Here is a 72,089-nt window from a genome sequence, read left to right as displayed (position 1 = left end):
GCCGGCCATATGGGATTTATTGGGCTATTTGGGCCTTTGTGAATCATTATTCATTAAGTTGTCATACAACTTAAGTCAATGGACTTGACATTCAAAGCCCATTGGGCCTTAAGGTCCAAAACTATCCCGAGGTCTTTTAACGAACTTATTCGTTTGATTAATAATCATATTAATTAATCCTTGCCATAAACAATTAAACCATTTAATTATTCTTACTCATCTCCGTTGAATCTTCAATCTCTACCTTACACGGTGTACGATCCATTAGGTTCCTTTTAGCGAGGCAGTGGGCGATTCAAACTCTTTCAAATCGATTGTGAATTGAAACTTACTTTCAATTCTCCCGTTAGTGATAATACACTTTTAGGGCTTCCACAAACCATGGTTGACGCCTAGCAGCATGTCATGGTTACGCATTCAATTGCCTCCATGGCTAAGTGGCCTAACCCCAACGATGCCGTGGACACCCTCATGATGGAGTGACTTTGACATAATCAAAGATTAAGGACCTAACCACAAGACAACTGTGATGCCTCAGGTCAAAAGACTAATTTGCATTATCCCAACCATGAGTTCTCATGTGACATGAATATGAGAACTCTTCGTTGATCGTGTTCAGTGAACTCATTCTCTATTGAGCACCTACGTACTTGTCTTGATGTCACACACACCAATGACTCGAGACTAGTCACTCTCCCTGAGAGAAGACATAGCACGTACTGATCTTAACGGATTGTCAATGCACAATTGACAATCCTATGATCAGGAACGTTTAGGATGTGTCAACGAAAGAATGGTCTCATGAATCTAACTTCTTTAGATCGCATTCTTCCAATCACATATTCCTTGGACTTATCATTTAAGCATATAACATTTATATGAGACGGCTCAAACAATAATGTTTGCCCTTAATATTAAACTAGATTAGTTTAACATGTGAAATGTCCATAAAGTATCATCATATGATTGGTTTTAGGGCACATTTCCAACAATCTCCCACTTGCACTAGAGCCAATCAGCTTAGTCATCAGTGATGATACCTCTTCTGTAGTCATTTCATAAATGGCTGAGTAGTAGGCCTAGACAATGGATATCTATATGTTATCCATAGAAGCAACCTTGAGAATAACGACGTCACCATTATACATGATTCTCAATCATGTGGTTCAGTCTCTCATTTGAGTTCGGACCTTGATGAGACCTTGATTCCCTGGCTTAAGCTATCGCCCCATTAGTGTCATACACTTTCTGGTTGGAACCGAATGGAGAGTTCATGAATGAACTTTCCCATCCAAACAACAATGTTGTAAGCTTCTATATGGCAATATATTTTGCATACATGATGGAACACATTAAAGTCATTTACTTTTAACGTTTCCACCCAAATATCTCTTTAGTCATAATAAAGAGATATCTCATTATCACTTCATTCATAATGAAGAGATATTCTATGATGGATTAGATTCATAATCTAATACATTTACGCTTCCATTACGTTACTCTAATTCTTCCTCATTCTTGAGGAATCCATCCTTAGTATTTCTTAAATACCTAAGGATTCACTTGACAGTTGCCATGGTTCTGATCCTGGGCTTGCACTGATATCATCTTGTACCGTTCTAGGTACAACTTATATCAATGTTTTCATACAATATGAAATACATAAATCACCTTTCTGCGTATGCATAAAGGATTCTATTTACGCATTATTTCTTTGGGAGTCAAAGGGTATATTCCCTTTGAGAAGAACAACTTCCTAGTCTCACTAGAATTGTCATTCTAATTGAAGTTTATCATCATATGAGAAACTTCCTAGCATCTCTTGTCTATTTTAGGGATTGATATAATCCAATTATATCTTGAAATCTATCATTATAGATTTCCATCCCATGTATATAGACTATGTCTCCCATATACATTCTATCATTATAGAATGTTTAAAGTCATAACTTTAACGATGAAGAATTCCTTTCATTTTCAAAATTAATATATATCATGTATATATATTCAAATTTAGGAATATGATCAACTCCCACTAATCTTTTGTAAACCTAGTAAACAAAAGATTCATTTACATCTTTATGAGAAATCAAACAATTGATCTTTTCTCATAAGACGCTTATAGCTTTCATTAGCTTGCTAAGATCCATGGTGGATGGATCTCTACAACTAACCTGTCTTGTGATTTATGGTTTTAGACATATATTATCAAGACTATCTTAATAATGGTTTCGGAAACCCATATTATGTCCAAACCATTCAACTGAGACGGTTTATAAATCCTTCTCGACTACCTTGGAGCTTGTGGTGTAGGAACTAGGTTGTTATTTTTTTTTGTTGATCATATCAAACAAACACAACTCCAAATCTTAACATGTTTAAGATTTGTCTTTCTTTCCAACTACATCTTATGGAGTTATGAAAATTTTGGAAGATCTTCTAATTGACAATCATATTGTTTTTAGAAGTATATATATATCCTATATATGGGTAATAGATAACATCCAACGAACTAAATTTTATTCAAGTTCGTTCTTCTCCTAATGGAGGTAAATACTTTAGACGTCTTACTCATCAACTCACATTTCTTGAATTCTTTGAAACCTTTTGCAAAGTATTCGGACTTGTGTTTATTCAAAATAAACTATAGTCCAACCGAGAGTGATCTTCGGTGAATGTCATACAACATGAGTAGTATTATGTTGTGGACAAGTGCCACTAACATCTAAGTGAATTAACCTCAACAACTTTGTGATTCTTTCTTCTTTCCAAAAGAATAAAGATTCGAACATTTCGCCTCTATACAATTTTAACAAGAAGGTATTGGATCCGGATCTAACGATCCAAAGCATCCATCTATGACCAACTCGTAACTTATGTTTTAGAGGTATCACAACTCAGTTGGGATTAGTCACTACCTTGCAACCTTTTGGGTTTTAAGCATCATCGTATTCTAAACAGTTAAACTACCACATCATCTCTACTATAGAGACAACTAATTAGATTACAATAATCTAATTATTGATTAATAAAGAACAATGTTTTGTTAAACAAAACATTTATCCACCTCTACTATAGTGACGGATTTAAGTTCCTTAAAATTGGAATGTAAAGACGATCTTTAGTATTTTCCAATTTCTTTGGTAGTTCATATGAGGAAGTAAGTACAATCCGCTTTCGCAGAGATCTATATTCGATTCACGTTTGGCATGTGAAGTACTTTCTCTTCTCTCATTTATCTTCTACTTCTTATTAGCCACACTTTTACAACGATTGTAAAACATAGTTGCTAATACAGAATCATGTATTCAAGTAGAAGAACCAACTGTTTTTGAATTATTCAAGAACATTTTACAACACCTTCGAAAGGTGTGTTCTTGACACTTGCAAGACATTTCTTGCAAACACCCCTTCCAATGTCCATCCTTTCATAAAGAAAGTTTGTTCCCTTGGAGTTATTTTTGCTTTCTTCATTTGACTTCCCTTTTGACTACAATAGTCATGGTCCCTAAACTCCCACTATCTCTCTTGAAACTTATTTCAAATGTGTTATACACATCAAACGATTTGGAGAGCGTGCGGTTATTGTTCACTATATAGTTTACAATAAACTTAGTGAACCATTAGGATAGGGACACAAAGGTGAAGTCCTTGCCTAGTTTCCATCTCGTTAAGTGTTTTAACACTTCAACACTCAATGATTCAAAATCATCATAAGTCCATATAAATGGACTATTTTTGTCAACCAACCATTATGTTCTAAACATAATAACAAACTTTCAAGAGTTGTTCAAGGCAACTCTCATTTCTTCATACAACAATTTGTAAGTGAAGAATCATGGCACATAAAGCATCCATGCCCTTGTGCTTACTTCAAAAGTTCCTTATTTATGTAACAAAGAAACAAGCACTAAAGTTTGTGTTGATTAAGGGTTGTTCAAAGCAACTCTTATTTCTTCATACAACAATTTGTATTTGAAGAATTATGACATTAAAAGTGTTGTTCTTCTCATGTTTAGACTTATCTAACATATTCTTCCAATGATACATTATCAATAGGAAGATTGTGAGGATGAGACTACTTAGTTACATCTACAAGCCATTAAAGACAATCTATGGGATTGTAGAACTAAGTCCGGAAATTAAAGCGTTCGGTTTTTCTTTTTCAAGTTTTGGATAGCGTTTGCAAATATATTGGTAAACAAATACATAACTGATGCGAAAATTACTTGACACTCAAATTAAACCCTCGTTTGACAATTGTAGTAGAATGGATAAGTGAGGGATCGTTCTGGACCGGGGATTAGGAGGGATTATTAATCTCTTGGAAACTGACTCAAAAACGTAAAAACAAGATAAAACACTAAACTAGACTCAAAGAATGTGAAACTAAACGTTAAAACATTAAGATAAACCAAAAGACTCAAAATGCTTTAAAAACACAAACTAAATTGATTTCTAACTAATTTGACAATAAAGTAAAGGGGTGATTGTGTTTGGACGAGATTAAATTAAATGGACGAATTGTAATTAAAGGCAAAACGTAAATATGAATGAGATGAAAATATGGATGATGGAATAGCCAAGGGGTTCTTCTCCACACATGTTACACTTGCATACAAGATTGATTCTCAGTTGGTCTTTCGATAAATTATGATTTCTCAACACCCCGGGTTAATTAGGTCCGCTTAAATTAACCGTCAAGTTTTCCTTAAGTTAATGAATTGGATGACATCATACGACAACCCAAAGCATTCTTCAAAAGTTCCTTACATGACATCATAATAAAGATACAATCAAAGATCATTAAGCATCATGAAAACTATAAGTGTTGACGAGGCATTCGTTACTATGATTGCATGAAACTTATGCCAAGAATTTGTTTAACGCGATTGTTTATAAGCAACCTCCACTACTTGTGAATATAAGTTCATAACTATTACGTGAAACTCACTTATATTCTAGCGTCAAATTCATGCATGAAAATTAAGCGTCGACTCTCAATAAACATACATAAATAGGTTATCAATCAAATAGTTAAACAAATTAAATTCACAACTTATGAAACTCCAACGAAAGTTAATCAATTCATATTGCAAACATAAACATAGTTTCGAATCACCCCCTAGCTAAAGGGGGTTTAGTTCCTCATAACTTTGAAATCAAAGAAACACCTAAACATTCCAACAACTCAAAACTTTGAATTGTATGAACGTTTAAGCACTCTTTTCTTCCATTTCTCATACGTACAAAACAAAGAGAATTAAAATGAAACTTTGAAATCAAAGAAACACCTAAACATTCCAACAACTCAAAACTTGAATTGTATGAACGTTTAGGCACTCTTCTCTTCCTCGTTGTTGTAGCACAAGGTTTAAGGATAGGTTGGTTGGGGGGATGGAAGTGTTGGGGAATTATGGAAATGGATGAGGATTGGTGGAAATGGAAGATGGTTTTTGGATTCTAAGGGAGAAAGGAATGTGTTTGTAGTGTGTTGTTGTGTTGTGAATGAGATGATGAATGAATGAATGAATGCAAGGGTATTTATAGGAGTAGTGGAGGGAACATATAGGGAGAGAATGGATGGGAGAGCATGTGAATGATAGCTAGGAGAATGATTAAAGGGGTGTGAATGGTTGGAAATGCATGTGGGTGAATTGGTGGTGCAATGATGAAAGAATAAGTGCATGTGTGTGTGTTGTGTTGGAATGAATGTGGATGCATGATGAAAAGTTAATAAATAATGCATGTAGGGTTAGGAAATAAAATCATAACTTAAAGGGGGGATGATTAAAGGATGTGGCTAGGTTGGAAAGGTGTGGAAGATGGATGGAATTAGGGGGAATGCATGGCAATGATGGGGAGTTCTTTGGTGATGAATGCAATGATGAAGAGTGAATAAATAATGCATGTAGGGTTAGCTAGGTTGGCTTTGTTTGGGTGCATGTGAGTTAAAGAGGGAGAATGTGGTGAAATGATGAAGTAGGAAGGTGGAAATGCATGTGAATGCATGTGAGTGCATGTGTGTGTGAATGGGTGTTTCTTGATGGTTTTGGGGTTGTGATGCATGTGAATGCATGTGGCTAAGGCTTGTTGATTGGGCTAGAGGTTTTGCATGGCTCAAAGGATTGTTTGATTGGGCTAGGCCCTTTGTTTTATGTCCAAAGTGCATACAAGGCTTTCAAATTCGTCCAACACTTTGGCTCCAAAAATATGCTATCCATTCCAAGCCCAATTTTGCTCCAAAATGCTCCAAAATGCATCTTTTTGCTTCCTTAGCCATATGAACCTAAAAACACACGAAAATGGCTTAAACTACTAAAACAACTATGAATTAACAACATAGATGCACGAAAGCAAGCTAAGTAAGTCGCCTAAATATGCTCCTATCAATAACGAATATAAATTGATTGATTTTAAGCCATTTGATTCGGGTCTTTAAATCAAATAGCACCACCCACTATTTTCGGCAAATTCCATATCCCTCATCGGAATTCGAGAGTTTTAGAGGAAACTCTTAGTAGGGTATGGGAGGCTCACTATTACCAAGCCCACCTCACGATGATACGATATCGGCTAGCATTAATAATAATGAGAGAGTACGCTTACTCATTTGCATCTCTTGCAAGTACCCATCTTATTTGGCCTCTAGAGAATGTTGCCTCACAATGATATGATATCGGCGCCATTGCACTTAGTTAAGTTATTCCCACCATGCTTAGTTTATGAAGGGGTTCAAGAATAGCCTCACAATGATATGATGTTGGCCATCCTCGTTGCCTACACTCACCTCATCATATGCGTATAGACTCCTCCTGAATGTAAGCATGCACTTTGTACTCCCCCATGATAGGGTGAAGCCGGTGTACAAGTCACAAACGATTGGAGCCTACCACGGTGGAAGGCCACGAAGAGATATTCAAAGCATCTCTCGCTTATCAACTTAATATTGATTTGGTTGAGGGTTTTTAGGTCTCATCACATATAAACATACATTTTAATCCAATTAAAACATTTTGGTCCTATTACAACTATTGGTCCATATGATTGATTTAGTAGTATATAATACTCCCACTATGCTTTTAAAACGGTTTTTAAAGTAAGACTATATGGTACTACTAACATAAGATTTGCATTCATTGATGGACTATATAGTTGCCTTAGGGCCTTAGGATGACTATGAACCTTTGATTTGATTCAACACGAGCCTAGTGTTGAATCTCAGTCTAGGGATGGTGATTGATTTTAGTTACGCGTTTAATCACATTAAGGCGTGTTGTCTTATTGGGCGTTGGACCCAACTACTCCAATTTCATGCATATCGAATAAAACAAGAAAGGAGTACTTCAAAGTAAAGAAGAGCTTATGCTCTTTTACAACAATTGATCATATCAAATTACAACCAAAATTTAATCTACACATTCCCATGGTTCAAACAAATTTGAAACTGCCTTTCACATAGCTCAATTATAGTAGGCTTAGGTTCATAATCACCCTTTCTTTAATTAATTAACGCTTTAACTAATTAAACTTGAATGCAACATTTTCATTTGGTTTTTGTATCCATAGAATTGATTTAAATGGAGCTAAATGAAATGAAAATCCAATCCTCATTTAAAGAGATAAAACAATTTTTGTTCTCTACCTAATTTGGGCCAAAATGCTATGACCTCAACTTGTTTGGGCCATAGTGCAATTAACCTCAAAACACAAAAGTTCACTACTTCATGTAATTACAACTAGAACCCAAAAATTTCCACAAAAACTAAAACTTCATTAAAGGAGCAAAACAATTTGTCCTTTTAGTGATTTTGGACCTTTGCGTAAAAACGTAAACTTTTGGGTCAAAATACAAATACACAAAAGTATCAAAACTTTATGTAATTGCATAAAAGCCCCACAAGGACCCTAATTGAGTAGGGTGACCGGCCATTTGAAACAAAGTATAAAAAAAAAAATTCAAAGTTTTGTAAGTGGGGTGTGTGAAATGGAATAAATCATTACACACCAACCCACTAAAATTTCTTTAATTTTTCAAAATAAACATCTAATATATTTAAACATAAGAAATATTTCAAAACAAAAACTTTATGAAATAAATCAAAACTTTGAATCAAAACACCAAACCTTTTGTTCTTGGCAAGAACATATCAAGAACAATGAAGAACATTCATGAAAACCCATAAGAGCTCCATGAACATTCTTCACCCAAAAACATACCAAAACCACTCAAACTTAAGGGAAATAACATACAACCATACTAGGGTACATAGGGGTTCCAAAAGTCACTTTAAAACACTTTTAACAAGTCAAACAAGAACCCAAAAATCCACCCTTTGGATTTGGCCGAATTTCCCCAAAAAACATGGCACCAAATTTTAGCTCCAAAATTCATGCTCATATGAACTACATCTACAACATTTGAGATGGCAAATTTTCTAACAAAATTTACATTCAAAGAAGCAAGAATAAAGCTTGTAACAATTACAACATTCAAATCACAAACTATGAACTACAAAACCCAAAAGGATTCACCAACTACTAGACTTAGGCTCTTGATACCACTTGAAGGAATATTTGTGAAAAACATGTTCATTTAAGCAACATCAATAGCATGCAATTAACAATTAAAGGCGGAATCATGCTTGTATGCACTTAAAAACAAAACATTTACCCATGAAATTCAAAGCCTAGTAGATAGGTGAACCAAGACTCAACTCAAAACAAAGTGAGTTGAGAAATCAATACCTTTGTAGATTCCTCTTTGCATAAGCAAAGGCTAATCACCCAAAGAGAGGGCCTTCATTCCTTGCATCTTAGATCCATGGATTTGGATGGATGAAAAGGTTTCTCCAAGTTCCCAAAATTGAGAACCTCTAATTATTCATCACCAAGGCATAATGAAGAAGAAATGAGTGACCTTGGAGTAGTTTGATTGCTAGATGATCCCTCCAAGGTGGCCGAAATTCTTGAGAGAAAGGAGAGCTTGTGTTCTCATCCTTTCCCCAAAATTAACCCTTAGTAAATTTTAGGCTATAAAGTCCTTTATATAGTCCCTTCAAATAAGTGACCTAATGGACCAAAAGCCCTATTCTTTTACACATGGCCGGCCTATAGGTTTATTGGGCTTTCAAGCCCTTTGTTTATTCAAGTTGTCATACAACTTGAGTTAATGGGCTTGACATTCAAATCCCATTGGGCCTTGCGGCCCAAAACTAACCCGAGGTCTTTAACGAACTTATTTGATAGGCGCATATTCATGCGACTTAATTAGCTTGTTCTCGTGCATTTATGTTGTGTTTACTTAGTTGTTTTAGTGTTTAAGGCCACTTTTGTGTATTTTCAGATTATAAGGCCAAAGTGTGCAAGAAGATGCAAATTGGAGTCTTTTGGAGCGAAAGAGGAATGAATGAGTTGAAGACTTGAAGAAACGACGAATTCCTACGCCAACGATGAATTCTTACCAAAACGAAGAATCCTACTCAAACAAGGCTTCCTATTTTAGGAAAGTTGACCCTAAGTTTCCCGTTTTGGTAACCTTTCCTAATTCTAAACGTCAATATTTTCTAGCCACTTTATAGGCCTCGTATGCACTTTAGGACACAAAACCAAGGCCCTAGCCCTATTTCCCTTCCTAGCCGCACCTTTATATTTATGTTTTAATTTCCTATTTTCGTAAGCCTTTGATTTAATTTTAAATAAGCTAGGGTTTATTTTCTAAAACCCTACATATTTTTACAACCTAGCCGCACATTATTCATCATTCTCTCATTTTTTTTAGTCCATAAGCCACAGCCATAACATTCCATTTTTCCCATCCATTTTACCATTCAACCATTAACCTTTATTTCATTCTAGCCGCAATCCCCATTTCAGCCATTTTTTATTATTCTCACCCTAATTCCTTCCCATAAACCCGTGCACCATCCATACACCCTAATACCATAACCTAATTCCATCCTAAAAACAGCGGCACTTCTCCCTTCTTTCCAGCCGTGTTTTTTCCCATCAATTTCAGCATTCCCATAACAGCCGCAGGAATTGTTCCATGCAATCCGTGCCTTCCCCTTGAATAATCAGCATTCACCCTAATTCCATATATTTTCACATCAAGCCGCAGTCACCAAAACCCATTCAAACCGTGCCTTTCATCCATCCAGCCGCAGCATCCATTCCCCAAAAAAACTGTCCAGCCGCAGCCACCTCCATTTTTCCCCCACCTGCCGCAGCCTTTCTCCATACTTTCCACCACCATACAAACCTTCACACACCACCCCATAGCCTTGCCGCATCCCTAAACCACCTTAAATCTATCCCTAACCCAGAAAACCATCCAAAAACCACCCATAACCAAACTGTCGCAGCAAGGAGAAGAGGAAAGAGGACTTAGACGCGCAGAAATTCAAGTGGATTCGTTGGGCGTTCTAGGTGTAATCCATCCTTTGTTCTTTATGTTTAAATTCAATTTTATTTTTCTTGTTGTGACCATGAGAGGCTAAATCCCCCTAGTTAGCTAGGGGGTGATTCGAAACCATGTTTATGCTTGCAATATGAATTGATTATATTTGGTTGGAATTTCATAAGTTGTGGATTCAATTTGTTTAACTGCTTGTTCGATAACTTATTTATGTATGTTGATTGAGAGTGCACGCTTAATTTTCATGCATGAATATGATGCTAGAGTATAAGTGAATTTCACCTAATAGTTATGAACTTATATTCACAAGTAGTGGAGGTTGCTTATAAACAATCGCGTTAAATGAATTCTTGGCACTAGTTTCATGCTCATCATAGTAACGAATGCCTCGTCAACACTTATAGTTTTCATGATGCATAATGATCTTTGATTGTATCTTTATTGTGCTTTTCACGTAAAGGACTTTTGGAGAATGTTTTGAATTGCGTTGCGCTAACCCATCCAATTCATTAACTTAAGGAGAACTTGACGGTTAATTTAAGCGGACCTAATTAACCTGGGGTGTTGAGTTTCATAATTTATCGAAAGACCAACTGAAAATCATTTTGTATGCAAGTGTAACATGTGTGGAGAAGAACCTTCTAGCTAGCATTCATCCATATTTTCATCACATTCATTTTTACATTCTGCCTTTAAATTACAATCGTTGCATTTAGTTTAATTTCGTCAAAACCTCAATCCCCCTTTACTTTAGTGTCCAATTTAGTTAGAAAGTGTCTTAGTTGGTGTTTATAAGCGTTTTGTATTCTTTGAGTCTTTTGATTTGTTTTAGTGTTTTATTGTTTAGCTTTGCATTCTTTGAGTCTAGTTTAGTGTTTTTAACGTTTGTTTTACGTTTTTGAGTCAGTTTCCAAGTGATTTAGTAATCCCTCCTAATCCCCGGTCTAGAACGATCCCTACTTGCATCTTTACTACAATTGTCACAAGAGGGTTTTAATTTGTGTGCTTAATTAGTTAGCATCATTATTCGTTTGATTAATTAACATATTAATTAATCCTAGCCTTAGATAAATAATTAAACCATTTAATTATTCTTACTCATCTCCGTTGTTTCTTCAAACTCTACCTTACTCGGTGAACGATCCATTAGGTTCCTTTTAGCGAGGCAGTGGGCGATTAAAACCCTTTCTAATCGATTGTGAATTGAAACTTACTTTCAATTCTCCCGTTAGTGATAATACACTTTTAGGGCTTCCACAAACCATGGTTGACGCCTAGCAGCATGTCATGGTTACCCAAGCTAATCAGAAGAGGTGGAGAACCTATTCAGTTTTAGGATTACAAATGCAATACGGTCTTTCTCTAATACAATACTCTTGACCACATTGTTTGGTTTGATAGTTTATTCATGTCTACTATCCAATGTGAGTCTTGTGCTTATATGATTACCTTGAATGTGATTTGGAACACATTCCTAAATCTCATTCATACTTTGGTCAAAGATTCAAAATCATATCATAGAGTATTCTCCCTCAAACAGTTTGAAGGTTAGAGATCCCTTGTTGCGCATTCACTTGCCTCCATGGCTAAGTGGCTTAACCCCAACGATGCCGTGGACACCCTCATGATGGAGTGACTTTGACATAATCAAAGATTAAGGACCTAACCACAAGACAACTGTGATGCCTCAGGTCAAAACACTAATTTGCATTATCCCAACCATGAGTTCTCATGTGACATGAATATGAGAACTCTTCGTTGATCGTGTTCAGTGAACTCATTCTCTATTGAGCACCTACGTACTTGTCTTGATGTCACACACACCAATGACTCGAGACTAGTCACTCTCCCTGAGAGAAGACATAGCACGTACTGATCTTAACGGACTGTCAATGCCCAATTGACAATCCTATGATCAGGAACGTTTAGGATGTGTCAACGAAAGAATGGTCTCATGAATCTAACTTCTTTAGATCGCATTCTTCCAATCACATATTCCTTGGACTTATCGTTTAAGCATATAACATTTATATGAGACGGCTCAAACAATAATGTTTGCCCTTAATATTAAACTAGATTAGTTTAACATGTGAAATGTCCATAAAGTATCATCATATGATTGGTTTTAGGGCACATTTCCAACACATCAACCTAATTCTCTCCCTAAGCCGCAGCCACCATTCATCATTCCACCTTCAATCCGCAACTTCCATCCAATTCCAGCCACCATCCAACCTTGCCGCAGCACTCCCATACATCACCCACACCATTCCACACCTCCATACACCACCCACACCCCTTGCCGCAACCCTTCACCTCCCTAAATCCATTCCCAACCCAAAATAACATCCAAAAATCACCCACACCATCTCTGCCGCAGCAAGGAGAAGAAGAGAGAGGAGCTTGAAACGTGCAGAAATTCAAGTGGATTCCTTGGGCGTTTTAGGTGTAATCAATCTTGTGTTCTTTATGTTTAATTTCAATTTTGTTTCTCTTTCTGTGAACATGAGAGGCTAAACCCCTAGTTAGCTAGGGGGTGATTCGAAACCATGTTTATGCTTGCAATATGAATTGATTACCCTTGGTTGGAATTTCATGAATTGTGGATTCAATTTGTTCAACTGCTTGATTGATAACTTATTTGTGTATGTTTATTGAGAGTGCACGCTTAGTTTTCATGCATGAATATGACGCTAGAATATAAGTGAGTTTCACCTAATAGTTATGAACTTATATTCACAAGTAGTGGAGGTTGCTTATAAACAATCGCGTTAAATGAATTCTTGGCACGAGTTTCATGTTCATCATAGTAACGAATGCCTCGTCAACACTTATAGTTTTCATGTTGCTTAATGATCTTTGATTGTATCTTTATTGTGCTTTTCACGTAAAGGACTTTTGGAGAATGTTTTGAATTGCGTATGCGCTGTCCCATCCAATTCATTAACTTAAGGAGAACTTGAAGGTTAATTTAAGCGAACCTAATTAACCCGGGGTGTTGAGTTTCATGATTCATCGAAAGACCAACTGAAAAATCATCTTATATGCAAGTGTGACATGTGTGGAGAAGAACCTTCTAGTTAGCATTCCATCCATATTTTCATCAAATTCATATTCACATTCTGTTTTATTACAATCTGTGCATTTTGTGTAATTTCTTCAAAAACTCAATCCCCCTTTACTTTAGTGTTCAATTTAGTTAGAAAGTGTCTTAGTTTGTGTTTCTAAGTGTTTTGATTCAATTTATCACCCAAATTCGTCCAAATTAGGTTAGGTGCTCAAAACTGCCCAGATTGTGTTTTTAAGGCAGTTTTGAGTGTTTTGGGTGCTGTTTGAGTCTTTTGGTGTGTTTTAGTGTTTTAAGTGTTTAGTTTTGCATTCTTTGAGTCTAGTTTAGTGTTTTAAACTTTGTTTTACGTTTTTGAGTCAGTTTCCAAGTGATTTAGTAAGCCCTCCTAATCCCCGGTTTAGAACGATCCCTACTTATACATATACTACAATTGTCAAAAGAGGGTTTTAATTTGTGTGCTTATTTAGTTCGCATCACCTGGGCCTGACGGTATGTCATCAGGGTTCTACCAAAATCATTGGGAGGTGGTGGGGCATGATGTTTGCAATGGAGATCGGTATATTCTGTCTACTGGTCATATACTACAAAAGATCAATTTTACACATGTTATTCTTGTCCCTAAGACTAAAGATCATTCAATGAGGTCTCAGCTTAGCAACTTCATTTATAAAATATGTTCCAAAGTCTTAACAAATTGATTAAAACAAATCTTGCCACAAATCATCTCTCCCTCGCAAAGTGAGTTTATTCCTAGTAGGTTGATATCAGACAATTGCTTGGTGGCTGCAGAGATTGCACACTTTATGGATAAGAAAATGTGTGGTTGGAATGGTGTGATGGCTTTGAAACTAGATATTGGTAAAGCGTATGATCGGATAGAGTGGGGTTTCTTGGAGCAAATGATGCGAAAATTAGGATTCGCGGAACAATGGCTTCAACTTATTATGATGTGCGTTTCCACGGTTTCTTACTCATTTAAGCTTAATGGGGAACCAGTTGGTTATATTCATCCAAAGCGTGGCATCCGCCAAGGAGATCCATTGTCACCATTCTTGTTTGTTATTTGTGCAGAGGGGCTTTCCGTTTTATTTGATGCATGGGAACAACAAAGAAAATATGCAGTGTGTGTATTTGTGTGGGTGCACCAAGTATTCACCATTTATTGTTTTTCGACGATAGCTTCATCCTCGCAAAGAGTGTGTGCAAGTAAAATTATTGTTGAAAAGCTATAAAGAAGCATCGGACCAAGCCATTAATTTTTCTAAGAGTTGCGTTGCTTTTAGTGGGAATGTAAATGAATACGAAGGCCAACTACTAGCAGATTGCTTAGGAGTGGCGCGAGTTGAATACCATGATCCATATTTGGTCTTCCGGTGTCTGTAAGTAAGTTGAAGAAAGCTACGCTTGCGTATTTGAAAGATAAACTATGGAAGACGCTATATGGGTGGCGAGGAAATTTGCTGAGCAGTGTTGGCAATGAGATTTTGATAAAAACGGTGGCCTAAGTGGTACCAATCTACACAATGCACATATTTCTTCCGCCCAAAACCCTTTATGAAGAGTCAAATAGAATTGTTGCCTAGTTTTGGTGGGGCATGAAGCAGGAAAGCTGAAAATACATTGGGTGAGTTGGAGGAAAATGTGTAAACCCAGAGGTGAAGGAAGGTTGGGGCTTAAAGATTTATATGGTTTTAACTTGGCGTTACTTGCCAAGCAGGGGTGCAGGTTCATACAAAATCCCTCCTCACTTGCGACCACGTTATTAAAGCATGATACTTCCATTCTACTGACTTCTTACAAGCACCGGTGAAGAAAAATGCATTTTACATTTGGAGAAGCATTGCTGAAGCTCGACTAATCATTCGTAAAGGATCTAGATGGGCTCAAGGTCATAATATGGGGTGATAGCTGGATACCGAGAGAAAACTTTTTTAAGGTTTTAAGCCCCATGTTGCAAGAGTGGAGTCATGATTTAACAGTACAGAGTTTGATGGCAGACTTAGAGAGGCCTACTTGGAATGAGGGGTTAATTCGGAATTTTTTCTTGGAGAAAGAAGTCGAATCAATTTTAAGCATCCCATTGAGCCTATTCCTACCACCTGATTCCTTGATATGGATTGCGGAAAAGAATAGAGTGTTTACGACCACAAGTGCCTATCATGTGGTGAGATCATGTAGCAAAGTGTGTGGTGATGTGCCTGGTGGTTCTCACTTGAATGCTGATATTAAGTTTTTATGAAAAGCTCTTTGGAGAGCCAAAGTGCCTGGCAAAGTTAAGATTGGCGTTTGGAGGTGTTGCTGGAATGCCATACCGACACGAGTGAATTTGATGCAGCGTAGGGTCTTAAGACTCTTAACAGAGGTAAAATGTTTGTTTTGTGACAGAGAACAAGAGACGGTAAAACATGCCTTGCTAGATTGTCCTCGTTCGTGATCCATATGGTTATTATATATGCCGGGACTTAGAACAGGCCATGACGGACATGGTGGACTAAGAGAATGGCTGTCGAGGTTGGCGTCTTCTTTAGCAAATGATAGGTTCGACTTGGTGTTGGTTTTTCTGTAGAGCATATGGAAGGACAAAAATGCATATTTATAGAGGGGTGTGGCAATGAATTTAAGAAATGGCATAGGAAACATAACTGCAAAAAAGTCAGTACACCCCAAAAGTGGAGGAAACCTGCAGCGGAAAGGATGAAGGTCAACTTTGATGGGGTATGGGAGAAGAGGCATGATCAGGGTGGTATTGGAGTGGTAGTTCGTGATGCGAATGGAAACTTTGTGGTTGCAATGGCGCGGCACATTGAAGGAATCAAATCCCCAACGCTGGCAGAGTGTATGGCTGCTCGAGAGGCTGCGGCCTTTGCGCAACGGTGGGTTGGGGCACAGGTGGAATTAGAAAGGGATGCTCTACTAATGGTTGTAGCACTTCAATGGGATTCAGCAGCAAACATGGGTCAGTTTGGTCAAGTCCTTGATGATACCCATTAGCTAATGGATAATATTCCTCAGGGGAAGGTTTCATTTTGCACTTGGGAGGCCAATAATGTTGCACATCGCTTGGCAAGGTATAGCTTGATTGTAACCAATTGTTTAATGATTCTCCATTTGATGATAGTAATTCCATTTTGTAATTTGGTGCGGGACGCTTCTTGTCCCTTAGACCGGGTTGAATCACTGGCAATGTTTTTATCGAGACCCTTAACATGCACTCCAATCTTAGCATTGTATGTATTCCCTTATTATTAATGAATATCGTACTTCTTCTAAAAAAAGAAAGGTTGTGAAATACGAGGTCTAACAGTAACAGGTGTGAGATGAGATTTCTATTAAAGGCATTATATCCATGTCTAGCAATATTTTTTATCGATTTGAAGTAAGATGAAAATTGAACTTGATAAGTCGGGAAGGAAAACCTACCGTTGGTTTAGGCATCAAATGTCATTGACATTGACCAAGAAAAGAAAAAACAAATAGGAAATTATTATACACCCCCTATGTCAACATATTTTCTTTTTTAATTCCCCAAACACCCCTATGCCTATAGAGGGCAAACACAGCAGATATTTCAAAGTTGCTGTCCAATATTAAATTTCGCTTAATTTCAGGGGGCAAAGTGCAACTAATGCTAATTAAAAGCAACATCTTGACATTCAAGTCAACTAGCATTCCTTGTTGGTATAGCCATCCAATTGTGCTTTCAGCAACGCAGAAAAGAAATAAATTCCTTGCTGGTGCTTTCAGCAATTCAACTGGGTTTCACACGGCGGAGCCTGCGGCGGTGTTCCGAGGGGGAGGGGCGCTCCATGACGGGAGGAAAATGGCAGCTGAGTTTGCAGATCAAGCAGCAAAAGAGGAACTTGAAGCGGAGTTTTTACTTGGGCTCTGCTGGTAAGTGAAGAATCAGCTTTTTCAGAATTTGGTTGGTTTGGTATGCAGTTAATTTCTTTTTGTTCTTTAAGCATTGAATTATTTAATTTCTTCTTCTAAGCATTGAATGATCTAAATTTGCATTAAGAAATTAAATAAAATGAAAGATAAAATGGAGCAACAAAACTACCACTTGCTCTGTGTACGTGGATTGGTACATCCCATCCTGTTTTGTTGTTCTTGATTCATTAGACAAGCGGAATTCGAGGAGCTAAAGCGGATTTTAGATCCCGGTGGAGATAAATGGGATTCCCCCACTTGAAGATGTAAAAAAATGTGTAAAACTACGCAATGTTTTAGCAACTCCGGCACCGGAGATGCTGTTTTTATTATGTACCCGCTCTTTATTACCGTCACCATCAGAATTTAGAGTCCTTGTTTTAAGGAATGTTTTAAGGAATGTTTTATTCCATGTTTTAAGGAATGTTTTATTCCTTGTTTTATTCCTTGTTTTAAGGGGAATGTTTTTTTGTTCTTTCTTAGTCTTCTTCCTTATATATACCCGAACCATTGTACATTGCAATTCATGAATTATACATCACAAATTAAAGCTATAATTTCTTTATGGTATCAGAGCAGGTTCATTTGTAACCTGTCTCTACAATTCTTGCTGCTGCGATTTTTTCTTTCTTTCAAAGTCTAAGCCATGACTGAAGAAAGTTCTGTCAACCATGATAAGGAAACCCGGCACAATCTCTCTCCAAACTCCTCAGACGTTGAGGTTAACACCAATCAACGTTTATGTTCAGTTCTCTTGAACGAGTTCAATTATCTTCCTTGGTCCCGAGCTGTTTCACTAGCTCTCGGAGGCAAAGGGAAGTTAGGGTTTGTAAATGGAAGCGTGGAAGCTCCAGATCGTTCTTCCTCTACATACAATGCATGGCTTTGCAAAGATCAACTTGTCATGTCCTTGCTGCTCAACACCATGGAGAAACATGTTGCTGAAATTTTTAGCTACTCCAATTCCGCCCATGATCTTTGGAAAGCTTTGCAGGATATGTATGGAAATCAAAACAACTATGCACGGGTCTTCCAATTAAAGAAGGACATTGCCAGTGCTCAACAAGAAGGGAAAGCATTTGTTCAACACCTTGGGAGTCTCAAAGCCATGTGGAATGAGTTGGATGTATATCTCCCTCATACCACAGATCCTACCATTCTCCTAAAACGAGCTGAGGAAGACAAAATTTATCAGCTGTTAGGGAGTCTGAGCTCTGAGTACGAGGACCTAAGGAGTCACATCTTGATGAGTCAAGATCTGCCTACCTTCAACAATGTTTGTGCAACTATCCAACGAGAAGAAGCAAGGAAGAAGGTTATGAATGTTGATCACAATCCTAGATTAACGGAGACTCGGGCATATGCATCAAATTACAAGAACTCAGAAGCCAAGGTATACAAGGGAAGAAACACACATCTAAAATGCAAATATTGCAATGGTGTTGGTCATGAGGAAGACAAGTGTTGGGAACTTCATCCTGAACTCAAGCCTAAGTTCAGCAAAGATGGAAGGATGATACCAAGGTCCTCACAACAATTTCAACCTCATTTCAAGGCAAAACTTGCTAATGCTCAAGCTCCTACTATCCCACAAGGATCCATGGAGTTCACTGCCAATCCATTGTCATTGATCAATGAATTTGCAGCTTACCTACAAAGTAAGGGGCACGGAGGAGGCTCACATGGTCAAGGCAATGAAGAGGGTAGTCACACAGCTATGTTGGGACAATTTGCCGGATTTCTTGCTGGAAATGAGAAAGTTCCAAAGGGAAAAGCATCAGGTATACTCAAAGCCTTTACTACTGCCCTATTAACTAGTACTGAAACTGATTGTTGGATAATTGATTCAGGCGCCACAGATCATATGACAAACAAAGTTACAAATTTACATCATTTTAAAAAATTTTCAAGCCCCTCACATGTGTCTGTTGCAAATGGAAAAAATGTCTTAGTTTTGGGAAAAGGAGAAATAAACTTACTCTCTCAAAAAACACCTTCCACTGCCCTCTATGTACCAACCTTTCCTTTTCAACTTTTGTCAATTGGAAAGATCACCAACACCCTAAACTGCCGTGCTATTTTCTCACCAAATAAAGTGATGTTTCAGGATGTTCTCACCATGAAGATGATTGGTGAAGGGGTCTTCATAAATGGCCTTTACTACCTGTGCAAGAATGCATGTTTCACTCAGGCTCTTCAAGCTCAATCAAAGTCCATAGATGAAAACCAACTTTGGCATAGGAGATTAGCTCATCCCTCTGAACTTGTCTTGTCGAAACTGTTTCCAAATTTTTGTAACCCTTATCCTACTTGTGATACTTGTCAATTTTCTAAGTTTACTAGGCTACCTTTTGGTAATTCAATGTCTAGGACAAGTAAACCTTTTGAAATGGTACACACCGATGTATGGGGACCTGCAACTGAATCAATGGAAGGTTTTAAATATTTTGTTCTATTTGTTGATGATTTCTCTCGAACAAGTTTTCTATATCTTATGAAATCAAAAAGTGAAGTCCCTACCATTTTCAAAGACTTTCACATGCATGTTAAAACGCAATTTCAATCAAACATTAAGGTTTTAAGGTCAGATAATGGCACTGAATTTCTATCCAACAATATGCTTCAATACATAAGTTCTCAGGGTATCATACATCAAACCAGCTGTGTGGGGACTCCCCAACAAAATGGAGTAGCCGAGAGGAAAAATAGAGATCTCTTGGAAAAAACTCGTGCTCTCATGGTTCACATGCACGTTCCAAAGAAATTTTGGTCGTTTGCCATCCTTACTGCCACTTATCTCATCAATCGACTTCCAAGTCGTGTGCTAGGGTTTAAATCTCCATATGAAGTTCTTAAGGGGAGGAAAATAGATTTGACACATCTCAAGGTGTTTGGTTGTGTGTGTTTTGTTCACATCCAAACCTTGAACCGTGACAAACTAGATGCCAGGGCAGCCAAGTGTGTGTTTATGGGATACTCGACCACTCAAAAGGGATACAAGTGCTTCAATCCAGTCACTAAGAAGTGCACAGTTTCAAGAGATGTGAAGTTCGAAGAAGACTATCCCTATTTTACAAGTCAGGGGGAGGATTTAGTTGACATGTTCCCACTTCCTCAAAACTTTAATTATCCGATGTTGGAAAATAGATCAGTCAGTGTAAGTCCAGATTGTGAAGAAGTTCAAACTGACCAAATTACTGCCAGTGAGAGTGAAGACGAGCCCTACTCTGATCATTCTCCGCCCTCTACAGAGTCTCAGGTGATTAAAAGAAATCCTCCTCGAATCAGAAAACCTCCAGTCAGGTTGCAGGACTATGTTACATATGCCTCACGACATCCAATCAATGAATGTATCAGCTTTAGTAAGTTCTCAACATCTCATGCTACATTTCTCAGTGAAATTGATAAGCACTATGAACCAAGAAGCTTTCAAGAAGCTTTTCTTCTCCCACAATGGAACCAAGCCATGAAAGAAGAGCTTCGTGCACTGGAAGAGAATTGCACCTGGAGCCTAGTTCAACTACCACCAGGAAAGAAGGCTGTTGGAAGTCGTTGGATTTACAAGACTAAATTCAAAGCTGATGGATCTATCGAGAGACACAAGGCTAGACTTGTTGCTCGAGGTTTCACCCAAACCTTTGGTGTAGATTATAAGGAAACATTTGCACCGGTGGCCAAGATGAACTCAGTCAGGGTTTTACTGTCAGTTGCAATCAATTGTGGGTGGTCACTCTACCAAATGGACGTGAAGAATGCTTTCCTTCACGGCGAGCTGCAGGAAGAAGTGTATATGCAACCTCCTCCAGGCTATGATGGTATTAAAGGCAACATGGTTTGTAAATTGCACAAGGCAATATACGGATTGAAACAATCACCAAGAGCTTGGTATGCCAAGCTCAGTTCTGTTCTGGAAAAGGCTGGATTCATGCGAAGTAATGCTGATTCTTCGCTATTTGTAAGAACTGGCACCAAAGGGAAGTTGGTGGTCCTCATCTATGTTGATGATCTTATCATCACTGGAGATAATACCGAGGAGATTGAGGCACTAAAACTCTCACTACATCAAGTTTTCGCTATCAAGGATTTGGGAAGGTTAAAGTATTTTTTGGGGATCGAAATGGCAACATCTTCAAAAGGACTGTTTCTACATCAACGGAAATATGTATTGGACCTCCTTCAAGAAGCAAAAATGCTTGACTGCAAGCCTGCTATCACTCCTGTTGATTGTAAACTGAAGCTCAGCATAGATGGAGAAGCCACGCATGATGTAAGCTACTATCAACGATTAGTAGGTAAGCTCATATACCTCACTATCACTCGTCCAGATATCACATATGCAGTGAGCTTGGCTAGTCAGTTCATGCACTCTCCCACTGTTGATCACCTTAACCTTGTTAAGAGAATCCTTCGTTATCTTAAGGGTTCAATTGGGCAAGGAATTACAATGCATAACAATCAGTCCACTGTCATTAGTGGCTACACAGATGCAGACTGGGCAGGTAATGCAATTGATAGGAAATCAATCACAGGCTATTGCACATTTGTTGGTGGAAACCTTGTCACATGGAAGAGTAAGAAACAACAGGTAATTGCTCGTTCCAGCGCAGAGGCTGAGTATCGAGCCATGGCAGCCACTGCTTGTGAACTCATTTGGCTTAAAGGGCTTCTTTCAGACTTAGGGTTTCCTAGTTCTACTCCTATGACGCTTATGTGTGATAATCAGGCAGCCATGCACATTGCTGCCAATCCTGTGTTCCATGAAAGAACCAAACATATTGAAGTGGATTGTCATTTCATCAGAGCTCAAGTTCAAACGCAAATCATCCGGACCATGTTCACACGAAGCCATGATCAACTAGCAGATCTTTTTACAAAGGCACTAGCATCATCTCAGTTTCATCGGTTATTGGGCAAGCTTGGCTCAGTGAACCTCCTCGATCCAGCTTGAGGGGGAGTGTTGAAAATAATGAGTTCCTTGTTTTAAGGAATGTTTTAAGGAATGTTTTATTCCATGTTTTAAGGAATGTTTTATTCCTTGTTTTATTCCTTGTTTTAAGGGGAATGTTTTTTTGTTCTTTCTTAGTCTTCTTCCTTATATATACCCGAACCATTGTACATTGCAATTCATGAATTATACATCACAAATTAAAGCTATAATTTCTTTAATTGAATGATCTAAATTTGCATTAAGAAATTAAATAAAATGAAAGATAAAATGGAGCAACAAAACTACCACTTGCTCTGTGTACGTGGATTGGTACATCCCATCCTGTTTTGTTGTTCTTGATTCATTAGACAAGCGGAATTCGAGGAGCTAAAGCGGATTTTAGATCCCGGTGGAGATAAATGGGATTCCCCCACTTGAAGATGTAAAAAAATGTGTAAAACTACGCAATGTTTTAGCAACTCCGGCACCGGAGATGCTGTTTTTATTATGTACCCGCTCTTTATTACCGTCACCATCAGAATTTAGAGCATGAGCGGTGACTAAGAGTGTTAAAACTGGTGGTAGCGCCCCATTTAACACCCCAGCACCATATGGACTCTTATCGTTTGGTAATAGGTTATTTTGTATAATTCGGTTTTGTAATTACAACCAAGGGGAGCTGATAATTTTGGTTTATTGGCAGAAAAGTGATGATCTAGGGGAAAACATTGGTTGTATCTGTCAGTTCCACGCCTTCATCTGCAGGTGCTACACCTTTCAGACAATTACAATAGTCAACCTCAATGGATTCGAAGAAATTCATGCCCAAGTTGCTCGATCTTTTGAAAAGAGCCAAGGCTGGGTTCAAAGATCCTGTGGCAGTTGGAGACTTTGAATCTATTGAGAAGAAGCTTCACCTCATGGAAGAAATAGATTTGCTACCCAAAGTGAAGCTCTTTGATCAAACTCTGTCGAAGCAGTTTACCGACATAGAACGACAACTTGGAAAGATTATCTTGGGAGCTGAAACCACTTACAGCAAAAACGAGGAAATGTCCAAGGCCCTAGGTCTCGTGAAACGAAATGTCGATCAGATAATTGAGGACTCGATGCCTTTAGGGAAGAAAATACCTACCCATGCACCCATCCAAGAGTCACAGGTGCATTGGTCTACAGTCGATCAGTCAGGACTAGATCAGAAGATGTCACAAGAGTGGTCACAACTGGGCCTGGAGGATATAATTTATAAGACTCCTGCCGTGGCTAATATAAGGAGGACTTATGAAGATCTTGAAAGCATGGATTTGAAGTTGTGCTTCCTCTCTTTCTCAATCTTCCCGGATGGTTCCGTGATGAAGAAGAGGCCTCTGATTTACTGGTGGATTGGCGAGGGCTTCATCACGTCCACCCAACAGAAGACAGCAGAAGAGGTAGGAGAAGATATATTTGAAAAACTTATGAGAAAAGGCTTGATTAATCAAGCTGGCTCAAATGCATCCTCCTGTCCGTTTGTAAAAAGTTGTGTATTGAACCCTTGGATCCATCGTATGTTGATCTCCTTGGCAAGCGAAGCTAGGCTGTTTCACTTTGATTCAGGATGGCAAAGAATGCCATCTTATGATACCTTAACCTGTAGGCGTGCATGCTTAGTTTTTAATAATCAAATTCGTCAGGGTGATGATGGCCCAAAGGTGGACGATCTGTTGACTGTATTCAATGTCAATGTGCAATATCTTGGTTTGAAAAAAGAATGGCTTAATAAGTTGAAGAAGGTTGGGGTTCTTCAGCTTGGGCGCTGGCAGGACTCGGCTACGCATCATATTGAGGTGGATGATGAAGACTTCGTGAACCAAGAAGATGTGGGATTTTTAAAAGGTTTGGGGACTCAGAATAAGCACTTGAAGTATCTTAGCCTCAGAGGAATATCAAGAATTACCCAACTCCCTTCTTCTATCCTTAATCTTATAAGCCTTGAGATTCTGGATCTTCGAGCATGTCACAACTTAGAGACAATGCCTTTAGATATCTCCGCATTAAGGAAGCTCACCCATTTGGATATGTCGGAGTGCTACTTGCTTGAACGCATGCCAAAAGGGCTTGACAAACTATCTTCGCTCCAAGTTCTGAAAGGTTTTCTCCTAGGGCCTTTGAAAAATACTCCCTGTAAACTTGGTGATCTTGCCAAGTTGAAGAATTTAAAGCGGCTCAGTATACACATGGGGAATGAGTCTGAAGTTCAAAAGGGGGAACTCAACAAGTTGAAGGACATTTCATCTCTTTGCCGCCTTAAAATATCTTGGGGTTTGGTTTCTTCCTTGTTAAAAGACCAAATTGCCAATGAATTCTCATTTCCGCCGAATTTGGAAAAATTGGACCTCCAAGGTATCCCCCTAGAACGCGTACCAAAATGGCTGAACCCGAGACAACTGGGAAATTTAAAGAAGCTGTACATAAGGGGTGGAGAACTTTCCAGCTTAGATCATGGGACCGGTGCTATGTGGAAGGTAGAAATCTTGCGTCTCAAGTACTTGACGAAATGGGACATAGATTGGCCAAAGTTGAAGGGGTCTTTTCCTCGTCTGCAGCACTGGGATTTGGAGAAGTTCCACTGTCACGAGATTAAAAAGGACGTAAGATGAAGAAATCGGTTTGGAGTGAAGCTGAAGGCTAGGAAGTAATTTAACGATACGATCCTTCGCCCAAACTTAGCCTAGGAAGTAATTTAACGATACGATCCAGTTCATAAACAATGTCTTTAGGCTAAGTTTGGGCGAAGGATTTCCAAGTCCCCGAGGGATTGATGCCAAGTTAGCAAGGGGTGGAGCACAAAATCTTAGATAACAGAAGTTGGTGGTGTTAGCGTCGTCGTCGTGAAACCGTGAAAATGAGAGGCCTTGGTGGTGGTGTTACCCTTTAAATTCTTAATCTAGCTTTGCACGTCTTAATCGTTCATATATGTAATCTTAACGCTCATAATTAGTCATGAAACTCTGACTAGTGCCGATCATGCATGTTGGGTAAAGTTTCCATGAAAGCTGTTTTTGAGCAATTATTTGGTAATAGACCATAAAGGGTTTTTCCAAACGATTGTCTTACCTAACTACTTAAAAAGTATCACAAAAACGAGGATTGACCAACCACCGAAAACTAATTAGTAGACTTACACTTATCTAAATTCCACTAAATTTTATATGCCGGCACCAGACGCTAAGGTACACTCACGCAAATTTTCGATATTTTTGGAGTTAATTTCTATTTTAATTAAATCCAACAAAAACAGGACAGGAACAATGTAAATAGCTCGAAAATACAAGGAACTAAGAAAAGACAAAGTGAATTTGAACAGTTCAAATATACTGCGGATCATCTACAAGAACCTTGAAAACAGTTATATGGAAAGAGAGGTATGAACATGGTTACGAAAGCTAGAACCACCCGCCGAAATCAATTTTCGGGTTAATAAAGTGGAAACTAGCATTTATTATCATATAAAACCCTCGATTGATTCTCTCTATCGTGACTTGTTCACTGTTTCCATCGACACCACATGTACATAATGTTCAATCATCCCTTGTTCAATCTTTTAATAGGGGACAAAAGAGAGGGGAATGAAAGCACCGAGCCTCGTTTGAAATCACAGTAAACAGCCTTTAAAACCCTTTTCCAACTCTTGTGCATCCAAGTTCTTCCCTATGAAAACTATCTTGTTTGTTCTTGGCTCGTTGGGGCCCCACAGCCGATCGGGTGAGCCTTGGAATATATCATGGACTCCCTGTTACCAAATGGAAAAACATTATTAAGAAAATATACAGAAACGAAGATAAACATCGACTAAATTTGTTCAGAACTGCATATCTAACTTCTTTATCAGAATCATCACCAAGTAAGAACTTTGGCATGCACGAAGAGTATCATGAGTAAACAATAATGCCATGATTCAACAAATGCGTTAAAAAAAGACGTCAACATTAGCAGTTTCTCTTCCCCAACTTAAATTGAACCCTTCCACGAAAACTCCCACTCTCATTTAACTTGGTAATTTATTTACAAGTGACAATTGACCATTACTAATAAAGCATTCAGGTTAAAGTATCACATAAGACAAAAACAACCTTACCGGAGACCAAGGTTCAGAAATTCAGACTTTAAATTGTCCTCACAGGCAATGCTCGGGATAAAGAAAAGGCGATGCTTATTCCGATGAGATTCTCATACCAATTATCTCAATTTCAAATATACAAGTGAATGATTATAACACTCGATGGACTACTCACCTGGAAGACAAATCTCTCATTCATTCCTTGAACAGATAGTAGACCTTTCATGCGATATATGTCCTCGCTTCATTCCAACAACAGCATACCAAGCCATATGTTAGCCTGAATTAAATTAAGACGAAATCAGTAGTCTTTGCCAGGTTTTCTTTCATACAGTCCAGACAAAGACACTAAATGCAACTGGCCATCAAATGTGTACTTGTGTCATTCAAAGGCAATTAGGTAAACTAAAAGACAAAGGAGGCAATTATCATATATATTGCAAAATAAGACGAAACAAAGATCCAACCCTTTCAAGATCTAAGCTCCCTTCACAAACCATGCTGACAGAAGAAACACCAGGATCATGAACATGATCATGGGCGTGGTGATCATCATCATGATCTGCATATCCATGTCAAACGTGGGGATATTATTCCATAAATCCATATAAAAAGCAGTAGTACTGTCAAATTACAATTTTAGTGTAAGATCAGAACTCATAAAGCAAAACAAAATATTATCCAACTGGAAACCAAAACTAAAGCAACAATATGAGTAACCATGTCAAAAAGCAAATAAAATAAACTAATTATCTATTTGAACCAAGAAATGCAAAATGCATGAGAGAAAATATAGGATAAGTAGAGTAGGAGGGAAAAGGGTGAGCTGCTGAGCAGTTAAGGCAGTACAGTAAAATCTATCCTTAACACTTCAGTACTTGCCACCTTTCTTACAGGAATAAAACAGGGGAAAAATGGTAAATAAATTGACAGGGAGAAAGAGAAAACTTAAGATATCTAAATGGGCAAAGTAGACAGAAAAGTTGTGCTATTTGGACAGGAACTCAGCTATGTTTAGTTCCTTAAACCTTTCTTAGTGCCACTTCCACAAGGACTGAAAACGCAGCACTCACAGATTTAGGGATGCTGATAGGAGCATATTTATACGACTTAGTTAGCTTGTTTTCTTGCATTTAAGTAGCTAAACTATGTTAATTATAGTGTTTAAAGTTATTTTCGTGCAATTCCAGGTTTTAATGTCAAAGTATGCAAAAAGAAGCAATTTGGAGCATTCTAGAGCATTTTTGGGCCAAGATTGGATAGTGCAAGCATGGTGGCATGAGGATGGACGAATTTGAAAGGCTTGAATTCAGTTAGGGAGTTGCAAGGGGGCCTAAAAACCTGATTTCTAGAAGGCTACATTTCAGCCACATGCACTCCCATCCTTTAATCCATTGCAGCCACATGCACTCCCATCCTTTAATCCATTGCAGCCACATGCACTTCCATCCTTTCATCATTGCATCACAAATCAGCCACATGCACTTTGCCTTTTCATCATTGCACCACAAATCAGCCACAAGCACTTTGCCTTTCATCATTGCACCACAAATCAACCACATGCACTCCCATGCTCTCCCATTAATTAATTCAAGTCCATATCTGATTTCCCTAGGGTTCTAAGTGCCTATATATACTCATATTAACCCCTAGATCAGATCACCACCTCTCATACACATTCATTCACGCCAGAAATTCATTCCCTCTCTCTAACACAGCCATACTTCACCATTCTTCATATTTTTTGCCCAAAAACACTCCTTGCCTTCCCCTACATCCATCCCTACCCTAAACACATCATTCTACATCACCCATAACCCCCAAAACTCACCAAAACCCCTTGTGCCGCAGCAACTAGAGGAGAAGAGGCTTAAACGTTCATACAATTCAAGATTGAGTTGTTGGAATTTTTAGGTGTACTTCGATTCTTGTTTTCAATGTTTACTTTGTTATTACTCTCTAAGTTTGTTGTAATCATGAGTGGCTAAACCCCCTTGGTTAGGGGGAATTCGAAACCATGTACATGCTTGCAATATGATTTGATTACATTCAGTTGTTATTTCATAAGTTGTGGATTCAATTCGTTCATCTATTTGATTGATAACTTATTTGTGTATGTTGATTGAGAGTGCACGCTTAGTTTTCATGCATGAATATGATGCTAGATTATGAGGGAGTTTCACCTAATAGTTACAATCTTATAATCACAAGTAGTGAAGGTCGCTTGAAAACGATCGCGTTGAATGAATTCTTAGCATAAGTTTCATGCAATTCATAGTAACGAATGCTTCGTCAATGCTTATGTTTTTCATAGAACTTAATGATTCTTGCTTGTATCTCTGTTATGCAATTCATGTAGGGAACTTGTAGGGAATGTTTTGGGTTGTCGTATGCAATCATCCAACTTAATAACTTGTGGAAAAACTGAGGGTTAATTAGTGCAATTCACGGTTAATTTGGGGCGTTGAGTATTTATAATTTATTGGAAGAACAACTGAAAATCGTTTTGTTTGCATGTGTGACATGTGTGGAGAAGAACCTCCTAACTAGCCTTTTATCCATCCTTTTTATCCAAAAACATTCTACAATCTGTTTAGTTTAAAGTTTCTGTTTTATGTTAAATTTTCATCCAAAACAAATCCCGCTTTAATTTGAAGTCTTAGATTAGTTAGAAAGTGTTTTGATTTGTGTTTCTAAGTATTTTGATTCAAGTTTTCATCCAATTTTGTCCAAATTAGTGTAGGTGCTCAAAACTGCCCAGAAAGCAAAACTGCCCAGAAAGTGGTTTTTAGGCAGTTTTGAGTTTTCTAGTTACTGTTTTGGGTTTTAGGGTTGTTTAGGTGTTTTAACTTTTAGTTTTGCATTCTTTGAGTCGAGTTTAGTGTTTTAAACTTTGTTTTTGAGTTTTTAAGTCAGTTTCCAAGTGTTTAGCAATCCCTCCTAATCCCCGATCTAGAACGATCCCTCTTACATCTTTACTACAATTTGACAAAAAGAGGGTTTAATTTGTGTGCTTATCTATTTCGCATCAAATTTTTGAAAGAATGGGAGTGCATGTGGCTTAGGTGGTGTAATGATGAAGTGGGAAGTGAAAGAATGTGGTTGGAAAGTGGAAGGGAAGGCACAGCACAAAGGGGGAAGTGTTGGAAATGCATGTGATGCATGGCAATGTTGTCTTTTGGTGCATGTGTGTGTTGAATGGTGTCCTTTAATTATGCACGGTTTAGGGCTGTTAAGGGGAGAGAAATGGGAGTGAATGTGGCTTAATGATGAAGGGGGAAAGCTTGGAAAGCATGTGGCAAGGTTGGTTGCATGATGATGATGCATGTGATTGGTGGGAACAAAGAATGTGGTACACGGCACAAAGGATGTATGTTGGTGTTTTTGTGTTGGTTTGAATGGTTAAATTAATGGGAATGTGGTTGAATGATTAAAGGGACATGTGGGGTGTAATGCATGTGGCTTGTTTGCTTTCTTGGTGAGAGGATGCACGGCATAGAATGGATAGAAAAGGGTTGAGTGGTGTGTGTAATTGCATGTGTGTGCATGTGGAATAAAGAATGAATGGTGGAAATGTGAGTGAATGGTGTGCATGTGTGTGAATGCATGTGGAATTAAGAAGAGTATGGAAGTGAATAAATCATAATAGGGCTAGTTTAAAGGGCTAGGGTTTAAGTACATAGAATGGGCCTAAAATAGGTTGGTTTGCATGGCATAGAATGATTTGATTGGGCTAGAGGTTTTCCATGGCTCAAAGGATTTGTTTGATTGAGCTAGGCCCTTTGTTTTATGTCCCCAAAGAGCATATAAGGCTTCAATTTCGTCCATCCTCTTTGCTCCATGATTAAGCTATCCAATCCATGCCCAAAAGTGCCCCAAATAGCCTCAAAATGAACTTTCTTGCTCCCTAAGCCCTTAGAACCTGAAAACACACAAAAGAAGCATAAAGGACTAAAATAACTAGAGAAACATAACGTAAATGCACGAGAACAAGCCATTTAAGTTGCATGAATATGCTCCTATCAAACTCCCCCACACTTAACTTTTGCTAGTCCTCGAGCAAAACAGAATAAAAACAAATAAACAAAACGGCACTAAACACGTAAAACACAACCTAAACCTTCCAACAACCGTCTTAGGGATTTCCAATGCACATGACATGTTAAAAATCATCATTCTCACAGATTTTAGTCATCTTCACACTTAAGTACATTCTTAATCATAGTCACCACATACTATTTCACAATTAAGCATTTAAAACCATGTTTTGAATGTAGTAACATGCCTTAGAGAATTTGCTCAATTCATCACAAGATATGCATCAATTTTCACTCAGATTTTCTGACTACACCCTACACTAAGTATATGTGAGAAGATTGATGTAAACATGAAACCGAACACTCACATATATGTATCACAAAGAACGCAATTTCTGGAGTTAATAAGCATGTTTAGATATGATCTCATGAATGGAATGCTACTACTTAGACGCGAGAACCAGTGACACCATATGCTCATACCAAGTTCAAACTCCACAAATTGAAACACATAACACTCAAGATTGAAGTCACGGGTTGTAATGGGGTTCGGGGCGTGTGGATAACAAAGAAGGGATATGGAAAACAAAGGTTCTTAAAGAAACAGTGAGCAAAGCACTTGAATCAACTTAGAATTCACTTTTGAATGAAAACTCAACTTTTAAACAAAAAGGGAGAATTTAGACAATTTACGGCCAGAATTGGTGTTTTGAACCCTTTCTTCAATCACTCATTCTTTCATTTTTTTCAAGCTTTTTTTTCTTTCTTTCTTTCTTTTCTTTTCTGTTTTTCTTTTCTTTTGAATCTCAAACATACTTAAAAACAAGCATTCCTTCCCCCACACTCATTTTCTTGCATAATGTAACTCAAAAGGAATTCATTTAAGTCATGCTCACTATCTTTTAAGAACAAGGGTGTGGATTGTCCTAAACTAGGCTAGGTGAGGAAAATGTGGGTTAACAAAGAATAAAGGCTAAACAAAGCTCAACGGGGATAAAACTTACAACAAATACGAAATATGGGAAGTGAGGCTATTTGGCTATGGTGGCAACTACACAACTTCATCTTGATATATGTTATGCAAATCAATAACATGCTTTGAATGAAATGGGCATGAGTTCTAGCATTTAGAACTATATGATGAAACGCCTTCTAAGTAGTAACCAAGCAAAGAATAATGAGATCATGCAATGACTTTAGAAAACAAGAAATCACTGATTATACTCTCCAAAGAACGTTATAGGCTCAAGTCTCTCAGGATTGTAGCGTTTGTTTGAGTTCCTTCCTTCAGGCATGTTACAAAAACGAATTTTTCTTTTATGATTGCATGTGAAGTCATACATTATAACCATAACCAAGCATATACCAAGAGTAAATCAAACTTTTCTCTATGTTTATAACTCTTTTTAACAGTCATGCAATTAGAAACCAAATCCTTATCATTGTGTTGGAAGGTGACCTACGACACAAAAACGACTCAAAACACTCTTTTTAGGCTTTTTAAAACATGTTTTTCAAATTTTTATGTGATTTTCGAATTTTTAAGTCAAAACACACTAAACACACTTAAAAACACACTTAGTTACTAAAGTGTTTTGATGCAAATTCGTAGGGTTTTATCCACCATAACTTCAAATGTTGTTTCTTGCTGTTTTTAAGTGTGTTTAGTGTGGTTTTAAGCTTAAAACATTGTTGATGTATTTTTCCTTCCTAATGCTAGAATATATTTAGTATAATGGCACAAGCAAGGGTGTCGAATCCACAGGGACTAATTGGACCTATGTAATTACTTGTTTTGCAAGAACTCTAAGAAATGAATCAAACTAATCAAACTAGGCATATTAAGAAATGAATCAAACTAATCAAAATAGGCAGATTTGTTGTTGTAACTTGAAAGTATAAGAAAATGAAGTAAACACAACTAAATGAATCAACAACTAATACAATGAAATAGTTCCAATGGAAATGAAGCTAGGGATTCGGTTTCACCATTGCTCAACTAAGTCCATGTTTGTTAAGTTAGTTTGTACTCATTCATCTACCTATTTCTTGAGTTTGTTTGACTTGGACATGATCAACCATATGATGTGTGGATTTGATCAAATGTCTCTAATCATGAACCTAATTGTGATGTGCAACTTTGGTTCATAATCAAGGGTATGTAATGCACAAGAAACTTTCATAAAACCAAAGGGAATAACTCGGCAGGATGTTTGCTAAACATTCCCTTCATTCATTCACATATCTACCAAGATTATGCATGATGTGTGTTTTAATCTTGGCTACACAACTTTGTGATTAATTCAAATGATGATCAAACATTAAAATCAACACACTAAGTCACCATTAAATCAGAGAATGAAACAAGAAATAGATGGACAAACTGAGTATTCTAACTCAATTACATGGCAAACTTTGCAAGGTTACATCGAATCCCTAGATGAAGATTAGTTACACTTCATGTTTACAAAGGTTTAACATAAAAATAAATAACATGAGTGACATGGAATTAAGAAGAATAAACCCTTGAAGCAAAACTGATTTTGAAGTCCTTGAGGAGTGGCCTTCGGGGTTGGTTCTCCAAGTATGATGCAAATGAACTAGATCCGCTTGGTATGTTCTCTAACCAAATGGGAGAGCAAATGGGCAGAGAATGGACAGAGAATAGGGTGAAATGGAGCGGCTATGGGTGAATAAAATGGAATGAATGCAGAACCCTTTGATGTGTGAAGTGTGACTTGTTTTATAGAAAGGAATGTGGCTCCAACATTCAGATTGGATCTCAATCTGCACAAGTGAGATGGAATAGCATCAAATGAGCTGGAATTGAATGGGTTTCTGAGGTGTTGGTCGCACGGCATGGACAAGGTCTGCAAGTATGTGGTTTGTTTAATCAAAATGCATGTGCCCTTGCTGCAACAAGTGAGTGGAATCTGCAAAGGTGAATTGTTTGTACAAATTCTGGAAAGGTGAAGAAAGCACACGGCATGGAATGATGGGATGAGTGATTTTCTGGAATAAAGGATGCAAGGAATGGACATGATCTGCAGGTATGTGGTATATTTAATCAAGATGCATGTGGATTTCTGCAAAGATGAAGTGGAGAAAGGTAATGGAATGCATAATCTGACTTGCAATCACATGGGAGTGCACGGCATGATTGTGTTTGTTGGTGTCGAAATGGCTGAATGAATTAAGTGATGGAAATGGGTGTTTTTGGCGCAAAAGGGAGATGGACAAGTAGTGGAATGCACGGCCAGATTGTGAGGAATCTGATTTGGTGCTAGAAGTGCATAAAATGATGGGATGATATGGGAACACACGGCCAAGGTTGTGACATGCATGTGAATGCATGTTTTGGTGTTGGAACACACATAGCTGACTTCAATGATTTTGCCTTGTTTAGAATCACCCAATATGGCCGAATTGCATTTCTTAACACTTCACATCTTTTCTGGAATGTTTTTACTTCATTTGCTTTCCCATTGATCCAAATTCATACTTGGCTGCACACTAACACCAAATAATGTAAAATGCAACTAGTTTAATCCAAAACAATCACAAAGACGCCAAATAAGGAAGATATAAATGTATGCAAAATGTGACTTATCAAATACCCCCAAACCTGGTTTTTGCTAGTCCTCGAGCAAACTTAAAACTAAAACACACAAAACACAAACATCTAACTAAACCACTTTCGCTGGCTAAACGATTGCACTGAGCATGTGCAACAAGCCTTTGAACCCCTAGGTGCCCCTAGTTGGAGGAGTTGTGTCTCCTGAGGGTTTACAGTGATGACACCCACAAACATCTACAAACACTGCAAACAATTTGGCTAAAACATGCTTTAAACAAACTAATAAGAATCAATGAAGGTTTTATCATTCATTCAACTCAAAAGTTTGCCACTTCAAAGAATCGTATCAATTGTAACGTATAAAGATATTTCTCCATGTCTTACAACTTCAAGGTCACCATACCCAAATGCTTAAGATAGAATTCGCCTCAACTCTACTCCTCACAGCTTCCACTCAAGTTTTCACTCAGATCTTAAGGTTTAGTCTCTCAACAACATATATGAGTGAAATTATGTAAAGGAAATCAAAATTCTCACATATGAAATCTGAAATGGAAGCACAGTTTCTGAGTAGATCTCATGAAATGAATCAAATGCTAAGAATATAGATGACACACACACTTACCATCACCCATGAATATATCCTCAATGATCAGCTAGGTCTTTCTCAAGGTTGTAATGCAAGGCTTAGGGTATAGGTTATGAAAGACTTGATATGAAATGCTAGAGTTTGGGGCATACCAAGGAGTCTTTGAGGCTCTTCACTGGCATTTGTCTTCTTTAGCTTTTTGGCGTCCAGACCCTATGCTTTATAATTAGGCGATTTGGAATTTGTATCCACTTTGATCCTCTTTTTTTTTTTCTCTTTTTGTTTTTAGAAACATTTTCAACATAGGTGCCCTCGGTATACGCCACAATCTTGCTTTATAATTCAATCTGCCCTTAGTCTTCATCACATTGATATTCTCCAAACTATAAGGTATGGCTTGTAATGGGCTAGAATGGGTAGATTATGGTGTAGGTGATGAAAGAATTAGGCTAAAGTGTTTGGCTGCAATAAGGGTGAATGGAGCACACAAATGGGTAGGATTTAAGCCTTTTAGTAGTTAAACATGCATAGCCTAACATCATCTCATTGAGTTCATTCATGAATGATTCTAAACACATGGTATCTGCAAAGGAGAATGATTCTTAGTATCCAAACAAAATAGAAGTAATGAGATCATTTAGAGTGAAATTGAAAGAAAAAGATAGGAGTAGAAACACTTTAAACCCTCTCAAAGAAGCAATTAGGCTCAAAATAACTCACTAGGGTAGTCTCCACTATTCTTCTTCCAGAATTTAAGTATGGTACCTCTATCATCATAATTCCAAGAGTTATAGTTTTATACATGACAACAAGATGCAACATTTTTTCATAGCAACCCAATCGTTTGTTTTCAAACATAGCCCTCATATACATTCATATTAGCAAGCAAAAACACACTTAACCCAAACAAAAACACAAAAACAAACAACCCAAAAATAAACTTTCAACATTCTTACCCAAACTAACACATAAAACAAATACAAAACACATACAAAACACAAAAACTTCCATCCCACACCCCCAAACCTAACCTAAGCATTGTCCTCGATGCTTAAAATTGTATGCAAAGTAAATAGGCAAAGAATATGGAATGGAAATAACATAAACACAAAATAAGGAAAGAACACAAACCACACTAGGTTGCCTCCTAGCAAGCGCTTTATTTAATGTCTAGGCAAGACATTGTAGCTTGTTCATGGTGTTGTAAACTCAAGAAAATCTACAACTTGATACACTGGCTCTTCCTCCAATTTCTCTAAATATGGTTTCAATTGCTGCCCACTGACTTTAAAAGAGGTGCCATTCTTCATGTTCTCTATCTCCACAGCTCTATGGGGAAATGTTTGCAGCACTTTGAATGGTCCCACCCACCTAGACTTCAGTTTTCCTGGAAAAAGTCTCAAACGTGAGTCGTACAAAAGTACTTTCATACCTTGGTGAAACTCCTTCCTTAGGATGGCCTTGTCATGATAGAGCTTAGGCCGTTCCTTGTAGATTTTGGCATTCTCATATGCCTCATTTCTAAGTTCTTCAAACTCATTAAGTTGGAGCTTCCTTTCTATTCCAGCATCCTTGTAATCAAAGTTGAACTTCTTGATGGCCCAATATGCACGGTGTTCAAGCTCCATTGGCAAATGACAAGCTTTCCCAAACACAAGGCGATAAGGACTCATGCCAATGGGGGTCTTGTATGCTGTTCTATATGCCCATAGTGTATCATTCAACCTCAATGACCAATCCTTCCTTGTAGGACTCACAGTCTTCATCAGAATGTTCTTGATCTCCCTGTTGCTAATCTCCACTTGTCCTGAGGTTTGAGGATGGTATGGGGTTGCCACTTTGTGGTTGATGTTGTATTTCTTCATCAAGGATTCAAACGGTTTGTTGCAGAAATGGCTGCCACCATCACTAATAATAGCTCTTGGGGTTCCAAACCTACAAAAAATCACATCTTTAAGAAAATTCAACACAACCTTATGATCATTAGTTCTTGTAGCAATGGCTTCAACCCATTTGGATACGTAATCAACTGCCACTAATATGTATAAGTAGCCAAAAGAGGATGGAAATGGTCCCATGAAATCAATTCCCCAAACATCAAAGAGCTCCACCACCAAAATGTTGTTCAATGGCATTTCATTTCTTCGGCTAATGTTCCCTATTTTCTGGCACCTATCACACTTAGAACAAAAATCAAAAGCATCTTTGAAAAAAGTAGGCCAAAAGAAACCAGATTGTATGACTTTTAGAGATGTCTTTTTGGCACCAAAATGTCCTCCACATGCCTATGTATGGCTGAATGTTAGAATGCTTTGTTGCTCACTCTCTGGGACACATCTCCTAATGATTTGGTCAGGGCAATATTTAAACAAATATGGTTTGTCCCAAACGTAGTGCTTTACCATGGCCAGGAACTTCTTTCTTTCCTGAAAAAAAAGGTCATTTCTCATTACACCATAAGCCAGATAATTAACAAAATCAGCATACCATGGTTCTTGTTCTTGAACAACAAGGAGTTGTTCATCTAGAAATGATTCATTTAGGGGCAAGGGTTGCCCCACTCCATGGTTTTCATTAAGTCTGGACAAATGGTCAGCCACAACATTATCACTGCCCTTCTTATCTCGAATTTCCAAGTCAAACTCTTGTAGTAAGAGTATCCATCTAATCAAGCGTGGTTTAGCATCATTCTTTGTCATCAAGTACCTAAGGGCTGCATGATCAGAAAACACAATAACTTTAGATCCCACAAGATATGACCTAAACTTTTCTAAGGCAAAAACAACAGCAAGCAACTCCTTTTCAGTTGTGGAATAGTTAAGTTGAGCATCATGCAGAGTCCGGCTTGCATAGTAGATCACATGTGGAAGTTTGTTCACCCTTTGCCCTAAAACTGCACCAACAGCATAGTCAGAGGCATCACACATTAATTCAAAAGGTAAAGACCAATCTGGTGCCATAATAATAGGGGCCGAGGTTAGTTCATTTTTCAAAGTATTGAATGCATCCATACAAGCCTTATCAAAATGAAATACAACATCTTTAGCTAACAGATTGCACAATGGACGAGTGATCATTGAAAAGTTCTTAATGAAACGACGATAAAAACCCGCATGGCCCAAAAAACTTCTTACTCCCTTCACAGTGGTGGGGGCTACCATATTGGTGATGACGTCAATTTTGGCTTTGTCCACCTCCATTCCTTTGCTAGAGATTACATGCCCCAACACAATTCCTTGTTTCACCATAAACTGGCACTTTTCCCAATTGAGAACCAAATTTGTTTCCTGACATCTTTGAAGTACTAAAGATAGATGGTTAAGACATTCATCAAAAGAGGAACCAAACACTGAGAAGTCATCCATAAATACCTCAATGAACCTTTCTACCATGTCAGAAAAGATCGCCAACATGCATCTTTGGAATGTTGCTGGAGCATTGCAAAGTCCAAAAGGCATTCTCCTATATGCAAATGTGCCAAAGGGGCAAGTAAAGGTTGTTTTCTCTTGATCCTCCGGAGCGATTGCGATTTGATTGTAACCTGAGTATCCATCCAGAAAACAATAATGTGAGTACCCTGCCAATCTCTCAAGCATTTGATCTATGAAAGGCATAGGAAAATAATATTTTCTAGTGCTAGAATTCAATTTCCTGTAATCGGTGCAAACACGCCAACTAGCAGTGGGCTTTGTGGGCACAAGCTCATTGTTTTCATTCTTCATCACTGTGATTCCCACCTTCTTAGGCACCACCTGAATAGCACTCACCCATTTGCTATCAGAAATGGGATATATGATCCCCACATCTAACAATTTCAACACCTCATTCCTAACAACTTCCTTTATGTGTGGGTTGAGCCTTCTTTGTGGTTCACGGGTTGACTTTGCCCCTTCCTCCAAAAGAATCCTATGCATGCACATGGTAGGGCTTATTCCCTTGATATCTGCAATAGACCAACCAAAAACTGATTTGAACTCTTTTAACACCCTAATTAGTTTATCTTCTTCAATTGGGGTGAGATCGGAAGCTATGATAATTGGAAGAGTTTCAAATTCAGCTAGATATGCATATTTTAGATGTGGTGGAAGTGGTTTAAGTTCAAGTTTTGGTGCCTTAACAGTGGAAGGAGTTAGATGTGACATTGATGATTCTAAAGGCTCTAAAAGAGGTGAAACATTCAAAGGATACAATGCTAATGCATCCAAAGCAGCTACTTCTTCCATGAGTGCATCTTCTTCATCAAACTCATCTTAAGATTGACTCAAAACAGTTTGTAATGGTTCATTCGATTGTGCCTGCAAGAACTTAGAGAATACAAGTGAATCAAACACATCAATGGCATAACAATCAAGAGATGAAGAAGGATGAGAAAGAGATTCAAACACTTTGAATTAAACTGTCTCTCCTAACACTGTCATAGTGAGGAGTCCATTTTGCACATCAATGATGGTCTTGGCCGTGTCCATGAAAGGTCTCCCAAGCAATATAGGCAACTCACGATCATGTATAGGAGCTTCTTCCATGTCCAACACTACAAAATCAGCAGGCAAGATTAGTTTATCAACTTGAACTAGGATATCTTCTACTATACCTCTTGGATATTTAACGGATCTATCTGCAAGTTGTAATGAAATGGTGGTGGCTTTCAAATCTCCCAAACCTAGTTGAAGGTACACTGAATAGGGCATTAAGTTGATGCTAGCATCCAAATCAAGCATTGCCTTCTCTACTTTCTTGTCCCCTATGGTGATGTTGATAGAGAAACTTCCTGGATCCTTGCGCTTTGGTGGAAGTTTTCTTTGCAAAACTGCACTCACATTCTCAGACACCACAACCTTCTCATATGGTCCATACTTCCTTTTCTAGCTGTTTAACTCCTTGAAGAACTTCCCATATGCTGGCATGTTCCTAATGACATCAAGCAAAGGTAAGTTAACATTCACTTTGCTTAGTATATCAAAAATTTCTTTGAATGACTTATCCTGCTTGCCCTTGGCAAGTCTTCCAGGGAATGGTATTGGTGGAGTGTAAGGTTTCTCGGCCTTGTGAAGATTTGGTGCTTCAAGTGAGGAAGTAGCATGACTTGGTTCCTCATTTGGTCTATCATTGTCTCCTTGAGTAACACCTGCATTCACATGATCATATTCATTAGTAACTTCATTGCCAACTCTATTATCAATAACCTTACCACTTCTAAGTGTAGTGATTGCTTTGGCTTGCTCTTGGTTCCTTTGGAGTATCACGGGTTGGCTTGGGAACTTTCCAACTTCTCTTTGGTTCAAGGCATCTGCAATCTGCCCTAATTGTGTCTCCATTTTGGTTAGAGCTGCTGAATGTTGTTGGAGAGTGCTATTTGTGGAATATTGGAATTGCAAGGTGTTTTGGGCTAACAATTTAACCGTATCATCAAGGGTAGTGGCGGGTTTTGGTTGGAAATTTTGGAATTGATTGTTGTTCTTCCATGAAAGGTTGGGATGATCTCTCCAACTTGAGTTATATGTATTGAAATACACATCATTCCTTGGCCTTTGGTTGTAAGAATTCATGAGGTTCACTTGTTCTTGAACATATGATAAGTCACATTTTGCATACATTTATATCTTCCTTATTTGGTGTCTTTGTGATTGTTTTGGATTAAACTAGTTGCATTTTACATTATTTGGTGTTAGTGTGCAGCCAAGTGTGAAATTGGATCAATGGGAAGGCAAATGAAGTAAAAACATTCCAGAAAAGATGTGAAGTGTTAAGAGATGCAATTCGGCCATATTGGGTGATTCTAAACAAAACAAAAACATGGAAGTTAGCTATGTGGTTCCAACATCAAAACATGCATTCACATGCAAGTTCACACTTTGTGCCGTGCAAACCACATGCTTGCACATTTCCCTTTTGCACCAAAAACATCCACTTCCATCAATTAATCCACTCAGCCACATTTTCACCATGATCACAACCTAGCCGTGCAGATTCCATGTTCTAACACCAAAACATGATTCACATACATGACTCACAATTTGACCTTGCATTCCATTACCTTTCTCCACTTCATCTTTGCAGAAATTCACATGCATTTTGATTAAACAAACCACATACTTGCAGACTTCATCCCATGCCGTGTGTTTTTCTTCCCCTTTCCAGATTTGTACAAACAATTTCTGGTGGTTCAATTCACCTTTGCAGAAATCCACATGTTTCTTTATTAAATAATCCTCATACCTGCAGATCATGTCCATTCCTTGCATCTATCATTCCAGAAATCCATTCATCCCATCATTCCATGTGATTCTAGCTCATCCTTGTCTATGCCGTGCATTTTGATACCCTTTCCAGGGTGTCATTTCAGCTTTGCAGCAAGTGCACATGTAGCTAAATTAAACAAACAACATTCATGCATATTCCCTAATGCCATGCGTCCACTACCTCAGAAACCCATCAATTCCAGCTCATTTTGATGCTATTCCATCTGACTTGTGCATGAGATCCAATCTGAATTAGAGCCACATTCCTTTCTTTAAAACAAGGCTCACTTCACTCTTCAAGGGGTTCCGCATTTTTCTCTTATTCATTCAGTCCATTACACACACATAACCTCTCCTATTTCACTCCATTCTCTGTTCATTCCCTGCCATTTGCTCTCCCAAGGGCAGAAACCATTCAAACATAACCATTCTACCTTCATCCGCACCACATTTGGAGAAGCAACACCAAGGCACTCTTCAAGGACTTCAACATCAGTTTTGCTTCAAGGGTTTCTCCATCTTAATCTTATGTTCACTCATGTTATTCATTTTTATGTTAAACCTTTGTAAACATGAAGTGTAACTAATCTTCCTCTAGGGATTCGATGTAACCTTGCAAAGTTTGCCATGTAATTAAGTTAGAATGCTCAGTTTGTCCATCTATTTCTTGTTTCATTCTCTGATTTAATGGTGACTTAGTGTGTTGATTTTAATGTTTGATCATCATTTGAATTAATCACAAAGTTGTGTAACCAAGATTAAAACACACATCATGCATAATCTTGGTAGATATGTGAATGAATGAAGGGAATGTTTAGCAAACATCCTGCCGAGTTATTCCCTTTGGTTTTATGAAAGTTTCTTGTGCATTACATACTCTAAATTATGAACCAAAGTTGCACATCACAATTAGGTTCATGATTAGAGACATTTGATCAAATCCACACATCATATGGTTGATCATGTCCAAGTGAAACAAACTCAAGAAATAGGTAGATGAATGAGTACAAACTAACTTAACAAACATGGACTTAGTTGAGCAATGGTGAAATCGAATCCCTAGTTTCATTTCCATTGGAACTATCTCATTGTATTAGTTGTTGATTCATTTATTTGTGTTTACTTCATTTTCTTATACTTTCAAGTTACAACAACAAATCTGCCTATTTAGACTAGTTTGATTCATTTCCAAATCTGCCTATTTAGACTAGTTTGATTCATTTCATAGAGTTCTTGCAAAACAAGTAATTACATAGGTCCAATTAGTCCCTGTGGATTCGACACCCTTGCTTGTGCCATTATACTAAATATATTCAAGCATTATGAAGGAAATATACATCAACAAAAATGGCGCCGTTGCCGGGGACTAATTTCAGTCCCTTGTAATTGCTTGTTTGCTATTTAAACTTTGTGTTTTTCATTGTTGTGTGCTAGTTAAACTTTGCTCTTTTCATTTTAGGTAGATTCTTGATTTTCATTCAAACTTGTGTTACTTTGTTTCAGGTAGTATATGTCAAATAGACTTGTTGAGTTAGGCCAAAGAATTGAAAGGTTAAAGGGCCACACTTTGGACAACTTTGTGCCATCAAGTTCATCCTTTATCCGTGAGGAAGAGGAAAGGATTTCACCTAGTTCAACAAGTAAAGGATCTGAGCAATTTAATTGAGAAAGAGAGGAAGAGATGGCGGGCAACCTAGATGAACTTCGAGCTTTGGAGGACTTTGCTCAACCAATCATACCAAATTCACCTTCATGCATCTTGCTGCCCACAGAAGCTAGAAACTATGATCTCAAATCTTCACATTTCCATATGTTTCCCTCATTTTATAGCTTACCTAATGAAGACCCTTTAGCTCATATTAAAGAGTTTTACAATGTTGTGAGTGGTTTACCTTTGCAGGGAGTAAGTGAAACAAATTTGAGGATGAAAGTGTTTCCTTACACCTTGAAAGATAAGGCCAAGAGTTGGTTGATGACTCTAACACCAGGTTCCCTCACCACATGGGATGTCGTGGCTAAGAAGTTCTTGGAGAAGTTCTTTTCCACTCAAAAGACAGCCACATTAAGGGGACAAATCTTCAACTTCAAACAAGATGATGGAGAACCTTTCAATGAGTGTTGGGAGCGTTTTAAAGGCCTCTTGATACAATGTCCACACCATGGGTTACCTTTTCACTTACAAATGCAAATTTTCTATGATGGACTAACCCAAAATTGTCAATCAACTGTTGATAATGCAGCAGGTGGAGCATTGAAGAAAAAGAATGCTCAAGAGTCATATAACATTTATGAGATGTTGGGATCTAATGCTCAACACAAAAATTTAAGGGGTAAGAAAGTTGGAGTCTATAAAACAAGTTCTAACCATGAGCTTTTGTTGCAGGTAGCTAACCTAGAAAGAAAGGTTGAATCTGTGCTCAACATGGTGCCAAAAGCTAATGAAGTATGTGCCATTTGCAACATACCAAGCCATCCTACTCACCAATGTCCATCTAGGGAGGCTTACCCCGAGTATGTTCAAGAACAAGTGAACCTCATGAATTCTTACAACCAAAGGCCAAGGAATGATGTGTATTCCAATACATATAACTCAAGTTGGAGAGATCATCCCAACCTTTCATGGAAGAACAACAATCAATTCCAAAACTTCCAACCAAAACCTGCCACTACCCTTGAGGACACGGTTAAATTGTTAGCCCAAAACACCTTGCAATTCCAACATTCCACCAATAGCACTCTCCAACAACATTCAGCAGCTCTAACCAAAATGGAGACACAATTGGGGCAGATTGCAGATGCCCTGAACCAAAGAGAAGTTGGAAAGTTTCCAAGCCAACCCGTGATACTCCAAAGGAATCAAGAGCAAGCCAAAGCAATCACTACACTTAGAAGTGGTAAGGTTATTGATAATAGGGTTGGCAATGAAGTTACTAATGAATATGATTATGTGAATGCATGTGTTACTCAAGGAGACAATGAGAAACCAAACGAGGAACCAAGCCATGCTACTTCCTCACTTGAAGCACCAAATCTTCACAAGGCTGAGAAACCATACACTCCACCAATACCATTCCCTGGAAGACTTGCCAAGAGCAAGCATGATAAGTCATTCAAAGAAATTTTTGATATACTAAGCAAAGTGAATGTTAACTTACCTTTGCTTGATGTCATTAGGAACATGCCAGCATATGGGAAGTTCTTCAAGGAGTTAAACAGCTAGAAAAGGAAGTATGGACCACATGAGAAGGTAGTGGTGTCTGAGAATGTGAGTGCAGTTTTGCAAAGAAAACTTCCACCAAAGCTCAAGGATCCAGGAAGTTTCTCTATCAACATCACCATAGGGGACAAGAAAGTAGATAAGGCAATGCTTGATTTGGGTGCTAGCATCAACTTAATGCCTTATTCAGTGTACCTTCAACTAGGTTTGGGAGATTTGAAAGCCACCACCATTTCATTACAACTTGCAGACAGATCTGTGAAATATCCAAGAGGTATAGTAGAAGATATTCTAGTTCAAGTTGATAAACTAATCTTGCCTGCAGATTTTGTAGTGTTGGACATGGAAGAAGCTCCTATACATGATCGTGAGTTGCCTATATTGCTTGGGAGACCTTTCATGGCCACGGCCAAGACCATCATTGATGTGCAAAATGGACTCCTCACTATGACAGTGTTAGGAGAGACAGTTCAATTCAAAGTGTTTGAATCTCTTTCTCACCCTTCTTCATCTCTTGATTGTTATGCCATTGATGTGCTTGATTCACTTGTATTCTCTAAGTTCTTGCAGGCACAATCGAATGAACCATTACAAACTGTTTTGAGTCAATCTCAAGATGAGTTTGATGAAGAAGATGCACTCATGGAAGAAGTAGCTGCCTTGGATGCATTAGCATTGTATCCTTTGAATGTTTCACCTCTTTTAGAGCCTTTAGAATCATCAATGTCACATCTAACTCCTTCCACTGTTAAGGCACCAAAACTTGAACTTAAACCACTTCCACCACATCTAAAATATGCATATCTAGCTGAATTTGAAACTCTTCCAATTATCATAGCTTCTGATCTCATCCCAAATGAAGAAGATAAACTAATTAGGGTGTTAAAAGAGTTTAAATCAGTTTTTGTTTGGTCTATTGCAGATATCAAGGGAATAAGCCCTACCATGTGCATGCATAGGATTCTTTTGGAGGAAGAGGCAAAGTCAGTCCGTGAACCACAAAGAAGACTCAATGCACACATGAAGGAGGTTGTTAGGAATGAGGTGTTGAAATTGTTATATGTGGGGATCATATATCCCATTTCTGATAGTAAATGGGTGAGTGCCATTCAAGTGGTACCTAAGAAGGTGGGAATCACTGTGATGAGGAATGAAAACAATGAGCTGGTGCCCACAAAGCCCACTGCTAGTTGGCGTGTTTGCACCGATTACAGGAAGTTGAATTCTAGCACTAGAAAAGATTATTTTCCTATGCCTTTCATAGATCAAATGCTTGAGAGATTGGCAGGTTACTCACATTATTGTTTTCTGGATGGTTACTCAGGTTACAATCAAATTGCAATCGCTCCGGAGGATCAAGAGAAAATAACCTTTACTTGCCCCTTTGGCACATTTGCATATAGGAGAATGCCTTTTGGACTTTGCAATGCTCCAGCAACATTCCAAAGATGCATGTTGGCCATCTTTTCTGACATGGTAGAAAGATTCATTGAGGTATTTATGGATGACTTCTCAGTGTTTGGTTCCTCTTTTAATGAATGTCTTAACCATCTATCGTTAGTACTTCAAAGATGTCAGGAAACAAATTTGGTTCTCAATTGGGAAAAGTGCCAATTTATAGTGAAACAAGGAATTGTGTTGGGACATGTAATCTCTAGCAAAGGAATGGAGGTGGACAAAGCCAAAATTGACGTCATCACCAATATGGTAGCCCCCACCACTGTGAAGGGAGTAAGAAGTTTTTTGGGCCATGCGGGTTTTTATGTTCGTTTCATTAAGAACTTTTCAATGATCAATCGTCCATTATGCAATCTGTTAGCTAAAGATGTTGTATTTCATTTTGATAAGGCTTGTATGGATGCATTCAATACTTTGAAAAATGAACTAACCTCGGCCCCTATTATTATGGCACCAGATTGGTCGTTACCTTTTGAATTAATGTGTGATGCCTCTGACTATGCTGTTGGTGCAGTTTTAGGGCAAAGGGTGAACAAACGTCCACATGTGATCTACTATGCAAGCCGGACTCTGCATGATGCTCAACTTAACTATTCTATAACTGAAAAGGAGTTGCTTGCTGTTGTTTTTGCCTTAGAAAAGTTTAGGTCATATCTTGTGGGATCTAAAGTTATTGTGTTTTCTGATCATGCAGCCCTTAGGTACTTGATGACAAAGAAAGATGCTAAACCACGCTTGATTAGATGGATACTATTACTACAAGAGTTTGACTTAGAAATTCGAGATAAGAAGGGCAGTGATAATGTTGTGGCTGACCATTTGTCCAGGCTTAATGAAAACCATGGAGTGGGACAACTTTTACCTCTAAATGAATCATTTCCAGATGAACAACTTCTTGTTGTTCAAGAACAAGAACCATGGTATGCTGATTTTGTTAATTATCTGGCTTGTGGTGTAATGAGAAATGACCTTTCTTTTCAGGAAAGAAAGAAGTTCCTGGCCATGGTAAAGCACTACGTTCGGGACGAACCATATTTGTTTAAATATTGCCCTGACCAAATCATTAGGAGATGTGTCCCAGAGAGTGAGCAACAAAGCATTCTAACATTCAGCCATACATTGGCATGTGGAGGACATTTTGGTGCCAGAAAGACATCTCTAAAGGTTTTACAATTTGGTTTCTTTTGGCCCACTTTATTCAAAGATGCTTTTGACTTTTGTTCTAAGTGTGATAGGTGCCAGAAAATGGGGAACATTAGTCGAAGAAATGAAATGCCATTGAACAACATTTTGGTGGTGGAGCTCTTTGATGTTTGGGGAATAGATTTTATGGGACCATTTCCATCCTCTTTTGGCTACTTATACATATTAGTGGCAGTGGATTACGTATCCAAATGGGTTGAAGCCAATGCTACAAGAACTAATGATTATAAGGTTGTGTTGAATTTTCTTAAAGATGTGATTTTTTGTAGGTTTGGAACCCCAAGAGCTATTATTAGTGATGGTGGCAGCCATTTCTGCAACAAACCTTTTGAATCCTTGATGAAGAAGTACAACATCAACCACAAAGTGGCAACCCCATACCATCCTCAAACCTCAGGACAAGTGGAGATTAGCAACAGGGAGATCAAGAACATTCTGATGAAGACTGTGAGTCCTACAAGGAAGGATTGGTCATTGAGGTTGAATGATGCACTATGGGCATATAGAACAGCATACAAGACCCCCATTGGCATGAATCCTTATCGTCTTGTGTTTGGGAAAGCTTGTCATTTGCCAATGGAGCTTGAACACCGTGCATATTGGGCCATCAAGAAGTTCAACTTTGATTACAAGGATGCTGGAATAGCAAGGAAGCTCCAACTTAATGAGTTGGAAGAACTTAGAAATGAGGCATATGAGAATGCCAAAATCTACAAGGAACGGACTAAGCTCTATCATGACAAGGCCATCCTAAGGAAGGAGTTTCACCAAGGTATGAAAGTACTTTTGTATGACTCACGTTTGAGACTTTTTCCAGGAAAACTGAAGTCTAGGTGGGTGGGACCATTTAAAGTACTGCAAACATTTTCCCATGGAGCTGTGGAGATAGAGAACATGAAGAATGACACTTCTTTTAAAGTCAATGGGCAGCGATTGAAACCATACTTGGAGAAAGTGGAGGAAGAGCAAGTGTATCAAGTCGTAGATGCTCTTGAGTTTACAACACCATGAACAAGCTACCATGTCTTGCCTAGACATTAAATAAAGCGCTTGCTAGGAGGCAACCTAGTGTTGTTTGTGTTCTTTCCTTATTTTGTGTTTATGTTATTTCCATTCCATATTCTTTGCCTATTTACTTTGCATACAATTTTAAGCATCGAGGACAATGCTTAGGTTAGGTTTGAGGGTGTGGGATGGAAAGTTTGTATTTGTATTTCTTTTATGTGTTAGTTTGGTTAAGAGTGTTTTGCTTTCATTCTGTTCAATTTGTGTGGGTTTGTTTTAGTTAAGTGTGTTTTGCTTACTAATATGAATATATATGAGGGTTATGTTTGAAAACAAACGATTGGGTTGTTATGAAAAAGTGTTGTATCTTATTGTCATGTATAAAGCTTTAACTCGTGAAATTATGATCATGGAGGTACCATACTTAAATTCTGGAAGAAGAATAGTAGAGACTACCCTAGTGAGTTATTTTGAGCCTAATTGCTTCTTTGAGAGGGTTAAAGTGTTTCTACTCCTATCTTTTTCTTTCAATTTCACTCTAAATGATCTCATTACTTCTATTTTGTTTGGATACTAAAAATCATTCTCCTTTGCAGATACCATGTGTTTAGTGTCATTCATGAATGAACTCAATGAGATGATGTTAGGCTATGCATGTTTAACTACAAAAAGGCTTAAATCCTACCCATTTGTGTGCTTCATTCACCCTTATTGTAGCCAAACACTTTAGCCTAATTCTTTCATCACCTACACCATAATCTACCCATTCTAGCCCATTACAAGCCATACCTTATAGTTTGGGGAATACCAATGTGATGAAGACTAAGGGCAGATTGAGTTATAAAGCAAGATTGTGGCATGTACCGAGGGCACCTATGTTGAAAATGTTTCTAAAAAAAAAAAAAGAAAAAAAAAAAAAAAAAGATCAAAGTGGATACAAATTCCAAATCGCCTAATTATAAAGCATAGAGCCTGGACGCCAAAAAGCTAAAGAAGACAAATGCCAGTGAAGAGCCTCAAAGACACCTTGGTATGCCCCAAACTCTAGCATTTCATATCAAGTCTTTCATAACCTATACCCTAAGCCTTGCATTACAACCTTGAGAAAGACCTAGCTGATCATTGAGGATATATTCATGGGTGATGGTAAGTGTGTGTGTCATCTATATTCTTAGCATTTGATTCATTTCATGAGATCTACTCAGAAACTGTGCTTCCATTTCAGATTTCATATGTGAGAATTTTGATTTCCTTTACATAATTTCACTCGTATATGTTGTTGAGAGACTAAACCTTAAGATCTGAGTGAAAACTTGAGTGGAATCTGTGAGGAGTAGAGTTGAGACGAATTTTATCTTAAGCATTTGGGTATGATGACCTTGAAGTTGTAAGACATGGAGAAATATCTTTATACGTTACAATTGATACGATTCGTTGAAGTGGTAAACTTTTGAGTTGAATGAATAACAAAACCTTCATTGGTTCTTATTAGTTTGTTTAAAGCATGTTTTAGCCAAATTGTTTGCAGTGTTTGTAGATGTTTGTGGGTGTCATCACTGTAAACCCTCAGGAGACACAACTCCTCCAACTAGGGACACCTAGGGGTTCAAAGGCTTGTTGCACGTGCTCAGTGCAATCGTTTAGCCAGCGAAAGTGGTTTAGTTAGATGTTTGTGTTTTGTGTGTTTTAGTTTTAAGTTTGCTCGAGGACTAGCAAAAACCAGGTTTGGGGGTATTTGATAAGTCACATTTTGCATGCATTTATATCTTCCTTATTTGGTGTCTTTGTGATTGTTTTGGATTAAACTAGTTGCATTTTACATTATTTGGTGTTAGTGTGCAGCCAAGTGTGAAATTGGATCAATGGGAAGGCAAATGAAGTAAAAACATTCCAGAAAAGATGTGAAGTGTTAAGAGATGCAATTCGGTCATATTGGGTGATTCTAAACAAAGCAAAAACATGGAAGTTAGTTATGTGGTTTCAACATCAAAACATGCATTCACATGCAAGTTCACACTTTGTGCCGTGCAAACCACATGCTTGCACATTTCCCTTTTGCACCAAAAACATCCACTTCCATCAATTAATCCACTCAGCCACATTTTCACCATGATCACAACCTAGCCGTGCAGATTCCATGTTCTAACACCAAAACATCATTCACATGCATAACTCACAATCTGACCTTGCATTCCATTACCTTTCTCCACTTCATCTTTGCAGAAATTCACATGCATTTTGATTAAACAAACCACATACTTGCAGACTTCATCCCATGCCGTGTGTTTTTCTTCCCCTTTCCAGATTTGTACAAACAATTTCTGGTGGTTCAATTCACCTTTGCAGAAATCCACATGCTTCTTTATTAAATAATCCTCATACCTGCAGATCATGTCCATTCCTTGCATCTATCATTCCAGAAATCCATTCATCCCATCATTCCATGTGATTCTAGCTCATCCTTGTCTATGCCGTGCATTTTGATACCCTTTCCAGGGTGTCATTTCAGCTTTGCAGCAAGTGCACATGTAGCTAAATTAAACAAACAACATTCATGCATATTCCCTAATATCATGCGTCCACTACCTCAGAAACCCATCAATTCCAGCTCATTTTGATGCTATTCCATCTGACTTGTGCATGAGATCCAATCTGAATTGGAGCCACATTCCTTTCTTTAAAACAAGGCTCACTTCACTCTTCAAGGGGTTCCGCATTTTTCTCTTATTCATTCAGTCCATTACACACACATAACCTCTCCCATTTCACTCCATTCTCTGTCCATTCCCTGCCATTTGCTCTCCCAAGGGCAGAAACCATTCAAACATAACCATTCTACCTTCATCCGCACCACATTTGGAGAAGCAACACCAAGGCACTCTTCAAGGACTTCAAAATCAGTTTTGCTTCAAGGGTTTCTCCATCTTAATCTTATGTTCACTCATGTTATTCATTTTTATGTTAAACCTTTGTAAACATGAAGTGTAACTAATCTTCCTCTAGGGATTCGATGTAACCTTGCAAAGTTTGCCATGTAATTAAGTTAGAATGCTCAGTTTGTCCATTTATTTCTTGTTTCATTCTCTGATTTAATTGTGACTTAGTGTGTTGATTTTAATGTTTGATCATCATTTGAATTAATCACAAAGTTGTGTAACCAAGATTAAAACACACATCATGCATAATCTTAGTAGATATGTGAATGAATGAAGGGAATGTTTAGCAAACATCCTGCCGAGTTATTTCCTTTGGTTTTATGAAAGTTTCTTGTGCATTACATACTCTAGATTATGAACCAAAGTTGCACATCACAATTAGGTTCATGATTAGAGACATTTGATCAAATCCACACATCATATGGTTGATCATGTCCAAGTGAAACAAACTCAAGAAATAGGTAGATGAATGAGTACAAACTAACTTAACAAACATGGACTTAGTTGAGCAATGGTGAAATCGAATCCCTAGTTTCATTTCCATTGGAACTATCTCATTGTATTAGTTGTTGATTTATTTATTTGTGTTTACTTCATTTTCTTATACTTTCAAGTTACAACAACAAATCTGCCTATTTAAACTAGTTTGATTCATTTCCAAATCTGCCTATTTAGACTAGTTTGATTCATTTCATAGAGTTCTTGCAAAACAAGTAATTACATAGGTCCAATTAGTCCCTGTGGATTCGACACCCTTGCTTGTGTCATTATACTAAATATATTCAAGCATTAGGAAGGAAATATACATCAACAACATACTCGAGGTAAGCCTCCCTAGATGGACATTGGTGAGTAGGATGACTTGGTATGTTGCAAATAGCACACACTTCATTAGCTTTTGGCACCATGTTGAGCACGGATTCAATCTTCCTTTCTAGGTTAGCTACCTGCAACAAAAGCTTATGATTAGAACTTGTTTCATAGACTCCAACTTTCTTACCCCTTAAATTTTTGTGTTGAGATCATAGTTTCTAGCTTCTGTGGGCAGCAAGATGCATGAAGGTGAATTTGGTATGATTGGTTGAGCAAAGTCCTCCAAAGCTCGAAGTTCATCTTGGTTGCCCGCCATCTCTTCCTCTCTTTCCCAATTAAATTGCTCAGATCCTTTACTTGTTGAACTAGGTGAATTCCTTTCCTCTTCCTCACGGATAAAGGATGAACTTGATGGCACAAAGTTGTCCAAAGTGTGGCCCTTTAACCTTTCAATTCTTTGGCCTAACTCAACAAGTCTATTTGACATATACTACCTGAAACAAAGTAACACAAGTTTGAATGGTGTCCTTTAATTATGCACGGTTTAGGGCTGTTAAGGGGAGAGAAATGGGAGTGAATGTGGCTTAATGATGAAGGGGGAAAGCTTGGAAAGCATGTGGCAAGGTTGGTTGCATGATGATGATGCATGTGATTGGTGGGAACAAAGAATGTGGTACACGGCACAAAGGATGTATGTTGGTGTTTTTGTGTTGGTTTGAATGGTTTAATTAATGGGAATGTGGTTGAATGATTAAAGGGACATGTGGGGTGTAATGCATGTGGCTTGTTTGCTTTCTTGGTGAGAGGATGCACGGCATAGAATGGATAGAAAAGGGTTGAGTGGTGTGTGTAATTGCATGTGTGTGCATGTGGAATAAAGAATGAATGGTGGAAATGTGAGTGAATGATGTGCATGTGTGTGAATGCATGTGGAATTAAGAAGAGTATGGAAGTGAATAAATCATAATAGGGCTAGTTTAAAGGGCTAGGGTTTAAGTACATAGAATGGGCCTAAAATAGGTTGGTTTGCATGGCATAGAATGATTTGATTGGGCTAGAGGTTTTCCATGGCTCAAAGGATTTGTTTGATTGGGCTAGGCCCTTTGTTTTATGTCCCCAAAGAGCATACAAGGCTTCAATTTCGTCCATCCTCTTTGCTCCTGATAAGGGATTAGCAAAGTTGCTAATCCCCGGCAACGGCGCCAAAATTTGATGCGAGAATTACTTGACACTCAAATTAAACCCTCGTTTGACAATTGTAGTAGAATGGATAAGTGAGGGATCGTTCTAGACCGGGGATTAGGAGGGCTTGCTAAAACCTTCTAAATTGACTTAAAAACATAAAAACACAATATAAAACACTATTTAATGCTCGAAGAAAGCAAAACTAAAAATAAGAAAGATTAAGACTAAGACTTCAACGAAATAGGGGGGAATTGGATTTGGACGAATTTAAACTAAAACGTAAAAACAATATAAAATGTTAAACTAGACTCAAAGAATGTGAAATTAAACGTTAAAACACTAAGACAAACCAAAAGAATCAAAATGCTTTAAAAACACAAACTAAATTAATTTCTAACTATATTGCACATTAAAGCAAAAGGGGGATTGAGATTTGATGAAAATTGAAATAACGAAACAAGAATGTAATTGATGAAATAAGATGGTTGGTGAATTAGCTAAAGGTTCTTTCTCCACACATGATATTTATGCATATGAATCAATTTCCAGTTATTCCTTCATTGAATTATGAACGACAATGCCCCAAATTAACCGTGACATCACTAGTTAACCCTCAGATTTTCCTTATATTATTGGATTGGATGGCATCATTCGACAACCCAAAACATTCTCAAAAGTTCCCTACATGTCATCATAATAGAGATACAATCGAAGATCATTAAGAATAATGAAAACCATAAGCATTGACAAAGCACTTGCAACTATGACATCATGTTACTCATGCTAAGAATTAAACTTAACGCGATCGTGACAAGCGACCTTCACTACTTTCAAGTATAAGTTAGTAACGATTATGTGAAACCTTCTTAAACTTTAGCCACATATTCATGCATGCTAATTAAGTGTCGACCCTTAATCAACAAACACAAATAAGTTAATCATCAAATAGTTAAGCCAATTGCATTCACGAATCAAGAGTTCATAACCGGAATTCATCAATTCATATTACATAAATAATCATGGTATTGAAATCACCCCTAGCTAAAAAGGGTTTAGTTCCTCATAACTTTGAAATCAAAGAAACACCTAAACATTCCAACAACTCAAACGTGAATTGTATGAACGTTTAGGCCCTCTTATCTTCCATTCCTCATATTACAAAACAAAGAGAATTGAATTTAAACTTTGAAATCAAAGAAATACGTAAACATTCCAACAACTCAAACGTGAATTGTATGAACGTTTAGTGATGCGAATTTTATACGCGCACAAATTAAACCCTCTTTTTGACAATTGTAGTATAAGTATAAGTAGGGATCGTTCTGGACCGGGGATTAGGAGGGATTGTTAATCACTTGGATTTGACTCAAAAACGTAAAAACACAATATAAAACACTATACTAGACTCAAAGAATGCAAAACTAAAATTTAAAACATTAAGACAAACCAAAAGACTCAAAACTAATTTTGGACGAATTTAAGATTATGGCTTGATTCAAAATACTTTAAAACATAAACTAAACAGATTCTAAGCACTAAAGAACAAGAAAGTAAAAGGGGGGGGAAAAGTTTTGATTTGACGAAAATTGAAATAACAAAACAAAGTAACAAACTAAGCGGAATGTAAATATGAATTTGTGATGGAATGAATGGAATGAAGGCTAGCTAAGGGGTTCTTCTCCACACATGTTATACTTGCATACAAGATTGATTCTCAGTTGGTCTTTCGATAAATTATGAAACTCAACACTCCAGATTAATTAGGTCCGCTTAAATTAACCGTCAAGTTTTCCTTAAGTTAATGAATTGGATGGGTTTGCGCAACGCAATTCACAACATTCTCCAAAAGTCCTTTACGTGAACAGCACAATAAAGATACAATCAAAGATCATTAAGTATTATGAAAACTATAAGTGTTGACGAGGCATTCGTTACCATGATGAGCATGAAACTCGTGCCAAGAATTCATTTAACGCGATTGTTTATAAGCAACCTCCACTACTTGTGAATATAAGTTCATAACGATTAGGTGAAAATCACTTATATTCTAGCGTCATATTTATGCATGAAAATTAAGCGCGCATTCTTAATAAACATTCATAAACAAGTTATCAATCAAACGGTTAAACAAATTGAATCCACAACTTATGAAATTCCAACGAAAGTTAATCAATTCATATTGCAAATATAAACATAGTTTCGAATCACCCCCTAGCTAAAGGGGGATTAGTTCCTCATACCTTTGAAATCAAAGAAACACCTAAACATTCCAACAACTCAAAACTTGAATTGTATGAACGTTTAAGCACTCTTCTCTTCCATTCCTTATACGTACAAAACAAAGAGAATTAAAATGAAACTTTGAAATCAAAGAAACACCTAAACATTCCAACAACTCAAACTTGAATTGTATGAACGTTTAGGCACTCTTCTCTTCCTCGTTGTTGTAGCACAAGGTTTAAGGATAGGTTTGTTGGGGGGATGGAAGTGTGGAATGGAGTGGAAATGGAGAAGATGGAGAAGGGGAAGTGTTTGTGTATTACAATGGAAAATGAGATGATTTGGTGAATGGAATGAATGAGTATTTATAGGAAGAGAATGGGTGTTAATGGATGTTTGTTTAAGGTATTTGGTGGATGGGAAAAGGTGTGGATGGTGGGAATTATGGTGGATGGATGGTTTAGTGGATGTAATTTAGGGTTTATTTAGGTGAATGTGGATGCATGGTTTAGTGGATGTAAAGGATAATGGGATGGTGTGGAATTAAAAGCTAAAAAAAATGGGATAATGGGCATTTAAGTGTGAATGGAATGGTGGGATGCACTAATGGAAATTATGGAATGGAATGGTGGGAATGGTGGGATGCACTAATTAGGAGGAAGAATTAGGGTGAAGGGCTTAATGCATGGATTTGGGCCAATTAGGGTGAAGGCTTAATGCATGGATTTGGGCCAATTAGGGTGAAGGGCTTAATGCATGGATTTGGGCCTAAAATGCCCCCCCTTGCATGGCAAGGGAAAGGACTTGGGCTAAAGCCCACGGCAATGGCTCTAAAATGGGCTAAGGTTAGGGTTTAGGTGCTCTAAAAGCCCAAAGCCAAGAATAGAAACTCACGACAATGGAAACCTCTAAGAATAGAAACTTCCAACTTTAGAAACTTTGGTTACCAATTCCGACTTCCTTGCTCTTCACTTTCATTTCTTCATTTCTTAAGCTCCTTTGACCTTCAACCTCGTTCATTCCTCGTGCTCCATTTGCATACACCACATTCCAGCTCAGTTTTGCTCCAAAAGCTCCCAATTGCATCATTTCATGTAATATGTCCTTTAAACCTGAAAACACATGAAAGTAGCTTAAAAGACTACTTTAACGAATAAAACATAACAAAAATGCATAAGAACTAGCTAACTAAGGCGCATAAATATGCTCCTATCAAATTCCCCCACACTTAGCTTTTGCTAGTCCTCGAGCAAAACAAACAAAAGAAAGAAAACAAAACGAAACAAACTAACCAAAACCAAAAACTAAACCTTCCAACGTTCGCCTCAGGGATTTCCAATGAAACATGACATGTCAAAAATCATTACTCACATAGCTTTTAGTCTTACTTCCCCTCAAGCACATACTTAATCATAGTCACCATTCACTAGTTCGCATTTAATCAATTAAAACACATTTTGCATGTAGTAACATGCCTTAAAGAATTCCCTCAATTCCTCACTAGTTATGCACTCAATTTTCATTCAGATTTTCTGACTACACACCCTACACTAGTTATATGTGAGAAGATTGATGTAAACATGAAAGACTAGTACTCACATAGGTTATAACAAAGAATGCACTTTCTGGAGTAATTAAACGTGTTTAGATATGATCTCATGAATGGAATGCTACTACTTAGATGCGAGAACCAGTGACACCATATGCTCATACCAAATTCAAACTCCACAATTGAAATGCACAACACTCAAGATAGAAATAGAGGGTTGTAACGGGGCTTGGGGTGTTGGCTAACAAGGAAAGGTAGGGATAAACAAAAGTTCTTTCAGCAATAATAAGTAAAGTAATGAAATTAAGACCTAGAATTCCCTTAGAATGCAGAAATCAACTTTTAAATAATTAGGGGAGATTCAAACAACTCGTAGGGCCTAATTCATTGTTTTGGGCCCTTACTTCAACAAACAATACTTTGGAACTCTTTTTCAAATTTTTTTTTTTTTCTTTTTCTAGCCGTGCCTATGGCACATCAACTCACATCAATAAAAATTCCCCCACACTTATTTCCTGCAACACATTAATCAAAAGGAATTCCTTGCTTACTATGCTTCAAGAACAAGGGTAAGGATGGTCCTAATCTAGGCTAGGTGAGGATAATGCGGGTTAACAAAGAATATGGGCTAACACGGCTCAATAGGGTTAAACTTAAACACAAAATGAGTGAAGGGCACATGGCTGTTTGGCTTTGATGGTAGTCACTACACAACTTCATCTTGAATATGTGGTATGCAAATCAATGACATGCTTTGAATGAAATGGGCATGAGTTCTAGCATTTGGAACTAAGTGATGAAACGCCTTCTAAGTAGTAACCAAACAAAGAATAATGAGATCATGCAACGACTTTAGAAAACAATGACGCACAGATTATTACTCTCCAAATAACTTTTAGGCTCAAGTCTCACAGGGATGTAGCGTTTGTTTGAGTTCCTTCCTTCAAGCATGTTACAAAAACTAATTTTTATTATTTGTGATTACATGTGAATTCGTAAACTATAACGACAACCAAGCATAAACCAAAGAGTATATCAAACGTCCATCCATGTTTGTAACTTTCTTTAACCATCATGCAATTAAAAACCAAATCCTCATCATTGTGTTGGAAGGTGACCTACGACACAAACACACAAAAACAACTCTTTTTGGGTTTTTCAAAACAATTTTTCAAATTTTTATGGTATTTTCGGATTTTTAAGTCAACACACACTAAAACAGTTTAAAAACATTTTAAAACAGCAAGGAACAACACTTGAAGTTATGGGTGATAAAATCCAACAATTTTGCATCAACATACTTAGTTACCCCCCCACACTTAAATCAAACATTGTCCTCAATGTTTTAAGCTTAAAACACACCAAACAAAAGAAAACATATAAAACAACAACTAAACATACTAAACATACTAAACATACTAAACATACTAAACATGGCAGAATGTATCTATCAAAGAGAAGAGTTTTAGAGATGCAAATCTGGTTGTTAAGTGTAAATTCCATCTTCTCCTTGGTGATTGCAGTGAGGCTTCATCTTGAGTGATTCCACAGGCTTACTCTTGAAATGCGCTGCTCCCATCGTTGATTTTCCTTTGTGCTACTCGTGAACTGGGTAGCAGGCTTCCTTTGGTCTCCCCCGAAGGTCTGAGCTTCCTCCTTTTATCTGTTTCTTTGTTCAATCTCTCCAATTCGTATTGAAGAGGGTTAGAGGATAGCTCGGCAAAGCTAGGTAAGCAACCAGGGAATAGAGTCCAGATAGATTCCAAGTGCCGGCTGATTGCTTCTTTCACTTTGTCATGCAAGTAATATCAAGGACAAAGGAAAAGACAGGGAAAGAGCATGATATGAGATACCTTTGCTTTTGCCCTTGATGATATGAGATACCTTTGCTTTTGAAGAAGCGGTGAATGAATCAGCACATGTATTTATGGTGCTGTTTCCTCCTGGGTCATCTGTACTCCAGGCATCTGGTAACATCTTTGGGGAAGAAGAAAGAATGGAGTATTTCAAAAGGTTTTGCTGGGAGTGCGCCCTCAGAGGTGAGAAAGAGTTGGGCATTTTCTTCAGTTCTGTCTTGCCAAAAAATGAAGGTCGACATATATAGGGAATTCAATAGCAAGTGGTGGTACTGTTCTTTTACCGTTGTCGACAAACGTTTTGATCCCGCAAATCCGGCTTTTTGAAATAGTGACGACTCTTCGATCTTTGAATTTGCCTCTTCGATTTCTGAGCAGTCATCCCTTCGATTTCTGAACGATGCCCTTCGCTTTCTGAACGACACGTAGCAGCGCGGATGCGGCTCTGTCTGAGATCTTTTGACAAGTGGCACGCGTTTTCTGCAAAGCCGGGAGTTTTCGACAAATATGCACACGCTTTCTGGAAAGCCGGGAGCTTTCGGCTTTGTCTCCCACATTTGTCAGCTAAAGTGTGCAGCTGATTTCTCGCCTTCCACGCGTCTTCTGAAAAGCTGGGATTGCGTCTGACGAGCAGAGTGGTGTCTCTTCATTCTGAATTGGTGAACGCCTCTCCTTTAATAGAGGTGATTGATCACCTTCTAGCATGCACACTTGAAAATTGCCCAGAAATCGTCTCCGGCCCGTTTGAAAATCTACTTCATCCACCCCTTCTCTTTTAACTTCGTGAACAATGGCTAGCTCATCCAACCCATCGAACCTTTGCTTAGATTTGAGTCTAAGCAGTGATCCGGTCGCGTCTCGTCAGGGTAAGGTATGGTGCCCGTCTTTCTTATCTTCCCATGGCCCTCTTACAGATGAGGACTCTGTGATGACGGATCCCACAACGGCTACGATAGTGGCTCGGAACCTCCTCACTCCCAAAGACAGTCAGCTGCTTTCTGGACGGTCCGATGAGTTGGCCGTTCAAGAGTCCTTGGCTCTTAGCGTTCAGTGCGCTGGCTCTGTGTCCAACATGGGCCAACGCCTTCTTGCTCGCTCCCGTCAGGTTGAATCCTTGATGGCGGAGGTGGAGAGTCTTAAGCAGGAGATCAAACAGCTTAAGTATGAGAACCGAAGTTTGCACGTGCTTGCCAACAATTATTCGTCAGGCATGAAGAGGAAGCTTGATGAGCTTGATGACCGTCAACGGTTTGCAGCTTTCTTCCAGAGGCACCTCTTTCCTGGGTCATCCAGCGTTCCACCAAGGTTTGAGGCCTTGAATGATCTATCTTTGGTACCTCCCGCTCCTATGCCTTCCGCTCCGATGCCTCTTGCTCCGAGACCTTCTGCTCCGAGACCTCCTGCTCCTAGAGTATTGCCATGTAGTGGGGCCTCACGTACACAACCCTTGTGAAGGCTCCATCTTTCTGCCATGTTTAGATACAATTGTAATTTCTCAAAAATAAATAAACAAGTTTTTTTTTTTTTTTTTTTTTTTAATCACTCGGAAATCAATAAACAAGCTTTATTCACTGTATTGGGTTGCCTCCCAAGTAGCGCTTTCTTTTACGTCTTGCAGCCGGACGAAACCTTCTTAAGCTCATTTAGGACTCATGACATGGAATTTATCTCTGAATAGGGGGTGATACTTGAGATGATCCGGTAATGGTTCAAATTCTAAAGTGGGTGCCTGGATCATTAACAACATATTAGTATAAAAGAAAATTGAAATTCGGGGAGGCGGCTTACCTGTGTGCTCCGACAAGAACTCAAGGACAAACACATCTTCTTTGAACGTTTCAGGGACTTTGCACTCGCCCAGATGTGGTGTGAGGATTGGTCCTTGTCCTGTATCATAAAATTCAATTTCTTTGGGGTTGTTTGCCTTAAGTATATCCTCTTCTAGACATTCCCCAGTCACATCTTGCTCTTGATTCTTTGGAAAGGATTCGAAGATGCCTTTCTCACCCTCTTCTTCCTTGGATTGCATGATCTTGAATTAGATGGCGTGAGAGCAATAGGTGCCTGCGGCAAAGGTGTTTCCACCCTTGCCATAGGTTGCGTGTGTTCCTCTTCCTCAAATTGCAACCTTTCATCTTCCTTGTAATTTGATTTAAGGTCCGTTCCAACCTCCATAGCATTTCCCAAAGTTATATCATTATGGATTTCAAAATCTTCCTTCGAGTTTTCAATAGTTGAGTTGGAGAGTTCACTTTGCTCTTGAATTTGTTTCATGAACCCCATAATCTGCTCAATTTGCTCCTCCAATTTACCCAACTTCTTGTCTTGATTTTGTTCATCCTTGTTTTGAGTTTGGACTTCATTGCTTTGGGCAGGTTGTGGTGGCTGCATAGGTGCTGTATAGAACTCCTCATATGGTTGCCAATATGCTTCTTGTAGAGCCTCCGTGGCTTGATTTTGTGACCCCTGCACCAAAGAATTTAATTCATTAAGAATTTGAATATAATCTATTGACGAACTTGAATTTAATTGAACATATTGCATATCAAGTTGTGGTGGCTGCATAGGTCTTGAATAGAACTCCTCATATGGCTGCCAATATGCTTCACGTTGAACTTGTTGAGCTTCCCACCACATAGAGTTTGAATGATCCCTCCAATCTCTTTGTGGACATTGATTGGCTTGAAATCCTTGCCTATATGAAGCACCAAATGTAGGGATACTCTGCATTGTGGTCCCTTCGGCATACGGCGACAATTGAGAAGTAAGATTTGCCAATTGAGCTTGAATGCTAGCAAAATCCATTTCTTACTTCTCTAGTACCTAACATCAAAGAAAGAGAACTAAATCAACTATCAAAAGTAGCAACAAACAAAGAAAACAACACTAAGTTAGAAACTAAAACGAAAACAACTAAACCAAAAAGAAAAGAACCAAGGGATTAGCAAAGTTGCTAATCCCCGGCAACGGCGCCAAAATTTGATGCGAATTTTATACGCGCACAAATTAAACCCTCTTTTTGACAATTGTAGTATAAGTATAAGTAGGGATCGTTCTGGACCGGGGATTAGGAGGGATTGTTAATCACTTGGATTTGACTCAAAAACGTAAAAACACAATATAAAACACTATACTAGACTCAAAGAATGCAAAACTAAAATTTAAAACATTAAGACAAACCAAAAGACTCAAAACTAATTTTGGACGAATTTAAGATTATGGCTTGATTCAAAATACTTTAAAACATAAACTAAACAGATTCTAAGCACTAAAGAACAAGAAAGTAAAAGGGGGGGGGAAAAGTTTTGATTTGACGAAAATTGAAATAACAAAACAAAGTAACAAACTAAGCGGAATGTAAATATGAATTTGTGATGGAATGAATGGAATGAAGGCTAGCTAAGGGGTTCTTCTCCACACATGTTATACTTGCATACAAGATTGATTCTCAGTTGGTCTTTCGATAAATTATGAAACTCAACACTCCAGATTAATTAGGTCCGCTTAAATTAACCGTCAAGTTTTCCTTAAGTTAATGAATTGGATGGGTTTGCGCAACGCAATTCACAACATTCTCCAAAAGTCCTTTACGTGAACAGCACAATAAAGATACAATCAAAGATCATTAAGTATTATGAAAACTATAAGTGTTGACGAGGCATTCGTTACTATGATGAGCATGAAACTCGTGCCAAGAATTCATTTAACGCGATTGTTTATAAGCAACCTCCACTACTTGTGAATATAAGTTCATAACGATTAGGTGAAAATCACTTATATTCTAGCGTCATATTTATGCATGAAAATTAAGCGCGCATTCTTAATAAACATTCATAAACAAGTTATCAATCAAACGGTTAAACAAATTGAATCCACAACTTATGAAATTCCAACGAAAGTTAATCAATTCATATTGCAAATATAAACATAGTTTCGAATCACCCCCTAGCTAAAGGGGGATTAGTTCCTCATACCTTTGAAATCAAAGAAACACCTAAACATTCCAACAACTCAAAACTTGAATTGTATGAACGTTTAAGCACTCTTCTCTTCCATTCCTTATACGTACAAAACAAAGAGAATTAAAATGAAACTTTGAAATCAAAGAAACACCTAAACATTCCAACAACTCAAACTTGAATTGTATGAACGTTTAGGCACTCTTCTCTTCCTCGTTGTTGTAGCACAAGGTTTAAGGATAGGTTTGTTGGGGGGATGGAAGTGTGGAATGGAGTGGAAATGAAGAAGATGGAGAAGGGGAAGTGTTTGTGTATTACAATGGAAAATGAGATGATTTGGTGAATGGAATGAATGAGTATTTATAGGAAGAGAATGGGTGTTAATGGATGTTTGTTTAAGGTATTTGGTGGATGGGAAAAGGTGTGGATGGTGGGAATTATGGTGGATGGATGGTTTAGTGGATGTAATTTAGGGTTTATTTAGGTGAATGTGGATGCATGGTTTAGTGGATGTAAAGGATAATGGGATGGTGTGGAATTAAAAGCTAAAAAAAATAGGATAATGGGCATTTAAGTGTGAATGGAATGGTGGGATGCACTAATGGAAATTATGGAATGGAATGGTGGGAATGGTGGGATGCACTAATTAGGAGGAAGAATTAGGGTGAAGGGCTTAATGCATGGATTTGGGCCAATTAGGGTGAAGGCTTAATGCATGGATTTGGGCCAATTAGGGTGAAGGGCTTAATGCATGGATTTGGGCCTAAAATGCCCCCCCTTGCATGGCAAGGGAAAGGACTTGGGCTAAAGCCCACGGCAATGGCTCTAAAATGGGCTAAGGTTAGGGTTTAGGTGCTCTAAAAGCCCAAAGCCAAGAATAGAAACTCACGACAATGGAAACCTCTAAGAATAGAAACTTCCAACTTTAGAAACTTTGGTTACCAATTCCGACTTCCTTGCTCTTCACTTTCATTTCTTCATTTCTTAAGCTCCTTTGACCTTCAACCTCGTTCATTCCTCGTGCTCCATTTGCATACACCACATTCCAGCTCAGTTTTGCTCCAAAAGCTCCCAATTGCATCATTTCATGTAATATGTCCTTTAAACCTGAAAACACATGAAAGTAGCTTAAAAGACTACTTTAACGAATAAAACATAACAAAAATGCATAAGAACTAGCTAACTAAGGCGCATAAATATGCTCCTATCATTTAGGCCCTCTTATCTTCCTCTTTATTGTGGCACAAGAACTAAGGGATGTTGTAGGTGTGTTGAATGGATTGGGGGATTATAGAAATGGAAGAAATGGAGGAGAAATGGAAGAAAAACTCACGGCTAGGGAGAAGATGGAAGTGTTTGTGGTGTGTTGTGTATGAAATGAGATGATGAATGAATGAATGAATGCAAGGGTATTTATAGGAGTAGTGGAGGGAACATATAGGGAGAGAATGGATGGGAGAGCATGTGAATGATAGCTAGGAGAATGATTAAAGGGGTGTGAATGGTTGGAAATGCATGTGGGTGAATTGGTGGTGCAATGATGAAAGAATAAATAAATAATGCATGTAGGGTTAGCTAGGTTGGCTTTGTTTGGGTGCATGTGAGTTAAAGAGGGAGAATGTGGTGAAATGATGAAGTAGGAAGGTGGAAATGCATGTGAGATGTTGGAAAGGAAATGGGAATATGAGTGCATGTGGGTGAATGATTTGTGGTGCAATGATGAAGAGTTGCATAAAGAATGCATGTAGGGTTAGGAAATAAAATCATAATTTAAAGGGAGGATGATTAAAGGGTGTGTGAATGCATGTGTTGAATTGGTGGTTCAATGATGAAAGAATAAGTGCATGTGTGTGTGAATGGTGGTAGCTAGGGTGAATTATGATAAATGCATGTGGAATAAAGATGGAGAAGGTGGTGAAATGATGAAGTAGGAAGGTGGAAATGCATGTGAGATGTTCTTTGGAGAAAGGTGGATGAATGTGCATGTGAATTAAGTTGTGAAAGCATGTGGAATGTTTTAAATGGTTGAAATGTGTAGATGATTATGAGTATGATAAGTGATAAGTGTATGGTTATGATAAGTGATAAATGAATGATATGTGGTGATAAATGAATGATATGATAAATGAATGATATGTTAAGTAATAAATGAATGATATGTGGTGAGTGATAAGTGAATGGTTTGATAATTGATAAATGAATGATATGCTAAGTGATAAATGAATGATATGTTAAGTGATAAATGAATGATATGTTAAGTGATGATAAGTAATGATAGGTGGTTATGATAGTTTGGTCTTTAATTTCGTCCATTCCTTTTGCTCCAAATATAAGTTATCCAATCCAAGTCCGATTTTGCTCCAAAATGCTCCAAAAGGCATCCTTTTGCATACCTTGCCCTTAGAACCTGAAAACACACAAAAGAAGCATAAAGGACTAAAATAATTAGAGAAACATAACGTAAATGCACGAGAACAAGCCTTTTAAGTCGCATGAATATGCTCTTATCAGCTCCATGATTAAACTATCCAATCCATGCCCAAAAGTGCCCCAAATAGCCTCAAAATGCACTTTCTTACTCCCTAAGCCCTTAGAACCTGAAAACACACAAAAGAAGCATAAAGGACTAAAATAACTAGAGAAACATAACGTAAATGCACGAGAACAAGCCATTTAAGTCGCATGAATATGCTCCTATCAGATGCCGGTGCAATTTGGAGGGACTTATGTCATTTTGCTCTTTGCAATTAAAATTTCTACCCAAGGCAGAGAAAGAGACACTTAATAATCACTTCTTAAGAACTCCCAAGTTAGTCATGCTTCTTGCCCCCAAGAAGCATACTACCACACTTCTTGCCCCCAAGTAGGATTTACATTACACTAAAAACCCCATCAAAAGAAATGCATTTGAAAATAACGAAAGAGAAAGATGAAACCAAAGAATACTGAAGCCTCAAAAGACTTGATTAAGCTGAACTCAAAGTAAATGAGACTGGAGAAGATATTATTTTATGGCAGTCTTCTTTTGTCCTTTTAAGTGTAGAAGATATCATTATGATCTTAAGTTCTAACAAAGAAAGAAATAGTTTATTGTCGATATCGTGTGTAAAGTTAAAACAAATTCCTCATTACAGGAATCTGAGCAACCTCTGAGCTTTGCCTAATTCTATGGTACCCATTGTTAAGCATCCATGTATCATACCCCATAGATGTATAACGGGACCCACTGAATGCCCTCCCATTTGCGCCCATATGTTCTAAAAAATACTTGTTAGTAGCAAGAAGATCTATATATCTGCAGTAAGCATACATAGAGATGTAATGTAAAGGTTTCAGCAAAGCAGAGGACTAGGTTCCGAAGTGATGCCATAACTTAAACCTGCAGCTGAGCTTCAAAGCTAAAACATAAACTTACCACCCCGCCAATAATTTTCAAGCACACGCTGCATAACTAATAGTAATTGTTCTCAAACTCCAAGAACACCAAAATTCCAGAAATGCATTTATGTGTGTGCAACAAACAGATTGTGAGGACTATTTATCTTTTATTTGACAACAGACGAACAAGAGTACGCACAAAGCCATCATCAGGATGTTCAATGTGTATAAAAAATAACATATATTTGCCAGTGAAAACCTTGTAATTAGTTATTAGAAAAAAATATTTAACAAGGCACCATCAAGATAAAAAAGATGTACCATGGTTATGATCATGTTTCTCATCATGATCGTGGTGGTGATCATGGCGATGCTCATGATCTTCCTTTTCACCTTCATCATCCATAGCACTCTCTATCCTGGCTAGATTATAGCAAAGATTAGGATATATAACACTCCAAACACAAGATTTGGTGTGAAATTATGAAGCATTGAAGCATGTTCTGGAGCATTATACATCAATTTCAAACAGTGTAATGTCAAGGAACAAATAAAATTAACATATGGGAGAGTAAGGGCTTCCAAAATAAAGTATAACATTTATTAATAAGTAACAATGGGTAGACAAAGCATGTTCAAAAGCAGTATACAAAGGGAGATTAGAAGAAACGCAAACCAGAAAAATGTAAAGAAAAGGAAATAAAAATTCCATCAACTATCCAAGGCACATATGAGTGAAATTGTAGACAAAATATGAGTAGTCTGCTTACATCTGCTACTTTTACAAATAGAATCATTAGTCCCCTCAATGTTCCTACTTTTAAAAAGAACATTTACACAAGCGCAAAGATACAAAAATTCAATTGATATTGTTAGTTTAATGCCCAAAGATAAAGGCATAATTTGCAGGGAACTTCTATTAAAAAATTATACTCTGTCTTTCTTTTCACATTCAAATTGTGCAGAACAGTTAGAACCATTATGCATCATCTTGGAGAACCTAGTTTAAAGAAATTGCAGTAATGTCCACTAAGCAGAAAAATTATAGGACAGAATTGTCTGAACCCCACCAACAATAATGAAATAGGTGTGATAGATTACCTCTCTAAATCAAATCCACCAATTCCAAGAACATAATCCAGGTTAACTTTTCCAAACTCTGTCCGCTTCAGTTGAGCCATGCGATTGATTGTCTATTTCCAAGACAATACATTCGGTTCAATAAAATAGTCATTATTAATAAACATGATGAAAGGAAAGAAAAAATAGGTTACAAACCTTAATTCGTTGCACCAAAGAAGCAATTTATGGCTCGCCAACAAGATCAGTCTAGGACAAAAATGGACAACTAGTCAGTCATTCTAGCAAAAATTGTAAAAATCATAAATAAATTCTTCAAGTGAGCGAATATTTTTGGGTAAATTACATAATACTTCCTCATGTTTGAGGTCTATTACAACCCCATACAACATCTTTAAAACATTTCACTTTCATACCTCACATACTATTTTATTTCAAAATAATACCTCCGTTAGATTTTCCATTCATTGGCCTCTAAATCAAATCCACCAATACCAATAACATAATCCAGGTTTACTTTTCCAAACTCTGTCCGCTTCAGTTGAGCCATGCAATTGATTTTCTATTTCCACAACAATACATTCGGTTCAATAAAATAGTCATTATTAACAAACATGATGAAAGGAAAGGAAACACAGGTTACAAACCTTAATTTGTTGCACCAAAGAAGCAATTTCTGGCTTGCCAACAAGATCGGTCTTGGACAAAAATGGACAACTAGTCAGGCATTATAGCAAAAACTGTAAAAATCATAAATACATTCTTCAAGTGAGCAAATATTTTTTTTTTCCAAATAATGATGCCCCAAAGGAAAGGGACGAAGGAGAGAGAAAAAAGTAACCACAACATAAGAAACCATAGAAAACCTTCATAACGAAATATTAGGGCCACACTATTTTGAGTTTTCAAGAATCACCATCATTCAATTTGAATGTAGTACAGTGTAAATCAGACCAACAAACAGATCATAGTTAAATCAGTGCCTCATTGACAACTCCTTTTGGCTTAATTTCATCCAAATGAAAAACAGCATGCTTAGCATCAACTAACGTTACAACACTGTCCAACTTGACATCTTTAAAAACCTGATCCTCACCATAAAATGTTTGAATGATCGGTGCTGGATTTGCCAATCCTACAAATAAGAAGAAAACAAAATCACATGATGTTCAATATCTACAAGAAGGGCCAAACAAATTCCGAAAATTAAATATTTCACGCACCCTAATCCTTGCAAACAACACGTTACAGAAAAACTTCGTACCCATAGTCTCTATGACAATATGATCGAACTTCCCCTTCTTCTTATTGACCAAGTCCGCAAACATCCGCACAAGATCACCCCTCACAGTGCAGCAAAGGTAACCATTATTCAACATAACAATATATTCGGCCCCAGTGGTTTTTGCGGCAACCAAAGAACCATCAATGTCTATCTCCCCAAACTGCAAGATACACACAATCTCACACCTCAACATACACAACAAAAAAGGGCAACAATAACAACAATAAGCTGCAAAATCCGAGCCTCATACCTCGTTCTCAATCACCGCAATTCGCTTCCCGTGCTCATATATGGTTAAGCAATGTCGTCTGCAATTCCATTTCACAAGTGCATTTCAGTAAACAATGAAGATTAATGCGGCATTCAAACAATGAAACTGCCATAAATTACCAAAAGAACATCGAACCTTTCCGGAGCCCAGGAATCCGGTGATTATTGTGGCGGGGATACGATTATCAGGCTCAATCTTGGTCAAAACGTTGGAGCTCTCGCTTTGCGACGTCGTTGCACTGCTCGCCGCGGCAGTGAACCTTCTGTAGCCTCGGTTGGGTTTGGCGAGAAGAGCTCGGCGAAACGACGACTTCGAGTAGCGTAGGGTTTGGGAACGTGGGAAAGTCCTCGGTCTCCACGTCAGGGGGAATAGGGCCGCTGCGGCTCCGACCCAGGGGAGTCGGGTCGAGCGGCGAGAAGTTAGGCCGATAAGGGTCGTGGCGAGGTCCGCCGAGATGGAAGCCATGGGAGCGAAACGGCGTCGCTCTGGTAGTGGGGTTCAGAGAGAAAAGAGGAGGTGAGGGGTTTATGTGAGGCTTGAAGAGTGAAGAGGCGATAGACAGACTGGTACGGCCAAAATGGTAGTTCTTTTGTTTCCCTTTGGCCGGTTTTTTATTTTATTTTATAACAAACAATATTATTTATACTAGTGTAAAAATATCGATGTATTAAAAAAAAATATATTATTACAGTAAGAAAGAGGTTGGGCCTAGCCTCACAATTGCTTAGTAATAATATTGTTCAAATTCGCCTTTACAGAAAATCGAACCTAAAACATGTCACTTAGTAAAAGAAATATCATTAAACTGTAGTACTAAGTGGCTGTGTTGGACAATTTATGTTTTTTTATTTTTTTTTTGAGAAAATTTGATATAAGTCCAATTTTTGAGCCACTTTTTGAGGAGTACAAGGGTAAGGCAAAGGGAAGGGCATTAGTGCCGACTTATTTGAGGTATCTAGTCTTTAAAATTGGTGCTAACTTTTTATAATCATAGTAGGTACTGAGAATGCCTTTGTTTTGCGGGAACATTTTTGCGCATCACCATAATTATAGTATATGTTTATCATGCATTTAAATCTTTTATCATGTATCATTTCATCTAACTTTAGTTAACTTTTACATTAAATGTTACTTTTTCATTGTGAAAAAATATTAACCGAAGTTAATTTAAAAAGACACGTGGTAGATGATTAGGTGCTTGGGTGGATATTGATTCTGCAAAGCAACGGGACACTTGAAATTTTAATTATAATGGTTACTGTCATTGTTATCTTTGCTTGTCACATTCTTGTATGGGAAAGCAGGGTTGACAGGATTGATCTCTGAAGAACATGAAATTTTACGTACCAGATTATTGTATCACAAATTCTGGACTTGAGCATTTGAAAACGCTGAAGAATTTGAAATCTCTGACATTGGAGTCCTGGAAGGTAACAGCAAACGAAACAAGGAAGCTCCAGTCAACTGACCTTCCAAACCTGGTTAACTCCCGGCCTGAATAGTTCTGGAGGCAATCGAAGTCCGTTACATTAAGCTTCTGGCAGCATGGACAGACAACTGTGTATATGAAAACACTGTGGAAGGAGAACATCTGGTAAATTGTGTATATGGTCGGACCGCGGACTTGGGTTTCCAAATGTTTCCAGAACTGTAGGTTTAGTAGTTTGCTCCGTGCTTCATGTGAAGCTTTCTTCCGACATCGAATTGTCGTGGAAGAAAATGTGGGATAAGCTTCCCACGCGCAGTGCTTCCTTGTACAGTATCTACAAAAATGGCATGCCCTTAATAGTTAGGAGATTTTTGTTGATAGTTTCAGTTTTGTTTCTTAATATGTCCAGGACTGTCACCTTTGTACTGAAAACTTCTCGATGGTTTCACCGTGATACTACTGTAAAACCGCTTTTGTCTTTGTTTCTTTGTAAAATGCTAATGGAGCAGATCGTGAAGTCACCCAAAGACGATGCTAATTCGGAATAGTTAGACTAAATTGCGGTTACAAGGTGTGAATTTGGTCGAATTGAGGCTTACATTTGTTGTATAAATCCCTTGAATTGTAACCATGTTTCTGTTTTAGCTGAAACGATATTGATAAGATGACTGATAAAAATGTACAGCGAGTACCGGAAGCCAAACTGGATAGGTGATGATGAAGTGCACATAAAATCATCGAATTACATTCCTCGTCTTACTCTCGTCGTGCAAAAGTGGGTAGAGAGAACCAAAATCCTCGGTATTCAGCCATCGTACTACTTGCGTAGCCTATTCTTAAACTCATTGGGGGATTCCCCGCTACAGTTCTCATTGTTTCAAGTCACGTTTCAAGGACGGCCCTCGGTATTCGCTAGTCGGGGCTTTCTTGCGATCCAAGTACTTTCCTTGGCTAACTCCAATCTTTTGCAGGTCAACTTTGGTGGTGCTATGGTTTATTTTGGTGGAGTTTGCTTTGGGGATGTAGTCGGATGGCGTACTGGGAAGTAGAGACTACAGCTTCACTTGATCTTCTCGGCCGATATACACCAGTTTCATTACTCTCTAACCGTTTTGGTTTCGAATCAAAACCGAACCATAAACAGAAATATAGGGTGAGTTTGGCACAAGAGGCAATCAAAATGTTGGCGTCGTAAGGTAATCGAAATGTTGGTGTCTGGACGGTAGTCGTTGGAGAGAAGTAGTCCGTTGCCCAAGCCCATGATTTGGAAACACTCGTTGAAGCTCTGGCTTTGAGTGCTGTTGGAAGGCGCCAGTCTAAATGTAAAGAATCGCGCTCAACTGTGGGGTCCTTGTGTCCTTGGCGACTTCAAATCAAGGAGCTCGTTTGATAATCATTTCAGTTCTTTTTTTTTATTTTTTTCATTTTTGTTGTAGAGATATAGGACATGAATGTCATTGGAGACAATCTCATCGCTGCTGTCCCGGTGGTGCCGTATTTCCTTCGGCTACACTGCTTGTTCCCTGCACCCACCAAGTTCATTGGCGCTGCAGTGTCTCTCGGCTCCCACCTGCTTATGCTTTACTCTTTCATACTCGTGTTTGCGGAACATGTTCTCCAAGCTTTTCTTCTGTTCGAATCAGACCGGGTTCGTTGGTATGTAGTAGAAAGATGCCGACGGGACATCAAATTCACTCTCACCACCCTTTGAATTGTACTTGAAAACAAGAAAATGGTAAATCAGCAGCAAGTGTGTCTGTAAAAACTTGAATTTCCGGCGGTTTTATGCTGTAGAAACATCTCTACATTCACATTGTAAAAACATCTGTTACACTGGTATGCTGCGCTTGTACCACTGTATGCATTTTCTATGACATCGATTCGTGGTACATTTACAAGCTTATGCACTTTCTATGTCGTCTTTTTTCTCGGTGCACACAGAAGAACATGGATGAAAATTATCACCAGTGTAACATCCAACTAACAACAGAGGAAAGACAAATGAAAAACGAGGCACCAACGCAACTTGACATAATTAAAAATTTAAAAAAATTCAAATTAAAAAATTAAAAAAAAAACCTAGAATTATATTCATGATCATCAATTGAAAGAAAAGCATACCGGAGAAACATAAAACTCTTCGTTTCTGACACATAATTTAAATACGTTTCACTGACAATACTCCTACTGCATTTACCTTACTCGAGATTCTGAACCAACTTGTTAAATCTACATATCTGCACATCCTTCCTTGATTAAATTACACTGCATGAAGAACACAAACTGCAACAACGCGAAATGAAAGCGTGTTAAGAGAAAATACGAAAAGAAGACAAAAATATATCAAACGATTGCCCTAG

General features: G+C 38.0%; 3 protein-coding genes, 1 long non-coding RNA gene and 1 pseudogene across 5 annotated transcripts in view; 1 reads left to right on the top strand and 4 right to left on the bottom strand.

The window, feature by feature from the left end:
* Positions 1-17,148: 17,148 nt before the first annotated feature.
* LOC103927434 (disease resistance RPP13-like protein 4) lies at positions 17,149-25,378 on the top strand. Of its 2 annotated transcripts, none has more exons than XM_048587206.1 (2): positions 17,149-17,378; positions 23,053-25,378. In XM_048587206.1, the coding sequence occupies exon 2, from the start codon at positions 23,148-23,150 to the stop codon at positions 24,981-24,983; it is 1,836 nt and encodes a 611-aa protein (XP_048443163.1). In that variant the 5' UTR covers positions 17,149-17,378; positions 23,053-23,147; the 3' UTR covers positions 24,984-25,378. The 2 variants fall into 2 exon arrangements, with proteins under 2 accessions (XP_048443163.1, XP_048443162.1); XM_048587205.1 differs by having other exon boundaries at positions 23,048-25,378.
* A 293-nt stretch (positions 25,379-25,671) lies between these two features.
* LOC125478734 lies at positions 25,672-27,526 on the bottom strand. The gene is made up of 2 exons (XR_007259484.1): positions 26,619-27,526; positions 25,672-26,116 (listed from the first exon to the last, which is right to left on the bottom strand). It is a non-coding gene; the product is annotated as an uncharacterized LOC125478734 (long non-coding RNA).
* Positions 27,527-33,262: 5,736 nt separating this feature from the next.
* LOC125478694 lies at positions 33,263-68,895 on the bottom strand. The gene is made up of 9 exons (XM_048587123.1): positions 68,436-68,895; positions 68,280-68,337; positions 67,968-68,189; positions 67,841-67,879; positions 67,392-67,442; positions 66,766-66,857; positions 65,986-66,083; positions 64,812-64,883; positions 33,263-33,267 (listed from the first exon to the last, which is right to left on the bottom strand). The coding sequence occupies exons 3-9, from the start codon at positions 68,121-68,123 to the stop codon at positions 33,263-33,265; spliced, it is 513 nt and encodes a 170-aa protein (XP_048443080.1). The 5' UTR covers positions 68,124-68,189; positions 68,280-68,337; positions 68,436-68,895.
* Positions 42,941-43,051, bottom strand: LOC125478753 (annotated as a pseudogene).
* Positions 68,896-71,731: 2,836 nt separating the features above from the next.
* LOC103939944 (topless-related protein 1) overlaps positions 71,732-72,089 on the bottom strand; it is a 10,963-nt gene continuing 10,605 nt past the window's right edge. The window contains exon 27 of the mRNA XM_048587174.1: positions 71,732-72,012. The gene's annotated coding sequence lies outside the window, so the exon portion shown is untranslated. The remainder of the gene's footprint in view (positions 72,013-72,089) is intronic.

Source organism: the organism of the source record quoted next, unplaced genomic scaffold (genome assembly GCF_019419815.1).
Source record: "Pyrus x bretschneideri cultivar Hongxiangsu unplaced genomic scaffold, Pyrus_bretschneideri_v1 Contig26, whole genome shotgun sequence".
Taxonomy (NCBI): Eukaryota; Viridiplantae; Streptophyta; class Magnoliopsida; order Rosales; family Rosaceae; genus Pyrus; species Pyrus x bretschneideri.
This window is presented reverse-complemented; position numbering and strand designations above follow the sequence as displayed.

What these genes read in the sequence shown, in the direction of transcription:
- LOC103927434 (XM_048587206.1), top strand. Translation starts at nt 23,148, where the DNA reads ATGGATTCGAAGAAATTCATGCCCAAGTTGCTCGATCTTTTGAAAAGA.
- LOC125478694 (XM_048587123.1), bottom strand. Translation starts at nt 68,123, where the DNA reads ATGTTGAATAATGGTTACCTTTGCTGCACTGTGAGGGGTGATCTTGTG. An exon ending in GGTGGATTTGATTTAGAGAG is followed by an intron (nt 66,084 to 66,765) that starts GTAATCTATCAC and finishes TAATCTAGCCAG; the next exon opens with GATAGAGAGTGCTATGGATG. An exon ending in GAAACATGATCATAACCATG is followed by an intron (nt 64,884 to 65,985) that starts GTACATCTTTTT and finishes GTGTGTTTTCAG; the next exon opens with GTTCTAAGGGCTTAGGGAGT.